The sequence below is a fragment of the Poromitra crassiceps genome, assembly GCF_964638095.1.
Source record: "Poromitra crassiceps genome assembly, chromosome: 21".
In the NCBI taxonomy this organism is placed as follows: Eukaryota; Metazoa; Chordata; class Actinopteri; order Beryciformes; family Melamphaidae; genus Poromitra; species Poromitra crassiceps.
In genome coordinates, this window is record NC_139638.1 from 5,669,668 (window position 1) to 5,741,756 (window position 72,089).

Consider the following 72,089-nt stretch of genomic DNA (forward strand, 5'->3'; position numbering starts at 1 on the left):
ACAGTAAAGGAAACTTGTCTTTGAACCCAGCTGACTGTCTAGTCCTAATCCCTGTTGTGCAATGTCCCTTTTCAGTGAAGTTTTAGTTTTTGTTAAGAGTATGGACTTTTAATCTTGACCTTGTTGGTAGGCAACGGCCCTTTTTCAGTCAAGCATTTTCAGATTAGCTCAGTCAGTCTGTGAAGCAGTCAGTGTCAGCACTTGCGCGAGCTCGCTTTTTCTCTAACTAATCTTAACATTACACACTTTAAGAGACTTTGTTTGAGGATATCAACGTTATTCACTAGTCTAAAGATAGTTCTACCATCAAAAACATATAAAACAAAAGCAAAAACAATTTTTATTTGCAGAAGTCATCATTGATATTTGGTGTTAGCTAACGTTAGGTAACGTTATAATTTTTAGCTAAAGTTAATGTTATCTGTCTCCACACTTCTGTCAACTGACATATGCATTTGCTTTTGAAAATAAACAGCCTGGCTTGCTTAAGCATAACTGAAGATTAAATAGAAATATAACATGACGAATGCATGTACCGATTGGTTGCCCCATCTTCCCAGGAGGTGGTGGTGTAAACATCATCAAATTTATCAAGTCCTGACCAGTCTTGGGCTTTTAATTGTAAGCTGTCCCATTTGCCTTGATTTATTGTATCGGTGGGCTTGCAAGGCTTGTCACATTTTAGGACACATTCATAGGACATTGTGTGCTTTGTCTTTCATTGGGAGGGAAAGCAACTCGCTATTATATTACTGTTATATTATATTGCTGTTATACGCTGTTTATTTTCAAAAGCAAATGCATATGTCAGTTGACAGAATTGTGGAGACAGATAACATTAACTTTAGCTAAAAATAATAACGTTACCTAACGTTAGCTAACACCAAATATCAATGATGACTTCTGCAAAAAAAAATTGTTTTTGCTTTTGTTTTATATGTTCTTGATGGTAGAACTATCTTTAGACTAGTGAATAACGTTGATAACCTCAAACAAAGTTTTCTTTTTCTTTTTTATATATATATATATATCTTTATTCTGTATATTCTTGTTACTGTTGTGTCAGCTAGAATTAGCTAGACATACTTTCTGTGAAGCCCTCTGAGACATGCTTGTGAATTAGGGCTATATAAATAAACTTGACTTGACTTGACGAAGGGGGTTCCTATATGAAGGAAACCCCCGGGAGGCACGGGGAGAACATGCAAACTCCACACAGAAAGGCCCTTTTGACGACCCCACCCGGGCGGTGGGCACTCGAGGACATGCGGACGGGCACGCATTCCTTCAGCGTTCACATCGTCCCAGGTGGGAATCGAACCCACAACCTTCGAGCTGTGAGGCGATAGTGCTTACCACTACACCACCGTACCTCCTTTTATATTCTCAAACAAAGTGTCTTAAAGTGTGTAATGTTAACATTAGTTAGAGAAAAAGCGAGCTCGCGCAAGTGCTGACACTGACTGCTTCACAGACTGACTGGGCTAATCTGAAAATGCTTGACTGAAAAAGGGCCGTTGCCTACCAACAAGGTCAAGATTAAAAGTCCATACTCTTAACAAAAACTAAAACTTCACTGAAAAGGGACATTGCACAACAGGGATTAGGACTAGACAGTCAGCTGAGTTCAAAGACAAGTTTCCTTTACTGTGTGCTGATGAAATTTAATAGCCTAGGATTCAGTTTTAATTTCAAAGTTAATTTCATTGTTTGTTTTTAGTTGACCTTTAAATTCAGCTCAAGCAACTAACCTTGCTAGCTTTGCATACAGAATACTATTTTATGTTAGGCTATAGTGCAAAATTGTTTTTGGTTCATTATGAAAATGTGATGGGATGAACTGGACACCATATTCTCAGTAGCCTACCCTATTTAATGGGAAACCGCAAATCAGCAACTGTTGTTTAGACACAAACATTGACTTTAATGACCTCAGAGATTACTTCTGTGTACTTATACTGTATATTATTCAACTCATCATGAGAAGACCTGTCATTCAAGCCTAATATGAAGTCTCTATGACGATTTTGAAAAAACTGCCTTTTAGAGCTCAAAATTGGCAGCCATCTTGTATTTGAAGGTAAAAAATAAGTCAAATCATTATATAAACACCAAATATGTATTCCTTGACCAGAATAAGCTCTGAAACCATGTATTGTGCATCATTGTAGGTCAAACCATTAAAAAGTTCATTTCCACGGCAGACATTTTGGATTTTGGTCTCTCAAATATTTTCCCCGCCTTTTTTAAAAATACACCCCGGCTAAATTTGTTTATTAACCCTCCTAGATGACAAATCCATTGAGAAACGGACCTTCGCTCTCCACGGTCACGGAAGTGCCACAGATGACCCTACTATGAAGCTGGCCCTGTGCAGCCATCTGAGAAGAGAAGGGAGGGGGAACAGACATGCTGAAACTTAGGGGGTTGAGAGTGCCATATAAAAGTTTGAAAGGCGATGCTGCTGCTGCTACCTCCTGCTGCTTTCCTGGGTAACAAAAAACGTGTACTAGTGGGACTTTTGATGTAAAAAAGGTATTAGTTATTGAATATACTGATGCGGACATTCCTTTCTTTACTTTGAGTCTCTTTTAATCCAGGCCCCAACCCTATACTTTTTTGACAAAATCTTCCATACGTTTATGGACGATTAGATGGTCATTGTGCTTTTGGCTTTAATTGAGTGTTCCTGCACTGTAGAACCTGCGTTAGAAACAAGTGTATATTTATTGTTATTAGCTTTGAGTGTTCAGGCGGCTTTGCTGTAAATCCTGTTCAGATGCAAGTGAGTCTTAATTATTATTCTGGTCTTAATTGTGTGTATGTGATGTTATGCATCCAGGCCCGTCATGTCATAATACGCCTATGAGTAGGATATGACAACACATTCTCACAACAACTCTGCATCACCAAACAAAACCACAGAATCAGCACCAACAACATATGGTCACAATATGCTGAATTTGTTGAACTACAAGTTTGCCCAAGAGATTTTTTTCCCCATATCTAACATTAGTGAAACATACATTAGTGAATCATACTGGAACATGACAACCATCATTCATTCCTTTTTTTAAGACGGCATCTCGCGTGCTACATGCGCTCGATTCCTCATTAGCCTCGCCCGCCCTGCAGCTCGCATCCACAGCTCGGCCGCTGCGCATCTTTGCCCGCCCTGCAGCTCACCCGCTATGTGGGTTCACCTACTCTTATGACATCACAATGCTATATGACATCACTGATGTGACATCAGTGATGTCACAATGATTTCCCAATGCCTATGTATGAGATCACTGATGACATCTTCAGTGGGACAAAAATTTAAACAGAGAGAGAACATACAGCTGACCTGTTTTAGAGTCTTTTGAGCCTTTTGAGTCTTTTTTTTGCCGATGGCCGATTGCAGTCAACAAGGCCAATATCGGCTGATACCGATATACAGTCGATATATTGATGCATCCCTTATAATCAGTTTTGTTAGATACTAACAGTTTAATATGAGTTTAATAGAACACATTTAGGACAATCATCAACAGGCATGAGTGAGGTGGTACTATTGGCATGGCAAAACAGCTCAAGCGGTACATAAAACAAAAAGGTTGGGAACCACCGCTTACTCAACCAGACCGCCCTTCCAGCTCCGCCCACCAGCCATGAGCAAAAGGAAACCGACCAATGGGAACACAGCCAGCAGAGAGGGTGGGGCCATCACATCTTATTAAAGCCAGTGTTCTGGGCTCCAAGGTGTCACTGTTTGATGTGTACATCTGAAGATAAAAGCCCTTTCGACAGAGCAGATAAGAACACTAAATACATTGAAAATAGAGGCTCAGGACACACTAGTCCTGCCAACCAGACAGACAGAAAGCATGAAGCAGCTCCTTCTTCTGGTACTCTTTGGATGGGCAGGTACGCTACAACATGGATACGTAATGATGAATTAAGTCTGATGATGCATGAGTTAAAACAGACCATCTAATGGTGCTATAGTAGTGCAGTGCCATACAGTAGCCTACTGGAATTAGTGAATGATCAAAAACATTATGTTCATGAGAGAGAGAGAGAGAGAGAGGGGGGGGGGGGGGGGAGGGAGGGAGTGTGAGAGAGAAAGAAGAAACCAGCGGAGAAATTTGCCCTTTTGTAGGCTTCAGTCTAGACTGAGTGAGAACAGTGACTTGCGCTGCTGTCAGAGCGCATTATTTTCGGACTAACAAGCTGTCGGACTAGTGAGATTTTCATGGTTGGGTTAACGAGCTGTCGGACTAATGAGACGTCTGTCCAATGCGTCATTTTTTGGACTCGTGAAGTGTCGGACTAGTGAAGTGTCGGACTAGTGCCATGCCACCAGAGTTGGACAGAGCCTGTTCTGCCCGTTCCTTATATTTCTCTTGCCTGCCTTAAGCCACACGCAAACCGGTGCACAAATACTTGTGAGGGTAAAGGCACAGTGGATCTGGTGCATCTGCTGCTCTTCGGTGGAGGACGTGGGAAAAGCAAGAAAGAAGACCACACTGTGGGAGTAAAATAAAATATAAATGCTTCAGGGAATTCAATATTAAAAAGTTGCATAATCGGTGGCTACATTGATCAACGTTAATGTTGTTTCACCGTAGCTAGCTGGCCATATTTCTGCAATTTCCCACTATTTATATGCTTAGTACGTTATAATAGCTATAATGTCAATAACAGATACATCTTTGGTTCAACTTTGGTTTTGTGTTAATTCTACCTCAACGTAACGTGAATGTGGCACGAGTCCTCTGCCTCGTGGGCCCGACCGGAGCAACGAGAGCAGAGGTGGATGGCCTGGATGTAGCCGTAGCCTGTTAGCTAGCTTGCTAGCAGGTTGTCTGACCTAGCTTCAGCTGGCTTGGGGAACTTCCACTTCAAGCTAAGGTGGGCGTGTTTGTCAGCACGTAAGCTCACCCCCATAGGCTATTGTGACGGTCCACCAGGGGCGGAGCGACCCTATCAGCCCAGAGGGGGCGAAGCTCTTAGGGGGGCCCCATCAAAAAAAAAAAAAAAAAAAAAAAAAAAAAATTTTTTTTTTTTTTTTTGAAGGCCAGGCCAGGCCGCAGGGCCGGTTCCAGAACAAGATGACTAGGGGTGCATCCTAGATAGGAAGGGGTGCAGGTGGCCTGGCCTGCAAAAAAAAATAATAATAATAATAATTTTTTTTTTTTTTTTTTTGATGGGCCCCCCTGACGAGTGGGCCCTGGGGCGACCGCCCCCTTGCCCCCCCTCTGGCTCCGCTACTGCGGTCCACCCTTCGCCCTTCACGTATAGATATCATAATATTAATTTATATTGAGAAAAGGCTGGATCTTGTCTGTGATGGGAGATGTGTGGTGTACAACTGTGATGGCAGGTCGCGCCCATGTGTCTATTTCGGGGTGGCCAGAATGTCTATAAAATGGCCGCCGTCTAGGCGTGCAGGCTCAGTACGTCCATAGAAACCTCATGTTAGATGAAGAGGTTTAGTTGTCTCACACAGAAGAAGATCGTAGCGGGGGAAGACTGATGTTACCAGCTCATGTTTTAGATATTAATTTGGTCCACTTCTGGACCCACCTGATCGCAAGAGGCAAACGTGGATTCCTCCTGCACAAACCAGCAGAGCGGAGCTGGCCGGAGAACGCTCCCAGACCAGCCCACTAGCTGAGTAAGTGCACTCTCTCTTTCATTGACAAATCCAGCCTCTGTAATGTTCCATATTTCAGTGTGTGAGTGTTGATCCAGTCCGCTCAAATCGGACTGGGTCAAAATGTCACACTATGCTAATCGGCGCTCATCCCATGCTCCCCCTAGCTCCACCCTCTCAACACATTCCCACTAAAACCAAGATGGCAACACCCGTCGTTTGAACTCTGCCAGGAAATGTAATGGGATAGCTACGTCCATATTATTTACAGTCAATGCTCTGCTCCCTTTCTTTATGAAACTTTATGAAACAGAACTTTTTTATCCCATTTCTATCCCCCATTAGTGCTCATTTTAATTTATTTATCCAGGTGGCAGCTGGCTCCCACCTGAACGTTATTAGCCACCGCCAGACACATTCTGCAAAACAACTGGACTTGGTTCAATGTAGAACGGAGCGTTACAGAAAAAGTGCGATCCCCTACATGATCAGACTCCTAAACAATGCATCGCTGCTGTAATGCCTTTGTGCGTCTGATTTATTGCTGTTGTATTTGATTAGGGACGTCATTAGGTCATAGTCTGTTCACTTTTTGGAGATCCTGTTTTAATTATTATTCGTGTTTTGTGTATGTAAACTTTTAAGATTGTAAAATGTACTACCAATTCAACTTGTGTTGTCATTATTACATTATTACTCTTAACCAAATAAAACCGTTTACTACTACTACTACTACTACTAAACCTGGTGTTTGGTACTCTGAACTTTGATGTGGAATTTTCTGGGTGAAATTCCCAGAGTGGTGTAGTCTGGTACATACCTTCTGTCTGGGCCTTAGTGCCCTGGTTACACCAGCATAAAACAATACTGCTATGTTGAAATGAAAGTTTAAAAAAATGGACATGGGTGTATGTAAGTTATGTAAGTAAAACACATTCGTTTTAATATAAATCTAGCAATTACACTTCACTCAAGACTGAAATATAAAACAAGATCAGAATGAATATTTTCAATGTTTCTTGAAGTAATGCTCAGCAACTTTCACCAGGACCGTTAAAATTGTAATACATTTTTTTGTTATAAAATTTTAACCAAATATGCTTCATGTTCTAAATAAGCAATCACTTAGCACGAGAGGGAGCTAGAGGCAAAGCAAGTTTATTTGTATACATTTCATACACAGAGGCAAAGTGCTTTACACAGGATTTTAGACTTTCACTTTTCATATACTTTATACAGTCATGCATAGCTGAGCTGTGAATTATGGCACTTAAGGAAAGTGATTTCAAACTGTCTGTGATCAATGCCATGCTAGATAGAACCACACTGTACACACAGTAAATCACACAGTTATACACACGGGTTTGATGTATGCCCAGTTTAATAGCTTCATAAGTCTATGCTGCTCAGCCAGATGCCATGGTCTTCTTGATCCAGTAGAGGTAATTGCACACTTTTGTATACACCCCGGGCTTGCCTTCCTTAGCACAGCCAGCCCCCCAAGACACCACACCCTGGAGCTCCCCATAACATACCATGGGACCCCCAGAGTCACCCTGAAGGAGAGAAAGAGAGATCTTCAAGGTGGGTCCTTCAATTTCAGAGCCAAATCTGAGAAGAAGGAAGCAGCAGTGTGTGTGTGTGTGTGTGTGTGTGTGTGTGTGTGTGTGTGTGTGTGTGTGTGTGTGTGTGCGTGCGCGCGTGCCAGGGCCGTAGCGGCAATATACATTGAGAACGACAAATCCCCCCAATATGTAAGCCTGATAAAATGTGTCCCCCCCCCAATAAATTGATGTAAAAAAATAAGAAAAGAGAGATTTACTGCGCGATACAGCTGTTTGTGGCATTACCGCGGAGCCAGCGCTCCTAGGGGAGAGCAGAGCTAACATGGAACTAATAACATGGAAATTGATGTAATGGGTATATATACCACTCCCATAACATGTGTATACTTAGGGTGTGGAGTCATAGCCTATTTTTAATTTGTCTTTATTGAATGTTTCAAAACTGCATGTTTAAATAAGAATAGGCTAATTATTATTTCCACCCACCGCTCATTTAATTTGGTTAGTTACTTTCATGTAAAAAGTTTGGAAGGAACAAGCGGCATCCTGGGAGAAATATGCAAATGTATTTGTCCAATGTGATCCAATGACATTGATCTCTGTCAGAACTTGTTTGGATGTCCTGATGTTGGTCTTGTTATTTATGTTGAAAAATGCGCAACAGTCTGATTAGCCCCCCCCCCCACACACACACCCACATACAAAGTGAAATTTACTATGGCAATAAATACCACCGATTTACATGACTGTATTGCTAAAGTAGAGCCTCACCACACACATACCAGACACAAGACACAATGTAGATGATGTGGACTAACATCATCATACATTAATACAATTGGGCTAATTGAATTTACAAGACTCTCAGCTTTCCAGTCACACTCAATTTCTGCAATTCCAATATTGTTTAGGGGTCCTATATGCAGAAATATTCAGAATAGGCAAAAATAACACATTTATAATGCATGCATTTTTTGGGAAGAATAAAATGGATTAGCATAAAGTGGGCATGTCTGTAAAGGGAGACTGGGGTACCAATATAACCCATTATTATTCAGATATCTTGAGGTGACAGGTCAAGGGACCCCTTTGAATATGGCCATGTCCGTTTTTCCCTTTCCAAAATTTTGTGTAAGTTTGGAGCGGTATTTTCCCCCCTTGCTGACAAGCTAGCATGTCCTGGTTGGTATCAATGGATGCCTTAGATCTTCTAGTTTCATATGATATCAGTAGCTTCGCTTTAGCTTTAAAAATGAGCCTGCTACAACCCGGGCAGGGAGGGAGAGGTGACATGGAGGTGAGTGAGAAAAGGTGAATAATGACATCACAACAGTCTAATCTTAATGTTAATATTCCTCTAATCTGGTGACAAAATGGCCAATTTCTTTTTTCGCCGGCTGCCGTCCCCCCAAATGTTGAATCCGTGGCTACGGCCTTGGCGCGCGAGTGAGTGTGTGTGTTGTGGCTGTGAGCTTGATCTTACCTGGCAGGAGTCTCTGCCTCCCTCCATGAAGCCAGCACAGATCATGTTCTTAGTGATCACAGAAGGATAGGCCTTACGACAGGTGTAGTCACTCAGGATGGGGGCATCCAGGCACTGCAACTTGTCAGGGAGTGATGCTGGAATAGAGAAAATAAGCACACATAATAATGGCATTAAGTAGAGCATGGCAAATACATTGTAAGATAAATCTAGTATTTGCCTTAAAAAAAACACAAAACTATTTTACTGTGAAACTCACAGCTGTTGGGAGAAAGGGTCCCCCATCCAGAGATACCGCACTTTGTCCCACCACCGGCGCAGTTTGTGGGGAGGGCAACAGGCCACACATAGGGGTTCAGAACAGCGGGCTTGCTCAGCTTGATGAGCATGATGTCATTGTCATGAGGGTGGGTGTTGTAGTCAGGGTGGGGGAAAACCTTGGTGGCCCTGAAGTACTGTTGGGTCATCTTGGAATGCTTGATGCTGTGCCACCCCAGCCATACTTTTAGATATGGCCTGGAAGAGTTAGACCATTATGAGTATCTGAGAAGTGTGAGAAGCTTCCTTAGGGCTCCCCACCAAAAGTTTCAAGGGACTCATAATCATTAAGTAATGAATTACAGAGTAAAATATAAGTTTTCGGTAACCCTTTATTTTACAGGTACCCTAGTTACATATGAACTATTTGTAATTACACATGAACACCAAATGTAATTACACAGTAATTACCAATAGTTATAAATGATGTTCATATACATTGTAACGGACCTGTAAAATGGAGTGAGTCTGTTCGGTAGGTCCGGTACCATGTAACTACATATGAACTACAGTTGAACAGACTCACTCCACTTTACAGGTCAGGTACCATGTAACTACATATGAACTACAGTTGAACAGACTCACTCCATTTTACAGGTCTGTTACAATGTAACTACATATGAACATAATTTATGGTGTCATAATTAAGGTGTTAATGTGTAATTACAAACAGTTCTTATGTTACTAGGGTATCTGTAAAATAAAGGGTTACCAAGTTTTCAAATGCAGTAAAAAAATCCTCCAGTTTTAAACACCAGTGAAACATGCTACAGTGTCAAAGCCCTCGCCATATGCACTGAGATCTACGCCACGGTTGACGAGCCTGCTGATGTGAACAGCCAAGTATAATAATGTAGATGGGGAGATAACACGAGAGAGTGAAAGCTATCACCGAGTACTGTATATGCACTACATTTCCTCGGGCTAACCTATAGTTATTGAAATCCTAGTGAAATCAGAATTTACTCATTTTGCCTCGTCAAGCTGACCGAGTATATAGGTCTAGCTGCCATCAACAAGGCTCCAAGTCGACAAGTCGAAGCTGACGTTCTAGCTTGTGCTCAGCTTTACAAACAAGCTGCTAGCAGTGGTTTAGTGACAAAATGTTCTTACTTTGTTTTGCAGTGTGCAGCAGACAGCACCCACTCACTAGACAGAAGAGTCCCTCCACACATGGACTTCCCGTTGGAGAGATATGCTTGCCAGGGTACAGGCCCTGGGCACTCATACCCTCCAACAATCTCAACAATATTGCTCTCTTTCTCCAGGGCAACTGTATTAAATGAAAAGTGAAAATATGATACAGACAAAAACAGAAGATGACATGTCATTCCTGTATGCATCATCAGACTTAAGTAATGGTTACGTATCAATGTCGTAGCAATGTTGTAGCGTACCTGCCCATCCAAAGAGTACGAGAAGAAGGAGCTGCTTCATGCTTTCTGTCTGTCTGGTTGGCAGGACTAGTGTGTCCTCAGCCTCTATTTTCAATGTATTTAGTGCTCTTATCTGCTCTGTCGCAAGGTCTTTTATCTTCAGATGTACACATCAAACAGTGACACCTTGGAGCCCAGAACACTGGCTTTAATAAGATGTGATGGCCCCACCCTCTCTGCTGGCTGTGTTCCCATTGGTCGGTTTCCTTTTGCTCATGGCCGGTGGGCGGAGCTGGAAGGGCGGTCTGGGTGAGTAAGCAGTGGTTCCCAACCTTTTTGTTTTATGTACTGCTTGAGCTGTTTTGCCATGCCAATAGTGCCACCTCACTCATGCCTGTTGATGATTGTCCTAAATGTGTTCTATTAAACTCATATTAAACTGTTAGTATCTAACAAAACTGATTATAAGGGATGTATATCGATATCAGCCGATATTGGCCTTGTTGACTGCAATCGGCCATCGGCAAAAAAAAGAGATCAATGTAATATAATTAACTGTTAACACATTCACTGCCAACAGTTTTTTTTTTACTGTAGGTAGCTTCTGCCAAGGTTTTTTTTGAGGATTCTGGCTCATCTTTCAAGAGCCGAGGATTATTTTCTGCTAGGAATTTGTGAACACAAAATATCTCAAAATAACTAATAGAATGTGTGCTTTCTCTGTCTAAAAGAGTTAGTTTGTAGAGTTAGTAGTTATGTAGGCATTAGCAGTTGAATACAGCATGGTTTCAGCGTCTGAGAAGGAAAGCTGAGATAATTGCATTTTTGTGAAATTTCGATAGAACAGGCAGAACAGTCACTTTAACCATTTATTTTTGGCATCAGTAAGACATCAGACATCTAAACAATTAGTTCTGAACAGTAATTTCCTCCATAACAGCACCCCCACCCCCCTCTCCTTCAAACTCCTCCCTCCGTGGGTGTTCTCCTCCTCCCTCCGTGGCTCCGTGGCTCCGTGTGTCAATGTCACAAGCGAGTCTCTGCTGTCTGTCTGTGCTGCCTGGCGAGGCTGCTCGTCGGGCGAGTCTGGATCGGGAACAGTAATTTCCTCCATAACAGCACCCCCACCCCCCTCCCGTGCGATTCTGGGCTTTTGAGCTTTCTGCTGCATGTGTTGCACCGAGTGTATTTTAGGAATCCCCCATGTTGTGCGCCAGCTCCAGCGCGAAAGCGAAAGCGTTTTCGCCGCGTTTTCCTCCTCCTTCCTCCGTTTTTCTCACGCTATTTTCTGCTGTTTTTGCTCTGCTTTTTCTAGTCTGGAGAGCACTGTCGCCACTTAGTGGGTCGGTTGTACACGTTCGGTGGCTCCCATATTTTTATAGGAGACGTAGGGGGCTTGGATCCACGTCCCACCGTCAATTTTTTTTTTTTTTTTTTGACGAGATAACTCGTCGACAGCAGTCAACCGTTGGATTTTCTTTGACGAGATATCTCGTCGACGGCAGTGAACGTGTTAAGAAAGTCGAATTTCAGCCTGTGGGAATCACTGATTCACTGACTCTCACTGGAAAGGGGGCAGCAAATCAAGAGGAGGAGAAGCAGGGTTGGAAAATAATGCATTGGACCACCGCCAAGATTTATATCGCCATGGCGTGCAGAGCCGTGGCGTAAAAACCCACCTCACTTGCAGGGTCGCTCTTTCGGCTTAACGGCCCGGCTTGGCAACTTTTAGATTGACGAAAATGCTGCTAGTTTGTGGCTATTAGTGGGATTTTTGACCAGTATAAAAGGGGCTGTATAGTAGCCTATTTAGTGTTTCGTAGTGTACAGCTATTATAAATTGTTCCCGAAACATATTGTTTCTCAGTAGTAAGGCACTAGTGAGAAATACACTAATGAGTGAAAAGTATGACCACATTATTCAACCATCCAACACCCTGTGTAATGCCTTGTCACTACTGTATACAAGGTGACCATTAAAATACAGTCAGACAGTTTCTGGTTTGATTTGTCTTACTGCCTGGTTGTGTCCCAGGGCAGAGTCCTGCGCGGGTCTGATTTTCAAGACCCGGTTCCGCCCGGCCCCGCGACGTGCAGTACCGACCCCGCTCCGCGAACCCGCTCATATGATCAGTCAGTACCGCAACCCACCCCGCCCCGCAGACATGAGACCCGCGCCCCGCTCCGCTTCCGCATAATATATATTTTTTTTAAGTGAACATAACCAAAGTAACTGCGATCGTTTCACAATTAACACAGGAAGCGAATAGCGGCCTTTTCTGGCCGAGTCACTGACGAGAGCCAACAACGGTGGTCGGTGCAGTCACACTCGGCAGGCATTGCATAACGTTATTTACAATTAAGCACATTGACGGTGTTTTGTCACTGGTGCCAGTATCAGCAGGCCAGCCAGGGCCAGGCAGCAGCTAAAGGAAACATGCTAGCCTTGCTGGCGCTAGCTGTCATGCAATGCAACAAGCTAGCTAGCATAGGTCTAGGTCTAAGATACTGAACGAAATGTACTAACGCTACTGAACTGAAGTCAGTCAGTGACCTACCTGTCTCTTGTGCCTGCCCTGCCCTGAGTGACGACCTGACCACTGACCCCCCCCCTCCAATAAACAAGCCAATACTGCCACTTAGCCGCCAGGATTTGCAACTGCAGTATTTTCTCTGGGTCTGACTGATTGTGACAAAGACGTCAGGTCGTCAGACTCAGACAAAACATGAAGTTACACACTGACTGAATTATTATCGTTATATAAAAAGTAAATAAAACACCCGCGACCCGGGCCGCATGTTGTTTATTCTACCCAGATCCGAGCCCGCAAATAAAATGAAGACAAAATAACACCCGCCCCCCGCATTTTTTTGCAGGTACCCGGCGGGGCCCCGCGGAACCCCGACCCGATGCAGGACTCTGTCCCAGGGTGAGACCTGGCCAACTGAAACTACGATATCGAGACTATTGAGACTGTGTGTCTGTGTCCATGTGTGCTATCTGTGCACGTAGGCAGGCAGTGTGTGTCATAATATCCTGAGGATGATGTGAAGCAAATAGAGCAGGGAGAAGAGAGCCAAAGTGTCACAACTCATTTCTCAAATGTTCTCCTTTCTTTGTTACTTCTTCTCATCCACCCTTCCTCTTTTTAATTTCAACACTTCTGTTTGAAACCCTCCCCTGCACCACAGGTTTCAAAAATGTATTAAACATGGGTAATTTGCAGCTGATGAGGCGATGTGGGAATTTAGGACTTTAATCATGAGAGAGATGAGATGAGATGATGAGATACAATTTATTGTCCCCCAGGAGAAATTTGTCTTGGGCAAAAAGTGCATACAGCCGCATCACAACATTACAAATGTCAAATGGCCAACAGACAAAGATATAGACACTACAGTATTGCAATCACAGTGATGTGATGTGACAGTGATGTGATGTGACAAGATGTGATAATTGCACAAGCCTCATTGCACAATTTTTTAAAACTCTATTCAATAAGAAGATACATTTTCAAAGATCGAAAAATAAGCAAAGTATAAATAATGAAAGTCACACTCAAATCTGCATCACATATACCGAGGGAGCATGCAAATAGTGTGCTGCACATATCCATATAGGAAAGATTGCATATGTTGTTACCTCATGAGCAGGCCCAAACGGAATCTGCTAATTTCTTTTGCATTTTCTGCGCATATTGTTTTTTTTTAATCTGCGGAATTCTGCAGAGTGGATTTCTTTTTGCAGATTTAGGTGTACAACAAACATAGCATAGCATACAAAATATGTTTTAGCAATTGTGGCCACTTAAAATATCTTAAATCAACAAGGAAATATTGGGAGAATTGGGAGACGTGAATTTTACAATTTCTATTATCAATATTATTTAATAAACTCTCTTTAAATACAATAAAGTTGCATAAATAAGCTAATAATCATGTAATCATGTACAAAAAATAAATATTAACAAGCAAACTGTGTGTGTGTGTGTGTGTGTGTGTGTGTGTGTGTGTGTGTGTGTGTGTGTGTGTGTGTGTGTGTGTGTGTGTGTGTGTGTGTGTCTAAATGTCTTGGAGTGTAAAATGAACACTGAATTTAAAACACACACAAAAGTAGATTAAAAAGTGCAACAAGACAATAACAAAGATGTTTACCAACCAAGATGAAGCTGCATGTGTGAGTGAGTGAGTGAGTGAGTGAGTGAGTAAGTGAGTGTGTGTGTGTGTGTGTGTGTGTGTGTGGGGGGGGGGGGGGGGGGGGGGGGCTCTCGGTGCTGGTGAATTTGGCAATGAGCAGCATCTTGACATTTTCTGTCAGGGTCCTCCTGTACTGAATGAGAAACTTGGTATAATGTGAGAACAGAGGCCCATACCACGAATGGAGGATAAACAGATCCAGGATATGTCTTTTGATCTGGTTTGGCTTAACCAGATCAAAGCGATCAAGCTATTCTGTAGATCGATGCTGGTAATCAGCTAGGTCAGTTAATTCAGGATTTTCTTATCAGCTCTGAGCTCGTGCACCTGAAAATGCTCGTAAACAGGAGCTCGTGCACACGAAAGAGGCGTGGTCTGTAACAACTATCACAATGCAATATGGACAGCTCCAGATTTTACAGCGATAAGCCTATTTCCTCATTCATTGAAAGCCACATCAAAGTGTAGGCTATTAATTAATGGAGCTTTACTGCATGTCACAATCAAGTCTGCGTTGGATATGACATATGAGTCTGTTACTGAAGGACTGTCTAAAGTTACCGCTTTTATTCACATCACTCATTTTATCTCTGCTGCTGTTTGGTTTCAGATTAATATAGGCTACTCAATAAAACCACGTGTTTTTTGCGAGTAGAAGTGTAAAGTCAGTCTAAATTTACAAAATCTGTAGGCCTATTTAGATCATATATTTAACGTTATAGGATCTGAATCAATACAGTGCGGGCATCGAATTAACTATTGATTGACTATTGCGTTTTTTTCTCCCACAGTTTAAACCTGTGTCAATGTTAAAAATGTGTCGATTTGAGAATAACATGACATAAAATAAAATAAAATGAAAGTTAACGTTTAACTTAAGTTCAGGAGCTGGGCCACGCCTCAACCACTCCCCCAACTTCCTAACCACCCCTCTAAACCACTCCTCTAATTACGTGGCAATATTACTACACCTGGTTAACCTGCCTCACCCTGTTTGTCTCGATCTCTCGACAGACAGGTTGTGCAGGCAGCACACATACATCACACACTTTACACATCTCTAAACTTTGCCAATTTGCTACCGATTAGCAGCGCCCACCAGACATGCTATCGTCACATCACAGCCTCCGTGCCAAAGCAGAGTCTCCACGGCCAGCCAGATGGCATCATCAGTCAATATTCCTGGGCCAAATCGACTCGACAAACGCGGAAGGCGATCCATTCCAGCGAGGCAGCGCATCTTCTTCAACTACGTTTCCCGGTGTCATGCCGAATCCCCTTCAACACGGCGCACCCCGGCCTTCACGTGCCAAACTCCACGTTCACACAACGGAGCCGAATACAGACTTTACCGTCACCTGCACTCAACGTTCCAGAGAAGGAATGTATCCCCTTTCAACATAAGAGAGAGAGGAAAAGCGATAGTAAATTCATGCCATTCAGCATCCATCACAACAAACTTTCCGAGCAGACAGCGCTTCCGGGTCCTGCTTGGCAGAGCCAATCCAGAGCCAAACCTGCGAGAGCCATGAGCCAATCACCGTCAGCGCTGTCCGGTTTGATGTCACAGTGCCACTGAAGCTGCAGACGGCTGCAGCCAGGTCGTATATTCCCTGGCTCCCTCTGCCAGACATTCACAGCTGATCTCATCTCTTCATGTATTATTGTTTACATTCATTCAAAACATGATATTCAAGTCATATCCCGTCCATCACAACAAACTTTCCGAGCAGACAGCGCTTCCGGGTCCTGCTTGGCAGAGCCAATCCAGAGCCAAACCTGCGAGAGCCATGAGCCAATCACCGTCAGCGCTGTCCGGTTTGATGTCACAGTGCCACTGAAGCTGCAGACGGCTGCAGCCAGGTCGTATATTCCCTGGCTCCCTCTGCCAGACATTCACAGCTGATCTCATCTCTTCATGTATTATTGTTTACATTCATTCAAAACATGATATTCAAGTCATATCCTGTGCCTGCTCCCTATGTCTCCCATCTATCTCAGCTGATCTCAGCTTCCCTCTCATCCCAGTCCCGCAGACTGCACAAAAACCCTGTACACATGCATCCTTTCATCCCTTCATCCCTCAATTCCTCTAACTCTCATTCAGCCAAGAACAGCAACATGGCTTCTGCCCCCACTTTCTCTGTCTCAGCCAACACGGCTTCGGCTAATCAGCCCAACCCTCCTCTTTTCCAAACTGGTCTGTCCTTGTCGCCCCCCCCCCCCCTCAACCCCCCCTCCCTTCCCCATCACCCAAATGTATAACTCACCTGGCTGTCTTTCTAACCATAACACCTCCACAGCTGATCCCTAGCCTTACCTCAGCGCTCCTGCCTTCGGTCATCCAGCTTCAGCATAGCGCTGTCTACAGCAGGTTCTCCAGCCTTCACCACAGCACCACCTACGGCCGGTGCTTCAGTTATTACTACAGCGCCACCTACAGTCAGTCCCCATCAGAACCGATATTGCCGCTACCACGAGTTTCAAGTTTCAAGTTCCAATACTTCATTGCCTTTCATCATCGTTGACAGGAATTCAATTTAGTGAGCTCAATCACAGAACACAACAAGACACGACGACATACCACAGGACGGTCGTCGTGGTCAGCCCGCTTCACTCAGGGAATGATACAGAGCCCCGCCATCCAGTTCCAGCATTGGCAGCAGCCAATCTAGGCAGGAGCACCTGGCTACAGGAGGCCACCCCCCCCCCCCCCCGCAACCTACATCCAGCAATCGCTGGACTCCTTCATCCCTCATCCCTTCATCCCCTCGACCCCTTCATCTCTCCTCACATGGCAACAGCCCGGCCCACATGGCTTCAGCCCGGCCCACATGGCTTCAGCCTGGTCCACATTGTCTATCCTCACCAGTTTATCTGTCAGCTGCTACAGAGGCAGTTTTCTCCAACAGCTACTGCAGACGCAGTCAGCCTCATCTACTGAACAGAGTAGAGTTCACTCCATCAGCTACTGCAGACGCAGTCAGCCTCATCTACTGCACAGAGTAGAGTTCAATCCATCAGCTACTGCAGACGCAGTCAGCCTCATCTACTGCACAGAGTAGAGTTCAATCCATCAGCTACTGCAGACGCAGTCAGCCTCATCTACTGCACAGAGTAGAGTTCAATCCATCAGCTACTGCAGACGCAGTCAGCCTCATCTACTGCATAGAGTAGAGTTCAATCCATCAGCTACTGCAGACGCAGTCAGCCTCATCTACTGCACAGAGTAGAGTTCAATCCATCAGCTACTACAGACGCAGTCAGCCTCATCTACTGCGCAGAGTAGAGTAGTGTTCATTCCATCAGCTACTGCAGACGCAGTCTGCCTCATCCACTGCACAGAGTAGAGTAGAGTTCACTCCATCAGCTACTGCAGACGCAGTCAGCCTTATCTACTGCACAGAGTAGAGTTCAATCCATCAGCTACTGCAGATGCAGCAGAGGAGGTTTTTCCAGTGAGGCATAGGAGGATGGTCCTCCTCTATTAGATTGGGGATTTTATATTAAAAATATATATATATATATATATATATATATATATATATATTTTTTTTTCATTTTTCATTTTTTTTTTATAATAAAATATCAATCAAATGTGTTTTTCTTATGTGCAGACGCTCATTTTTTCATTCATTATAGCTCCATGCAGACGAGTGACTCTGGCCCTGGTCCCACCTTGGAGTAGGAGATTAAAAAAACATTCGCCCTGTGGGCGTTTATTTATTTGGGAATTTATCTAATGAAAAAATAAGATTGGTTGAAAAAGACAGACAGACACAGAGAACACGTGTGTTTTTACTGTTTTCCCACCAATCAGGTTGAGCTGGGAGGCAGCCCTCCCTTACCCTAGTTAAACCAGGTGAAACCTAATTGGTTGTGTGTTGGATAGATTGCTTGACATTGATTGGCATTCTGTATTGTCCAATGCTGAATACGTCTGAAAATCGGCAACGTTGTTCCACTGCCTGGTCTGTGGTCTCTCACGCTGAATCAAGGAGGTGAAATCCACTGCTTGACCTGACAGGAAGGATTTACTGAGACAGTAGCAGCATATCATATTTCCCTCTTATTTTTATTTACTTTTTTATCAATCAGTAAGTGTTCACAAGCCAGACAGTCATTGATATTGGATTACCACCAAAACGAGTTTCGAGTTGCGGGGAGACTTGAGCTGCGCGATACGGGCTTTTTGCAATGTCAGAAAACTGGAATATTTGCAACGTCTCGACTGCAGCGTTTCCCCTACAGACAGCACGGATATTCAAGTAAGTCAATTGATTTCAAGTTATCCGAACCTTCTATTAAATTCGGCGTGGAAATGGTTCACCGAGCAGCGCTATTTTTGTCGTATTGAAGTTTCATCCTGTAATTTCTTATACTAAAACCCGCGAACTTTAAATTCACACATTTTTTAACTGAATTTGGCCTGTAAATCGATAGCTGACAGCGGGCTCAATTTTAAAGCTTGAGTGGTGATCTTTATATCATATGAAAGTAGAAGAAATAAGGAATCGATTGGGATGAAGCATGTCAACCTAGGATGTCGGGAAGGGGGGGTAAATAACGCTCCAAAGTTGATAACGAAATGAGTAGTGCAGCACTGTGCACAGGAAGACACACTCTCGTTCCAGATGCAATTAAGTGTAATTTAACGCTATTTGACAACAGTTTCGGCCATAGACTTTGTCAAGTATCATACAAACAGTGCAAGACAGCCATTATAAAGACAGGTTAGCTGATTGAATGGACAACACCTGTCTTGTGAAAGCACACCTGAGTGTGAGACATCATAGGATGAATCAAAACATTGATGTCACAGGTAGGCTGTATACCATAATATATCATGAATCTATGTGAATAAATAGATTTATATAAATAGTAATCACAGCCTAATGCATAGAGATAAATCCTGAAACCTTCTCGCAACAGTTCTAGCCTAAGCCAGTGGTTTTCAAAGTGGGGTCCCCAGCAAAAAGGGGGGATAATCTATTTTCACTATAATTCCATGCCATCCATAAGTAACACAATCTAAGATAGTGTAGAAGTGAGTAACTAGGCTAATTATAACCATAACAGCACAAATAATTGACAAAAATCTCGAAATAAATATACAGTATTTACTCTGAGAAATGAAATAATGAGAAAAGGAACAATTATTGATGGTTAAAACTGAATAATGAGATCACAACAGTCTAATCCTAATGCTAATTTAAAATGAGATTTGGGCGTTTTGGGCAAAAACTGCTTGTGGGTGAGAGTATCAGCAGCAGAGCACACGTCATATTTTCCCTGGGACCGCCTCAGGTGCCAGGTGCTGTTCCGTCCTGTAGTCCTCTCACTGGGTGCTAATGCAATGTTCCTCACTGGGTGGAAAGCTAAGAGGCTTGACAGCATGGGAAACATGGCAAATACACACACACACATGCGCGCACGCGCGCGCGCACACGTGAAAAAAAAGCCCAAATTTTGGGGAAAGGGGAAAAGGGGCAGGTCGCCGCACTAGCTTCCTCCCCTGTTTCCAAGCTCACCAGCCACCACTGAGATGCAGTCAGCCTCATCTACTGCACAGAGTAGAGTTCAAACCATCAGCCACTGCAGATGCAGTCAGCCTCATCTACTGCACAGAGTAGAGTTCAAACCATCAGCCACTGCAGACGCAGTCAGCCTCATCTACCGCGCAGAGTAGTGTTCACTCCATCAGCTACTGCAGACGCAGTCTGCCTCATCCACTGCACAGAGTAGAGTAGAGTTCACTCCATCAGCTACTGCAGACGCAGTCAGCCTCATCTAATGCACAGACTAGAGTAGAGTTCACTTCATCAGCTACTGCAGATGCAGTCAGCCTCATCTAATGCACAGAGTAGAGTTCACTCCATCAGCTACTGCAGACGCAGTCAGCCTCATCTAATGCACAGAGTAGAGTTCACTCCATCAGCTACTGCAGACGCAGTCAGCCTCATCTACCGCACAGAGTAGTGTTCACTCCATCAGCTATTGCAGATAGTCTGCCCCATCAGTTACGGCACAGAGCAGAGCAGTTACGCCGTCAGCTGTCGAGATGCTCCATCTGCCACCGCAGAGTGCAGTTCCTTTCATCAGCCGCAGCAGACGCAGTTCACTCCTTCAGTGACTGCACAGAACGCAGTTCAATTCATCAGCCGCTGCAGACGCAGTTTACTCCTTCAGTCACTGCACAGAACGCAGTTCAATTCATCAGCCGCTGCAGACGCAGTTCACTCCTTCAGTCACTGCACAGAACGCAGTTCAATTCATCAGTCGCTGCAGACGCAGTTCACTCCTTCAGTCACTGCACAGAACGCAGTTCAATTCATCAGTCGCTGCAGACGCAGTTCACTCCTACAGTCACTGCACAGAACGCAGTTCAATTCATCAGCTGCTGCAGACGCAGTTCACTCCTCAGTCACTGCACAGAACGCAGTTCAATTCATCAGTTGCTGCAGATGCAGTTCACTCCTTCAGTCACTGCAACAAGAACGCAGTTCAATTCATCAGTCGCTGCAGACGCAGTTCACTCCTTCAGTCACTGCACAGAACGCAGTTCAATTCATCAGTTGCTGCAGATGCAGGTTACTCCTTCAGTCAATGCACAGAACGTAGTTCAATTCATCAGCTGCTACAGACCCATCAGCTGCCGCAGAGGCAGTTTGCCACATCAGCCTCAGATAGGCAATTTTTGGGGGCACGTAGGGTCTGGGAAGCCCCAACTCATCCACCCTCACTCCTCCTAACAGGAATACAGACACTTCATCTCAGGAACAGCCACATCATCCTAGTAGCTCCTAGAAGCCATCTTAAAAGGCTTCTTACTCTCCATTTTCTCTCCACTCAGCCTCTGTATCAGTTCTCTACATTCGGTCAACATATCTTCAATGGTTAAGCTACTCATAAATCCACGCTTACGCCGGATTCAGGCTGCGGAGGTCCCCCGAATTACTGACCTCACCTGCCTATGGTCTTCTCCTCATCCCAGTCTATCGGTCATAACTACCCGCACTTGCCACTCCAACGGAGCAATAGATTAGCAGAGAATCGGTCTCCCGACCTACTTCCACCTCAACTCCTATCTTAGTTATACAAGCCAGCGACTAAATACAACAGTTTCAGGCATGCCACAGGCATCACCTCAACATCCACTCTCTTCATGGAAACAGGAAGAATTGCCACACTATTCTGGTTCCAGAAGTACCTACACCGAGCCTCAGCTCCAGGCTTATCTCCAGAACACTATTCAAGCCACTCCTCCATAGACGTCAGACTGAGCACATCGAACCAAACCATCGAGCCCCTCGACCCTTCATAATCTCTCGCATGTCGCTTCTGCATCCTCAATGATCTTAATGATCTCAATGATCTTAACGATCTCAAGGATCTGTCGAGCTCACGTGCAACTCAGCTCAACTTAATCCGACTTATTTTGGGGGCCTGAAATCTGCTCGGGCTGAAACACGCCTCACGCCAGACCCGCTCGGGCAGACCACGTCTGAGACGGAACCCCCACCCTGAGTCTCCCTCTGCCCCGGTCATCAGGACGTTCCCCCGGAACACGTGACCTCCTGGAACAGACGGCTCATCTCGCACCCACACTACACCATACACAACTCATTCTCTTCAGTAAAGAACCTTAACGATACTCTTGTTGTGGCGTGGTCCTTGCTAGTGAAATGAAAGTTAACGTTTAACTTAAGTTCAGGAGCTGGGCCACGCCTCAACCACTCCCCCAACTTCCTAACCACCCCTCTAAACCACTCCTCTAATTACGTGGCAATATTACTACACCTGGTTAACCTGCCTCACCCTGTTTGTCTCGATCTCTCGACCCACCCTCCCCCCTTGTATATCTCATCCCTCAATCCCCTATCCCTTCCCGCACCCCTCAACCCTTAACATCCTCATTCCCTCTCACTAGGCACGGTGCATGCCTCTCCACGTCTCGTTCTAGGATCCATCCGGGGGGGGCCTGAAATCTGCTCGGGCTGAAACACGCCTCACGCCAGACCCGCTCGGGCAGACCACGTCTGAGACGGAACCCCCACCCTGAGTCTCCCTCTGCCTCGGTCATCAGGACGTTCCCCCGGAACACGTGACCTCCTGGAACAGACGGCTCATCTCGCACCCACACTACACCATACACAACTCATTCTCTTCAGTAAAGAACCTTAACGATACTCTTGTTGTGGCGTGGTCCTTGCTAGTGAAATGTATTTTATAAAATAAAATAAAATGTATTTTATGTATTTAAAATACACTAAATACCAGGTCTGAAAGTATTTTGATACAAATTACATCTCATTTTTCCCGGTACAGCCAAATACAAATTACAAAATACACAATATATTTGAAATAAGTATTTTATATACATGTATTTAAAATACTGTCCATCTCTGGGAGGGGGAAATCTGCGGGAGTTTTCTGCGGAGTTCTGTGCGCGCATATTCCATCTGGACTGAATAGTAAAGAGAAAACCACAAACGTACTTATAATAATAAAAAATAAAAATAAAAAAATCACAAAGAAATCATAAAATAATCTAATCAAATACAGGAGCTTACAAGAGCTTGAGTGACAATACCTCCTTACGTAGAGGACCTCCTCCCATCATCCTTTGGGATGCTACAACCATGAGAGCTGGTTGTTTGTTAAGTAGTGCAACAGAAGTTGGGAGGAAGGAGGAGAGCTTATAGTGTCCGTTACTGTGTTGGCAACACAGTCTCAGAATATTGTGAAATAGCAACATTGGTCCACAGCCAAAAATGTTTCTATTTCACAATTGCTCTAAAATTGTTCAATGGAAACGTTTGGTAACACTTTCTAATAACTATGTGCTACACTATAAAGCATTAATAAAGCATTAGTAAATTCATCATGAATTCATCATTTATAAAAGCATTATTCATACATCACTAGTAAGTAAGTCATAAACACAGTTATAAACGTTGTATTCCCGATTAATAACTTAATCTGTAATGTGTTTACTGATTGTATTATCATACTTTGTAAATTATAGATCCACCATTTATAAATAAGGATTATATCAATTACAAACCACTTCTTTACGAGTTGTTAATGGTTCATAAGATCATTTAGAAAGTGTAAGTAAATGATTAAACAACTATTTATCTGTATGTACATTTACGTACATATGATTTAGACATGGTTAGTGAGTGTTAATAGATTGATTATAAACATATTGATATATTGGTTATTGATAATGAAACTCATGATTAATTAAGGTAGTTACTAGGCATGTGACGTTTGAACGATCTAAGTCTATTGAACGGCACTTTGCTATGAATGAAGGGAACCGAGTCCTACTTGTCCCCCTTTTGATCGGTGTGCCCAAATTTCACTGCCTGCTGCTCCTCACCACACACACAGTGTAGTCCCCTCTCCCTCCCTCCGCCAGTCCACTGAGCAGGGAGGATAGGTACACTTGGCGCATGCTGTAACCATGGGTGGGCGGACTCTAGCTTACTATGAAAACGGGTTACCCCGCGGCGCGGAGTGCATTTGCCAACTTTCTGAGCAGAGCAGGGAAGTGTTGCATGAATTGCATTCAAGGAACTTAAGCAGATATGAAATCACCTTGTGTAATGTTTACAATGCAGATCATCGACATTATCTCTGGAAATATGAGTAATTTAGTGCTGCTGCATTCCACAGATGCAAAGTTAAACTGGTGGGTCTAAGATCGAATCTGATCCAAATCTTACCATATCATTAATGCCCCCCCAATTGATCAACGTTTTTGTGTGAGACGTGAGGAGTGATGACTGACAGCTAGTTTGAGTGATAAGTGAGGCAGGAGGAATGACATTTTCGTGTGAGATGTGAGGAGTGAGGACTGACGAGTGATGACTGAGGAATGAGGACTGATGATTGACGAGTAACGCTGTGCAATGACTGACGCGTGAGGAGTGAAACAGTAATGCAGGAAGAATGACAGCGTTTTCGTGTGAGGACTGAATGTGTTTCAGAGCACACTCAACATGGTTTTACTAGGAGACATGACAACTGACAACGCTTAGACTGAGGAACGATAGCCTATACTCTGACGGACGAGGACGCCCTAAAATGGTTGCCGTACGCCCCACTACAATCAATTATTGTATTTATGGTATTGTACTATATAGGCCTACTACAGAATATATCTGGACATATCTGCAAAATGTTGTGCTTTTATCAACGATAGGTTAGCTATGCCGCCCCACTATTGTTACAAAAAGAGAATAAATTTGTGAATGAAGAAACTGTAGTAGTGTCTCAATGGCTGACATTCTGATTCAAGTGTAAGATAGAACATTTGCTCTTCAAAAGAATGAAGAAAAAGAAGAAGAAGAAAAGGGCATTTGTACGGAAGCCGAGAACGGCCATGTGTTTATTTATTATTTTTATGCCATTAAAAAAATATATCGTCGCTGTCATTCCAGGACCTCGAATCTCCAAAACAGCAACTTTTCAGGAAGTTAAAAAAACCTGTTTGCTCTTAAAATACTGAACCAAACGTCGTCAAAGTTGGCACGTCTTAATTATAGTTAGTTTCCCGCTGAATGTGCCATTACTTTATTAATATCTTACCTGGATAAGCTCAAATGATGTTGTTTATATTATCAATCCGACTTGGAAGCACTTTCTCCCGGCCAGTCAGGCGGGAGAGAATCGTATGCTCATGCACGAGCCCCAAGCTCCGGGCCGCGGGGGCGCGCGCAGGAGCAACAGCGTGCCCCTCGCCTCTCATCATGGCCGATGCGGGGGCTTTCGCATGGGGTGAGAATAGTCTGACATAACGTAGCGTTAACGTTACTTTATTCTCGTCAGAAAACACTCCGATTTGCATGTTAAAACAAGTTTGCAGCCTAGGAATAACTGGAAAACATTTTATTGATCTATTCACATCAGAGGAAGTCAGGATTAAACAAAACGATATCAGAAATACACAGCATGTCTGCCGTGTGACTTTTTTAGGTGTAATGTCCTGCGTGGGGGGGTACAGATGGAGGTAGGGGACGAATTTCGAGGTTTGACTGACAGATTTAGGGCGAATGGCGTTACGAGATTTACTCACAAGCTCGTTTTAATGCTTTTCCATTGGTTGCATTTGTTAAAAACCACACAGAGACGTGAAGGGTGACCAATGGCACTGATTTATGACGTAAAGTAAAAAAGTGAAAAAAGGGACATTCGAGGTCCTGGCACAACAGCGACATATCTATATCTCGAGATAACGACTTATTATTTCGTTATCTCGAGATAACAAAATCTGTTTTCTCGTGATAACGACTTATTATGTTATCTCGAGATAACTTCCCCCCCCCATTATGCTTGGGAAGCTTGTGCACTCTTTCAGCACCATGGAGCTGTCCAGGTAGTGTTGATTAGGGGCAATCACCAACTAACTAGTGTTAGGATGAGTGTTCTTCCTGTGCCTGTTATGTTTTGATCTAAAGTATGTCGTTTTCAGGCATTAGTTTGGTCATTTGCTATGGAGTTGTTACAGAAGCAAAATGGCATAAATAAGTAGCCTAATTACATGATGAACAGTAGGAACGAACAGTATTTCATGGCATAAACATCTTCAATTCTTGCTTGTTTTTACGCACACACTCGCCACCAGGCTATTTTCTATAGCCTATCTCTGATGATGTCCATTTTATTGCATTAACATGGTTTGGACATAAACACATGATGATTTGATTTGATTTGATTTTATTAGACGTCAATCATGGAAAAAACAAGTTACAACAAGTTTATCAGAGCGTCAGGGATACAGACACATGAAAGTCTTTCGACTTATTTCCACTGTGGTCCCTGGACTGGGACAAACAACATAGTAACAAATACATACAATACACCAATTAACACCAATAAATAAAGTAAATAAAACATCCTAAGCTACACTACCTACAGCATAAACACACCAAGAGTTAATACTAAAAAAAGGTGACCATTCTATTCTGAAACATTATCTAAAAGCCATGCTTTGACCTTTATCTTAAAAATGAGATGGCTGGAGATGCTTTTTATAGCTAGGGGTAGAGAGTTCCAATTAACTGCTCCCCCAAACTTAAAAGAGCGTTTACCCATTTCGGTGGTGAACGTGGGCACGGTCAGGTCTGCAATACTGGCTCTGGTGAGGTGTGTGTGGGCTTCACTACGTTTCTGGAAGAGCTTACAAAGGTACGCAGGGGCTCTGTTGGTATAGATGCTGTGCACCTGGTTCAGCTGTAGTTGAACTGACCTGGCTGCCAGAGGGAGCCAACCCAACTGCCGGAAATGCAGCTTACCAACATGGTCCATCGCAGACAGCCCCAAGACAAGCCTGACTAGCCTATTCTGAGAAACCTGCAGCTTCTTTTTTAGGGCTATGGTTAGGCCACCGTACCATGAGCCAATCGCATAATCAAAACAACATAAGACCAGTGAATTTGCTAGTAGGTGAAGACTATCCGGGTCCAGAAACTGCGCTTTTCTGGCCAAGAACTTGGTTCTGCCATTCACCTTGCTTATCGTCTTAAGAGCCATGGATTCGCCGCCCAGACTGCGATCTAGCAGACAGCCAAGGTAGCTGACTGATGAATGACTAAAATCGGACTTATCTGCTTATTAATATCAGTGCCAGTGTGTCATTACGCATATCACAGCATTACGCAATGCTGTATGGCCACATGGAGAGAGGTAGAATCCATTCATTTTTCAAGTTTCTGAAGTCAATTTACCTGTGCCTACATTCACCCATTCACACACCGAAGGCGGCCAGCTGTCACGCAGGATGCTGGCACAGCCATCGGGAGCAATTTGAGGTTCAGTGTCTTGCCTAAGGACACTTCGACATGCGGACTGGAGGAGCTGGGGATCGAACCACCAACCTTCTGATTAGTGGTCGACCTGCTCTACCTCCTGAGCCACAGCCGCCCCATCTTTAGATCAAAACATAACAGGTGCAGGAAGAACACTCATATTAATACTAGTTAGCTGGTGATTGCCCCTAATCAACACTACCTGGACAACTGCATGGTGCTAAAAGAGTGCACAGGCTTCCCAAGCATAATGGGGGGGAAAAATGTTATCTCGAGATAACGAAATAATAAGTTGTTATCACGAGAAAACGGATTTTGTCATCTCGAGATAACTTTTTTTTACGGTCATAAAAATAATAAACAAACACATGGCCGTTCTCGGCTTCCGTACATGGGGTTGCAAGAAGTGTAAGAAATGAACCTCAACAACAACACGTAATATACTGTATACATTATTTGGTTTAATGTCAATGACAGCGCAACCACAGTTTAATTATAAGAGTACCTTTTTTTTTTCTTCTTTTTTTTTTAGCACATATTCAAACATACAAAAATACTGATAGTTATCAACAAGAAAGAGTACCCTATTGCATTCATGAATGAAATGTGTTTTTAATGAAACAAGTTCTTGTTATTCTACTATGCCTATTATATTCACTCATGATTTTGATGGCATTTTACCCATCATGTTCTTTTTTGTATTCTTTTCTGGCTTCAATAAGATTATGTAACATTTTGGAATAAAAATACATATTAGCAGTGCAAAACTGGAGGCCAGAATAGCAAATATCTCCACAGCAACACTGAACTTCCCTGGAGAGCTGACATACGCAGGGATAAAGGTGATCCAGACAGCACAGAATATCAGCATGCTGAAGGTGATAAATTTGCCTTCATTGAAATTATCAGGCAGGCTCCGAGCCAAAAAAGCTAGAAAGAAACATAACATAGCCAGGACTCCTATATACCCCAACACAGCCCAGAAGCCTACAGCTGAGCCTAATGCACATTCTAAGATGATTTTGTCTTTAAAGAGTGTAAAATTCTTGAAAGGAAAAGGAGGAGAGATAGTTAGCCAAAGTATGCAAATCAGGACCTGTATGAGAGTGAAAGCCAGAACACTGAGTCTCTGCTGAGCAGGGCCGAACCATTTCATGATATTACTCCCTGGAAGTGTAGCCCTGAAGGCCAGTAACACCACTATAGTTTTCCCCAGAACACAAGACATGCAGAGGACAAAGGTGATCCCAAATGCTGTGTGTCGCAGCATGCAGGACCACTCAGAGGGCCGGCCGATGAAGGTCAGAGAACACAGGAAACACAGAGCCAGGGAGAAGAGCAGCAGGAAGCTCAGCTCAGAGTTGTTGGCCTTGACTATGGGGCTGTTCCTGTATCTGAAGAAGATGAAAGCCACCATTGCAGTCATGCAAGTTCCTAACAGGGACGCCGCTGCGAGCAGTGCCCCCATAATCTCTTCATATGATAGAAACTCTGTCTCCTTCTTTTCACAGTCATCTCTTTTCTCATTTGACCAGAATTCAGGATGGCATCGCTCACAGGTGATGGAATCTACAAGTTAAAATTAAAACAGATATTACATTTCCTGAGTAGCTCCCTTATTTTCCCACGGCGGTGGCAGCAGGCCAGGCCGGAGTCAGAAGATGCCAAAGTCAGGAAGTAGGTCATCAAGTGGGAGGGGGCGTGGTCAGGAAAGGGGATGGGGCTAGGGAAAAGGGACCGTCGCTAGAGATAGGAAGGTCGTAGGGAGCTGGGGATCAAGGGGTGGATAAGGGGAGTGGCTGTGGGGATGTGGGTGGTTTAGGCTAATGGTTAGCCATGATGTTGAGGTACACCAGAGACAATGGGATATCAAAGCGAGACACCCCATCTTTGAGTCACTTCCTGTATTTGTGTCACGTGGGGGTTGCCTATGGTTTTCCATGGCCACGCCCACTTAGGAGACTTGCAGCAGGACTTGAGTCTATTGGAGTCAATAGGAGGAGTGAACATGATCTCAGATTATGACAGATTCTTTCACCCACATAGTCATCAAAGTAAATATTCTGCCCATTTTCCTAAGCCACATATCTTTTGAACATTCTGACACTAAAATGGCATTTTTCAGACAGATTAGGAGAAAATCTGATTTGTTCAAGACCTGTCTGTCTTAGCAACACACTCTCGCAAGATTTGGCAACTCATGTTAGCAGGGATGTTAGCTAAAGCTACATGTGAAGTTCGTTGATGTAGTAGCTAAATCTGAGGTTGGAAAATTTATTTTTTAAATCGAATATCTTAGTTACAACAATATTGAGCTAGACTCAGCTCTCAGTCTTAATCCGTTTCACTACCTTAAGACTGAGAATATTGTTATTTAAATCTTTTCATAACGTTAGGTGGTGCTGTTGGAAGCCTTGCATCGGAGAACCAAGCATGAGTGTTGTGGGTGAAACATATTAATCACTTAGAAACAAACATAACCTGTTAATAGGACGTGTTTCATCCGGCCCCGGCGGCTAGAGGTCTTTCCCCCAGCGATAAGCCCGACTGCCGAGGCTAACTTTACAGAGCCTGCTGATGACTTCACAGTAGCAAGCGGACCACTTCCGGGTAGGAACAATTATTGTAAAATAAACAACAGGTATAAACTCTCTTTGCAGCACATCAGTGTCTTGCTCTATATTGGAACTATGAAACATTGCATTGCCGCTACCAAATAAAATTTGAATAATAAATGTAGGCGTGCCTGCTGCCGGCCGTTCTCGCCGGGCTCGAAGAGACAGATTTTGACAATGAAATTCCCAGATGTTTGGTGGTTAGGTGGCGCTGTTGGCGCCGCTCACCAAACGTCTGGAAACCGAGACTAATATTGAGCTAACAAGGAGCAGCTTTGTGTTTATATGTGTGCGGTTTGTGTGGAGTTCAAGTTAGCTTGCTAGGTCAGCACTAACCCCGGGTCACCAGGATCTCTCTCGCACAACACTTCACGGGAGAGGTGACCATTTAGGAGAACTGCTAGTACCATTTCTTACAAGTGGCAGAGCCTGCAGTGCCGTATCTCCAATATTAACAAACTCTGGGTAGGCTACACCCAAATCATTGCCTAAAGGGCCATAAGGGTGGGCTTCAAGGTATTTGCACTTCTTCTAGGGAGATAGACGGTTCAGTAAAACTACATGACAACCAGATAGCTATGTATAGAAAGGAGTCATACCATGACAGCTACATTGCACATTATTTTGTGAATAAAACATTATTGAACATTATTTTGTACCCAAAAAAAACTCTTCGCCTTTGCCATTTGTTTGGAGGAATTCAAGGTGTTACAAGCATCCCTTGTTCCAACTTCCAACTGTCCCTCTGCCCTACTTTGTGTTGTGTGAAGGGGTGGAGCACAGCTTGGAACAAGTGGCACATGTGCTAATCTAGTTTTATTTGGCGTTTTCAAGGAAGATTTGGACTTTTGAGATAAATTATAAGGACTAAAACATCAGCAGGAGAGGACAACTAAAGTTATCGCTGCTGGGGCAAGTTGGTGAGTGTTGATAGGCTAATACGTTGCCGTTTATTTTGCCTAGCATTAATCTGCCGCTTTGTTATGCAGAACGTGCGTAGATTTGACTTGGCTTCTAGATGGGAATGGAAAACGTATAGGTCGTGATATTGTGGCATGTTGTGCTGCTGGTTTGACTGCGGCTCCCGGTGTGTTTTGTTGTCGCTCACCTGTTTCTTGTCGGAGCGGATCTGTCCCCTCTCTCCCTCTCTGTTACGTAAAAAAATATTGTGTGATACAGCGACCTCGTATCAGGCGTAGTATAGACCAGAACTGCAACGCGTCATCGCACTGCACCGCGCCCCTTTTTGGGGGAATGCGGAAATCCTCTTTGACTCAGGCTGAACGGACATGACGACAGTCCAGTCAACCTTAATTTATTCATATATCTCGACCGTTCAGGATCGGGCAAGGTCGCGAAATAATTAGTAGACATGTTTATCAAACCAAAAAAACACTTGAACCCGAAATTAATGAATTGGTATTTTGTCTATGCTAGCTAAAAACACGGCAAAAATACCATCACAACAACGCTATTCATTCTTTCTATCCCCCAAAAAGGGGCGCGGCCTTGACGCTTTGGATGTGCAGTTCTGGTCTATCAGTGTTGAAGTTTCCAACGCTCAAAACACTCACATTCTATTAACTTGCACCCGGCTGCTTTCCTTGATCTTAAAATAAGTCCACACAGCTGACATGACAGTACACTGGCACTGCTCATCTGTAGGGGTGGGCGGATCTATTCCAAAAATATAGATACTACACAGATGAGTGTTCAAAATCTTGGTAAAACAACACCTTTCAACTAGAGAAATTGACACTCATTAGGAAAGTATGGAAAATGAGGTCATTTGATACAGTACATGTATGGTGTGTATGTAAATGGCTATGTATGGGTGTAATTATGTATATATTTCATAGTGGTAGTTGGATAAATTGAATAAGAACGTGGACTATGTCTGAAAAGTGCAAAATTATATATTTAGTGTGATTTATTGATCAGAAGCTTGTCTTGTGGTATTTTAATTTTGTAGGTACGTATGTTGTACGCCTATTATGTAAGTTGTATGTTTGTTACTGTCTATTTTGTGGACCCCAGGAAGAATAGCTGCAGCATTGCTGTTGACTAATGGGGATCCAAATAAACTTGAAACTTGAAACATCTCTCTCTTCACGATGACAGCACGTTGCTCAAAGTTTAGTTACACATTAGTCTGATTGGGTGGAAGCAGCATGGTGGACTTAGCTGTCTCATTGGCTCTTAGCTCTCTCATTTCAGTCGGTGCCGGATTGAAATCCCATTCCGCTCCCTGCAAGCTCTGCATTGGCTCCGACCCACTCTGACTGCGGCTGCAACCATATTTGGATTTCCTTTCCATGCCCCTCGTGTCGAATCTGTATGCCTCTGCTGCTGTACGTGTCGAATCTGGCGAGCTCAAATGCCTGTGCCGCTGCCTTTGAAACAATAACAACAGCAGCGCTAGTCGCTAGCTCGTTGCTACACGCTGAAAACGATTGATGTGGATTATGCAATGAAGCAGCCTGCATGGTATGTTCGGTGGATGGCTGTAAACAGCCTTTTTCCCCTCTAGTCCACAATAGAAAGCGTCCCCAGCCGGGAGAGTGACGCATTTACGTGATAGTTTTAGGGCAGGGGTGGCCAAACTACGGCCCGCGGGCCAACTGCGGCCCGCTGCCCGTTTTTAAGTGGCCCGCCATGAATTTAGAAAAAAAATAATAAAAAATAATAATAATATATATATATATACACACACATATATATTGTAGCGTATCGCTAATACGCCAAGGAACCGGAGAGTTGTAGTTGGTACAGGTTCTTTATTGACAGGCTCATTCAGCTCCTAGCAGCTAGCTTCTCAGCTAGCTCCACACACGACACCCGCTCTAGCCCGCTCGCAGAACTAGACTGACATCCGGCCCGCGGCCGCTGGTCCTATATACCCCCTTCCCCCTAGGAACACACCCACACACATTAGTTCCTAGCTGCAATCTAGACACTTCTATTGCACATCACATTACAGGTAATACCTGGATTACCTGGAACGCTACAATATATATATACACACACACACACACACACACACACACACACACACACATATACATATATGTTAGGGCTGTCAGCATTAACGCGTTAATCGCGCGTTAACTCAAATTCCTATTAACGCCACTAATTTTTTTAACGCGCGATTAACGGTTACATGCTGCCACTCCGACGTGCTGCCACTCCGACGTTCTGCCACTTCGAAATATCGGCACTCAGAAAGGGGGTCTATATTCCCCGTTTTTCACTAACCTCTCCCAGCCCCCACGCCAAACCTAACCTCCCCCCATGCCTAAACCTAACCTCCCCCAGACCCTAACCCAAAACCTAACCTCTCCCACCCCCACGCCTAAACCTAAGGTCGGCATTGCGGCTTCTAAGGTGAACGACCGCCAGTCCGAATAATGGAAGTTAACGTTCGGAGTGGCAGCATGTCGGAAAGGCAGAGGAACCCCGCGATTAACGCATGCACGTTCTGTGATGTTTGTTTGGTCCGCGCCGTAGTTTTGGAAATCAGGAAGCAGTAATGTTGATATCAAGCAGAAACAAACCTCCGTGAGCAGAAAAGGAGGAAGAAAATTGTTATAATGGCAATTTCAGCTTAAAATTGAGAAGATGTCCCGCATTTTGGGTGAGGGAGAGAAAGAGAGAGCGTGTCAGCGCGATCAGACCGTTGCAGGGAGAGAGAGAGACACACACATGACACACACACACACACACACACAGACAGACGGAGAGCGGGGGGCGGAGAGAGGGAGAGACTAGAGAGAGAGGCAGACAGTGAGAAAGACGGGAGGGCGACCAGACCGGAGTCAGAGAGAGACCAACGGAGAGTGGGAAAGAGAGACCGAGAGAGAAAACGCGAGGGGGAGAGAGAGCTGGCACACAGCTGCTCCTGGATAGCAGGTTAATTTCACACAGAGCATCCTGAGAGATGTGTATTCCCAGTAACTACTAGCAATAATAACAATATACCAATGGCCAAATACTTAACCATACTAATGATAATAGCTACTACCCATATTAATACAACAGTGCATCTTTGCACAAAGGTCCCATGTTTGAGGTACCTCGGTTTAAGGTAGATTTAGAACAGAAAAAAAATTGTGCGATTAATTTGCGATTAAATATTTTAATCGATTGACAGCCCTAATATATATATATATATATATATATATGGGCAAAATGGGAAAAGTTGGGTTACTTGTGTAGCATGACCGGACTTCACTTGTCTTTTAACTCATTGAATGCCAATGACGACAGCTGTCGTCAATTCAAATACTGACGTAGAGTGCCAATGACGACGGTTGTCGTCAATTGCGTTTTTTGACGGTGGGACGTAGATCAATCCCTGATACATCTCTGGTACAACTATTGTAGCTATTGGAGGTCTATAACCTATTTTACAGAACCCTTAGGTGGCGACAGTGCTCTCCACATAACAGAAAGGCAAGGAAAAAACAAAGAAGAAGTCGTTATGGAAACGGAAATCGCATCGCATCCGTATGCATCGATATGCTGAAGCACGTTACTGCAGCTGTGCCTGCAGCAGCCAATCTGCTCCCACAATTGAGCCGCTCCGTGTCGGTTGCGACAGCACATCTGCACATCCACACCGTGGAGTTGTTATTATTCTCAACTGGAAGCATCGTTGCCGGTGACAAACACACGCGGAACGCTGTAAAAAAGCCTGGCTGTTCCGCACCCTTCACTGTGCGCACAGCAAACTCAGCAGAGAGCCACCACAGACAGGAGGAGGAGTGTGCAGTTGAGGCGAGGCGAGGCGAGGCGGGGCGGGGCGGGGCGGGGCGGGGCGGGGCGGGGGGGGGGGGGGGGGGGGGGGGGGGGGCACGCAGAGCAGCACGCAACACCCAGACAGACCCAGGCAGCAGGACAGGATTGACAAACGCAAGCCAGAATATCCGATACCCACCAGCAGCAAATCAAAACCAGCAAGAAGCTGCAACCAGCAGCGCACGCAGGGGCCAGCGCTGCTGGTTGTAGCTAAAAATATTATTCTGCCAAACAAAATTCCCTGGCCTAAACTGTTTTATTGAAGGAAATTATTTTTGAGGTGTGACTACATTAGAAAAGATTAGCTTCAGAGTCAGTGATGTGCTTGAAATGATTAATTTCACAAAAGGCCAATTATCTCAGCTTCTAGAAAAAAATTGCTTTTTTTGGATGAATCAAGCTATCTTCTCCGGCTCATAACTAAAGAACGGAAAATGGGATCAATAAACTTTTTTTTGCAGATGATAGAATAGAGTCTCATCGTTCTTTGTGCGTGTTCAGTGTTTACATAGTAATATCACACAATATTCTGTGGGCCTCGAGAAATCACTGAAAACGCTCTGAAACTCTGGCACTGGGAGCGTCCGTTCTCCAAAAGTGGCTGGCACTCAATGAGTTAATGTGTTTTTTTTACATTTTTAATACTGAATGTTGGTGAAATTATCTCTGTCTTAACCCGTTTGAAAACATAAAAAAATACCTATTGCACATCAATAAACTATGTGTCATATATTTATTTAGGTGGAAATTAAATTTCTTTATGGCACAAGTGTTTTCTGGTCCTCGTGTTCCCGGCAGCGCACCCCTTAAAGGAAAATTACGTTTTTTTACACCGCAGACCCTATTTCCAGCTTAAAATATGATGTTTTACTGGTGTCCACCCGCTATGCTGACCACCCACAATGCCGACCTTAGGTTTAGGCGTGGGGGGTGGGAGAGGTTAGGTTTAGGGTTAGGGTCTGGGGGAGGTTAGGTTTAGGTGTAGGGGGGTGGGAGAGGTTAGGTTTAAGCTTAGGGTCTGTGGGAGGTTAAGTTTCGGCGTGTGGGGAGGTTAGGTTTCGGCATGGGGGCTGGGAGGGCTTAGCTCCAGCTGGTCCACCGACACGCTGCACGCCGCCTCGCTCAGCTGGTTCTGCTTGTGGGCTATCGGCATTGCGGCCTGTCGGCACATAGACGCGGCATCGTTTTACTCACCCAGAGAACTTTGGTTTCATTCTGATCGCCATAGAAGATATTCAGGTCCGAGTAGAGTCCTGGAACTGGCCAAAACGGGCGAAAACGGAGCATACTTAGTACACACTGTAAATAACGTATTTTCTGCAACGTAGCGGTTCATATCCTCAATATCTCCCCCATAAATTAATGTGGATCCGTCTAGTCTCCTCCGGGGCAATATTGGGCATGCAAGAAATATATTAGAGTTTATTTATACGGGCGGCTGTAGCTCAGGAGGTAGAGCGGGTCGTCCACTAATCGCTTTGGATAAAAGAGGTCGGTGGTTCGATTCCCGGCTCCTCCAGTCTGCATGTCGAAGTGTCCTTGGGCAAGACACTGAACCCCACTACCATTTAAAAGTACTTAACCCTGTTTATCTGGCAACAAGAAAGGAATGCGAGGCTGCAGGCAGCCTGCAATCACAGAGAGCAGGGCAGAGAGTGGTGTACTTTCACATTCTCACTCTTCCTTTAAGAGCTTACAAACTATATTTATCGTTCAAATTTCACAATAATCTTTACACAGAATGACAGCCAAGGCTTCATTTTACTAGAATCAGGTAAAACACGAAAACGGCCAAAGTAAACATTTCCTCATAAAATCACGTTTCAAGAGAAACACATTAGCGCGACATCCGACTCATTTTGATGGAGCAGGTCACATTTAGTCTAGTATTAACAAATATAATTGAATCCTTTCCTTCCACATACAAATCAGATTTGCCGCATGCCCATCTGTCTAATTGCCTGCCAGTCAAAACGTCATCACATTCATTGCTTATAACCCGAAAAAATTATGAAGTAATGAGGAAATATTTGAAATGTAAAGTGTATTATTAGGTTATTACATTAATAAAGTTAAGGAAATACATTCTGAGGTTGTATGGATGTGATTTTTTGACATTTTCAATAGTATTGTGAACACGTTTATTTCTTCTTGCAATAGGGGGGCACGACGAAAGGCTAATCCTATTTGCGGAGCTTTGGCATGGGAAAATTTGGGAACCCCTGCTTTAAGTAATACTAGAGTACCTGTGCTCTTGCTGATTTCTCCCTCTGCACATGGTATACAGTCATAGCAGCAGACCGGCTTTCCTTTCTGGAGGACCTTACGGTTTCCTGGGGGACAGCTCTCACTGCACACTGACACAGGCACCTGCATGAACAAAAAAGCAATATAAAATACACTTTCATAAATGCTGTTGTGTTTCCATGTCACCATTTGGAATTCTGATGAAATCGACATTACGATACAATAATCCCGCAATGATCATACGGTATTAACCTGTTCTGAGTTATGTGCCCAAATTATGGATTTATTGTGCAGATTGAGCTGTTTTTCTGCAGGTAAAGATCCGTCGTAAAGACCAACCGTGACAAACTCCACATTTCCATTTTTGTCCGGCTGCCAGTTTATGATTTCATCCTTTGCTGGTGGGTCTCCATTCTCATCAAAGTAAACATCCTCTCCCTCCTTTGTCTTGAACTGAACCTTTTTTATGTGCTGCAAAATCTAAGCAGATAGATATTACTTTACCTTTATACTTTATTCCATTCAATGTAAACCACCTTGTATTAGCTCTGCAGAATGATGGACATGCAACAATTTATAAAAAAAATACTGTAAAAAAAAAAGGAGAGTTGATGTGAAGCAAATAATGTTGAACTACAGTATCGTTCAGCCTTCAGTGTTCAACTCACCGTGAATGGATCTGGCTGTAACTTATTGCCACATTTTTCTTTACAGCCAAGAACACTATGTAGTGCGTGAGCCACAGCATAAACTGCTTTATAGACATTGTTAAGGATGGGCATCGATGACATATCAGTGAAACTGTTTTGCTGCCCAGACAGATCTTCAGACCCTGTACAGTATCTCCGATTCCCTTCTGAGCCCTTCGTCTGTTTGAACCTACAATCAAACATTGTCTCCCAGAATTCTGTGAACAATTCATGACTATATGAATTGAGTGACTTTACATCCAACATGAAATCCCTCATGCCTGTGACATGGGCCTTGGGGAGGGTAAGACCTATAGTCCCATCCAGGATCTGGTGTCCATTCATAGTTACAGTGTAGGAATCAACAATCCAGCCCTCAGTGCCTACCCACTGGTACCCAGTCAGGTTGTGGGAGGCCATCTCATGTATTAGCATTTCAAAATCCTGGGTAGTAAGGAAAGCGACAATCACCTGAGAAGTGGAAGCTTTGATAATGTCAATTATTGCCTGTATTTTTTCTGGTGGATCTGTTCTAAATACGGATACAGAGTACTCTAGACAGATGCCCAGCTGTTGGGCCGTCTCAGTGAATATGGCCATGCCGTCATTGCCATAAGCGTCATTGCTCCTAATTGCCCCGACCCAAGTCCAGCCAAAGTGCTTGACCAACTGCGCCAGACCTCTGGCCTGGTATAAGTCACTGGGTATTGTTCTGAGGAAGGATGGGTACCGGACTTTGTCACTGAGACAAGCACAGGTGGCCCAGTGGCTGATCTAGGGAGTAGAAAGGAATGATGTGCCCAAGATGAGGATGCAAATTCTAAAACAATGTCACAGGAAAACATAGAGCACATTAGCAGCAATTCTCTTAAAACTGCCTTTACTGTGAGCAGTCAGACATATTGCAGTATAATAATTACTGTATTGTCGAGAAAATAACACAACATAAATAGATCAAATGGTGGCAAAAAACAACAAAAAAACAACAACCCACCATTGGGATATGAAAGGGTCTAATGACAGTGGATATAGCCATGGAAGGAGAGGAGTAACTGTCTCCAATAATAGCCAGCACTTGGGCCGGTCTGGTGCAGGGTGCCTTGGAGGCTGTGGATATATCCTCATTACCATTAGCCAAGGCCAGTGCCACCGTTACTCCCCTTGCAATGGAGCCACATGAATCATAGATCTTGTAGCCCAGAAAGATGCCAGGCAGCAAGTCTGTGCTGTTGTTAATCTCCTCAATGGTAAAGAGCATAGCCTGAGCAACCTGGAACTCTCTGAAAGTCAAACTTGCCCCAGACAGTTGTAAATAGTTTGTGTTAGAGCCAGTATGTCCTTGAAATGAAACACAATTAAAAGTGAAACTATATGAGCAAACATTTCTAATCCATTTTGTATAACTACCCAGTGCTTCTAATCTTCTATCTTACTTATGTCAAGCAGCTTGCTACAGGGTAATTTACCTTGTGCACTGCAGTGGCGGTGGTCTGTACATGTAGGAGTCCTGTCTGCCTTTCCAGCTGCTGTGGAAAGTGAAAATTCCACCCAAAATAATGTCCCCATTCTTAGAAAGCTGGGGGATCTCTGGCTCCCCTATCTGCCGACACACCGACTCCTCAGCCCCAGAGACAGATGCCACCAGCAGCAGCTGCAGAAGGACCCAACCCTGCTCTGTCCACCTTTGGATGGACATCATACTAAAGACCATTACACACCAAGAGTGATGCGAATATACAGCACAAAATTGTGAAGCGACTTTTCACCCACCTGTCAATCACAGCAACAGATGTGTACACGTCAGCAAAGCTTCGCAGTTGGTATGCACGGTTGCATTGACTGATATAAGTTCAAAAGATATTATTGACATGCGGATTAATCGCATGAGATTAAAAAAAACGCTTGTGTAAGGAGCTTAAGAGACAAACCACAAGGCAGCTGCAGATGCGCCCTAACATGAGAAGGGCAGAGCTTGCATCTGTATTTATAGATATTAAAGCATGACAAGTAGTTATGGAACAGTGATGTTCTATGGCTCCACAGGGAGCACAGGACAGAGGAGGGAGGTGCAAAACTGGAAAGTTCTTAATGAGTTTTGGCTGTATCTTATGAGTATATAGCCTATTCAGTCACATAAAATTGTGGTATTTTTACATTCAATATTTGCAACAATTCAACAAGTCTGATTTGCACTAACTGGAAAAATAATTGTCTATCTGTCCTTCGCGAACCGTTCATCGGATTGACTTCAAACTTGGGGAGTGCACTGCTAGGAACCCGACGGGTAGTAGTGCAGAATTTTGTGCAATTTGAACACGTATATTGCAGTCATAGTGCCACCCACTGGCAACACAAAAAGTGGTAAATCTCTAGAACTCGTTCGTCCGATCGACTTCAAAATTGGAGGGTGCGCTCCTGGGGACCTGACAGAGTGCAGTGCTGAAATTTGTGCAATTCGCCACCTACTGGCAACACAAAAAGGCGTTTATCTCAAGAACTATTCGTCCGATTGACTTTAAACTTGTGGAGTACGCTTCTGGGAACCCGATTGGGTGCAGTGCTGAATGTGCATGGCATTGCACCACCTACTGGCAACAGAAACCGTTTATCTCGAGAAGCGTTCATCGAATCAACTTCAAACTTGGGGATTGTGTTGCTGGGAACCCAACAGATTGCAGTGCAAAATTGTGTGCAATTTTGACACGAGCATAGTCATAGGGCCACCTACTGGCAACACAAAAAAACTTTATCTTGAGAACCGTCCAATCGCCACCTCCTCGATGAGGTGTTACTTAGCAAGCCTCAGGTTGTCTGACTTTGTGAAGAATCTGAAAACAGATGAATGTAACACTTACTCACAATTAAAACACAAGATAAGACACCACATAGCACAGCAGTTCAGCAGGCAACTAGTCTCGATGCCAGACCCATGAGAATTCTTACGCTCATACACTACGTGCTGCAGATCTCTCTCTGGGTCTGGGACACTTTCCCTCAGCCGGCTGGTTATGGGAGGGAGCCATTTGCTTGGCCAGTGATATGCCACTGATGGATTCAGTCCTCCCCAATCAGTAACGACTTTGCGATCAGACGACACGGGAGGTGCAGCCCATTTGATATGGGGAGAATTCAACACAGGAGACTTGGAAGAATGCTGAAACGGTGTCATGTTTTATTAAAAAATGCACAGAGGACATAGTCCCCACAAAAACAGTTAAAACAATGCCAAACGAGAAACCCTGGATCAACTGTGACGTCCAGGCTGCACTTCACGCCCGGACCACCGCCTTCAAGTCCGGGACGCCAGAACAATACAAGCAGACGAAATACGCCCTCCGAGCTACAATAAAAAAAGCACGGAGAGAATACGGAAGGCAGCTGGAGGCAAAACTGGACTCCAACAACCCCAGACACCTGGTGACGCGTTGGCAAAACGCCAACGCGTCACCCACCCTGCCAGACGAACTCAACGCGTTCTACGCCAGGTTCGACCCCTCTGCCAGAGCGCCTCCCCCCTCCTCTCCTACCCCTCTCCTCCCCACCACCCCCCCTCCCCCCCCCCCCTCAGCCACCTCTCCCCCCCATCACCCCTCCTCCTCTCCTCCCCCCCACCACCCCTCCTCCTCTCCTCCCCCCCACCCCCCCCCACTGCCCTCCTCCCCCCGACCACCTCCCCTCCTCCCCTCCCCCCCCACCCCTCAGCACCCCCACCCCCTCCCATTCCCACCCATAATTCAGGTGGTTTGAATGGGCAACCTCACCTCCTCCCCACTGACCATCAGCATAGGAGCGCCCCAGGGGTGCGTCTCCAGCCCCTTCTGGTCCTCTACACCCACGACTGCGTGGCGACTCAAACTTCGAACACCATCGTGAAGTTTGCAGACGACACAGCAGTCGTGGGGCTTATCTCGGGGGGGCGACGAGACGGCCTACAGAGAGGAGGTGGGGGCCCTGGAACAATGGTGCCAGGACAACCACCTCTCTCTGAACGTCTCCAAGACCAAGGAGATCATTGTAGACTACAGGAGGGGGGGGGTGCCACACGGCACAGTGGTGGAAAGGGTGGACAGCTTCAAGTACCTGGGAGTCAACATCCACCAGGACCTGACTTGGGCCGGTCACACCGCCACTGTTGTCAAAAAGGCCCAACAGCGAATACACGGACTCAGGCGCCTGAAGAAATTTGGGCTAAGGCCAGAAATCCTTAGGGACTTCTACAGAGGCACCATTGAAAGCCTGCTGACTGGCTGCTTCACCACCTGGTACGGGAACTGTACCACCATGGACCGCAGGGCGCTACGGAGAGTGAGACGCGCGGCCCAGCACGTAACAGGATGTGAGTTGCCAGAACTGCATGAACTGTATAAACAGCGGTGCCTCAGGAGGTCCCTGAAGATCATCAAAGACACAAACCATCCCCACAACAGCCTGTTCTCCCTGTTACCCTCAGGGAGGAGATACAGGGTTCCAAAAGCACGCACAAATCGCTTGAGGAACAGTTTCTTCCCGCAGGCCACGAGACTCCTTATCATACACAAATAGTGTAGTAGCCGTACTGTACCGTACTGTAGCTGCTACCATTACATATGTCTAATGTTTAATTGTATGTTTAATAAGGAATATGCTATTTGCACCTGTATGTCAAATACGCCGAATTTAAAATGTTTAAGCACGTCTAAAGTATGCACATGACATGTGCACCTATGTGCAGTGAATATGCCACTGTCTCTGACTTGTCTTATCACTATACTGCCTTATTGCTTGTTGTGTCTCTTGTTGTTTTTGCACTCATATGCCCTGTCATATTTGTACTATGTTGTAAACGGAGTCCACAGCACAAGAATTTCACACGTGATACTTGTACCATGGAGTGACAATAAAAATCTTGAATCTTGAATCTTGAATTTTTCGAACCGCTGCTACGACCTGTCAATCTCAATTTCAACCCGCCTTCAAAAACCAGCAGTGGCTGTGAACTGGCACAAACTCATTTATGTAGTATGCAGAGTGCAGCGATTCAACATAATATTTTAGTCTGGGGAGAGACTAGCAGGCAACTGACTTACATGTACTTAAATAAATAAAACTTATCTAACCATTAACAGAACTAAATCTAAATTTAATTTAATACTGGTGTCTGGTGGTGACTTCCATGATTCATTATAAAGTAAAATAGATTATCATGGCATTCAAAAGGTACATTTACTGTACTTGCCCATCTTTGTATCTGGGATCCACTAAAGTAGCGATGCTGTAGAGTGGCTGGGTTTCAACATCAGCGAAGCATTTCTGCACTGCCTCCAGGAGTGTTTTCTTCATGGTCTTGATTCCCTGGTCAGTGCTTTCCTCCCGAGAAAGAACACGTCTGAGGGCTAATCAATGAATGAATGGTTTATTTCTAACAATATAAAAATAATAATAAAAAAACAATACAAAATATATGTATAAAGAATACAAAAATACAAATGACCTGTTATGGCAGGGATTACATCAGCTGCAGTTGCAGTCTCCTTGCTCACATCCACTGGTTGACTGTCAGTGTGGCTGGTAGGCTGTGGTCAGCTGCATAGACAGACACTGAGACCCTGCTTTTGCTCCAGGACGCTGTGCAGCATGTAGAGGCTGCTGTTCCATCTCACCTGCACATCCTGCTATAGGCGCTTGATGTCCATCTTCAGATCAACCTGGATATCTTCCAGACCCCTGCATATCCCAGGGGGGAATGTTTGAAATGGCCTACAATCTTCCACGCGTTATCCAGTGTGTCTGTGATGCAAGTTACTTTCAAAATGTAATATACTACATATTGCTAGTTACTTTCATTTGAAAGTAATGTTACTTTACAATATTACTGTCTGTGTAGAGTAACTCGTTACTTATTACTTTTGCATTACATTACCAAAATAACTGCAGTAGCAGAATGACATTGGAACCATCCTGAAAAATAATTTAAAATGTCTCGAAATCAGTGTAAACTGTCTAAAATTCTAAATGTTATCCTTTTCCTTTTGTAACCAGGCCTACTAAGAAGCTTTGATACCTTGGAATGACCAACTACGCCACCTAGGGAATTGCACCCCAGGAAATAAAGTTCAATGCAATACACTTTGTATAAGGCACACAAGTACAGTTGTAAAGAGGCAATAAGATGTGGTTTCAAGCTCACACAAATATGTTTATTTATGTAAAATGTGCCTGTAAGAAGGAATACTGGAAGCTGTGGTAAAGGGGGAACATAGGTTAGGTATTTTGTAATTGCAATTGTAATTACAATAAAATACTTCCTTTATTACGATTTAGCTATATTAAAATCTCACAATGTCAAAAAATAGACAATTTCTCTTAAAAGGCTATGTCGCCCACTATACCAACAGGACAGGGGGGGGTTTGATGAGGACGCCGAGACTAGGGGAGGCTTAGCTAAAAGGCTGACGACGACGCACACCACACGTGTTTGTGTCTGGGTCACTCTCACTGCAATCTCACTGCAAAAAGGTGAACAAAAGTATTTAGTGCATAGTTAACTCGAACATGCAAGTGATTAGGGAAGGGGCCACCTACGCTGCCAATCCCCACCACCTCGGCCACACTCCTCAATACCCACCTGTGGTGTACAGCAGGCTTGACTTCCAAAAGTAATGAATGAAACAAAAAGTAACAAACTAGACAAAAGGTGAACCACGCCAGGCACTCGGGGCAGAACAACTAAATGCTAAATATAACTAAGGCAAAACAGCAGGGGTGATAACCTGTATAAAGAAACAAAAATACAAATTAACAAGGTCATGACTCTCAAACCATTATACACTTATTAAACTCAAAAGAAAGGAAAATACCTCTGGTGCATCAAATGACACCTTCTAACAGTAGTCGGGTCAGGGAGGGGAAATCTCCTCTGGAGAGGTAAACTGGGGTTTGGCTTGAGTGGATGGTCCCTATTTGAGGATAGTCATTAGTCAATGTTAAAACTATTAAAACCAAGAAAACAAATAAACTATTTACCTTGGTCCCCATTCAGTTTACCAAAGGAGCCAGGTCCAGGCTAACCTGACGCTGCCAGATGGATGTAGGTTGGTTCACATTTGTTTCACAACCTACATCCATCTGGGTTTGGCCAAGCTACCCTGCGGTCACTTTTTTCAAGCTACTTGGCAGGTGATTGGATGTACCGTCTGTCTGTCACCGTCTGGGCGTGCCAACACCAACCAATCAGATCGACTTGCCTTCATGACGTAGCAGCTGCAGCGCCTGGAGAGAATTGTAAACAGCTAGGACTACAATTGAATGTTAAGATCTAGCGTTAAATAGTTAGCATGGAGGTCGCAGATTTTTGCTGTTTTTGTAAGGTGAATATTGGGTGCAAACATTGCCTATTCAATTTGCCAAAAGAAAGAAGAATAACTGCAGATGTCTGACTGAGGATGAAGTGCAGGTGGGCCATTTTGCATGTTAAATGTTATGGATTAACTGATGTTCCACAACTAGCAGCCACCCCAACCTCCAGGCAGCCACTGCCCATGCTAAGAGCCCCTCTCCCGGCCATAGACACCCAGGACAGCCACCCCAACCTCCAGGCAGCCACTACCCATGCGAGGGGCTCTTAGCATGGGTAGTGGCTGCCTGGAGGTGGCTGTGCTGGGTGCCTATGGCCGGGAGAGGGGCTCTTAGCATGGGTAGTGGTTGCCTGGAGGTTGGGGTGCTACGTCTGATGATTGATGATTAATGTTAACATTAACAGCGATTAATTACTAACACATATCGTTGTTCGTTTCTTCAGGGAACTGATGACACCGAGTGGCACGCACCCTGGATGGCTAACGTCATGTTCATGTGCAGTTCAGCTCTCAAGGAAGGCGGTTGCTTTTTTTCTCCCTCTCTCCCTATCTCTCCCTCCCACTGCCTGCTCACTCGTCCTGACCGGCTACTCTTGCACTGTCTCTTCGAAACTATCTGAAGTAATTATGGAATTGATAAGCTGGTCTCTCAACGCAATTGACAAAAAAAATCCACGAGAAGCGCTGGTTCGGGGGAACCCATCTGCCCTGATGGTACTTTTTCTGCAGGCTATGTGATGGACTCATGGGAGAAGTGGCGGGTTGTCTGCCTGGCCGTTCTCTCTGTGGAGGACATCGAAGATGTTTATCTATTTGGATTTATGATAGCAGGACATTTGCTTCTTGGATTGAGCGTTGCCCTAGTCTATCAGAAAATAAAAATGTTGGGAGCCACTCAAAGCTGCCCATCAAAGCTGCCCATCATGTTGAACATGTTAAACAAGGTTGGCCGAGCCGTGAGTACTCAGACTGTTATGACTTCTGATCAGAATCGCAAGATGGATGGTGTGATTTCTGATCTGAATCGCAAGATGGATCATATTTTGGAGAAACTCGACGCTCTGCATGAAAGTGATTAGTTGGAGACCATGCCTGGAGCGGAAATCAATTGGAATGCTGTTTTCCCTCCGCTAAGCCAAACATCCTATCGCATTCCGGTGCCCCCCTCTCGCCCGGCAATTAGTGTTACTCACTAATTGTTTCAATAAAATATGTAAGATAAATACTGTAGATTGTTTGTTTCCACCAGTTTGATGGTAACTCATTCTTACAACTACAAAAGTGTATGTAAAAAAAAAAATTGTTTAGCGGCCATATTGGTAGCCTATTTACTATGCAAAGTAGAGTGCTATAGATAGATTCAATCATAAATCTGAGTATTACATAGTGTTTCTAAAACTCAAAAACCATAAAATGGACACCGAGTTTACTAAAAGCATCAACAGTTATGGTAAAAACTCATATTCAGGTAGTCGCCATCTTGGAAATATGCAGATTAGGGGTCCACACACATCTTCATTAGTAAAGATAAGCATTCCAACACCTTTCTAATGGTCAAAAAACATAAGATAGACACCAAGTCTGTATTTCTAGCTCATCTCTTTCAAAAGTTATAGCCAAAATATTTTTCGGACAGTGGTCATATTGGATCTGGCCGCCATGGTGACCCCGGGGGTCACGGGCTCGGGCACTCTGGCTCAATTGTTAGAGCATGCCCTGGGCTAATTCTGGGCAAAATATGTTGCTTTTAGACTTGATTTGCATGAACTTAGCCTCAAATGTCCCTAAAAGTCCCGCAACTATTATGTTTTGCATGGTGTTATAAATCGAGTGATAACACACATTTAGCTACCATTGGTGCAATGCTCTCACATATTTTCTAACTCTAGAGATGTATACCTTGCCAAAAATCAATATGAGCATTATTCCCAACCCTTCTGGCCCATGGACTAATATCTAGATAGATTTCTTTTGCAAGATTTTGAGAGTAAATTAGACACTTTTTTCAAATGTTTTTGAGTTTTACTATACCAAACCTGTTAAAATCATTAAAACAACCCTCTCAATCCATTCCTCATGCAGAAATCATACAGAAAAGTGGTGTCATTTGTCTCTGTATGACGTCTAGTTCAAAAGTTATGACCCTTATCCATTTTCATCAGACATCGCAATATGCCCGCAAAGATGGCCGCCAAACGGACCCATGGGACACTATTTCAACGGGGTAACAACAAAATGTGTTTATTAGACACCTTGAGGAGTACAAAAATCTATGTTAGAAAAATATATCTTTCGGGGACCCCCCGTTCCTACTAGACTAATAAGACAAGTCAGAGACAGTGGCATATTCACTGCACATACTGTAGGTGCACATGTCATGTGCATACTTTAGACGTGCTTAAACATTTTAAATTCGACGTATTTGACATACAGGTGCAAATAGCATATACCTAATTAAACATACAATTAAACATTAGACATACATAATGGTAGCAGCTACAGTACGGTACAGTACAGCTACTACACTATTTGTGTATGTTAAGGAGTCTCGTGGCCTGCAGGAAGAAACTGTCCCTCAAGCGATTTGTGCGTGCTTTTGGGATCCTGTATCTCCGCCCTGAGGGTAACAGGGAGAAGAGGCTGTTGTGGGGATGGTTTGTGTCTTTGATGATCTTCAGGGACCTCCTGAGGCACCGCTGGTCAGGCGCGGACTGCATAATCGAGCAGGTCGGGCAAATGCCTGGTGGCCTGGCCTGGCCTGGCCTGCAAAAAAAATTAAAAATAAATAAAATTGGTGCCCGCAGTCAGGCCACTCACTGAACAGCAGGCCAGGCGCCGCCTACTGGTTTACTAGTGGTTTTATTACTTTATTCAGGGTTAATGTGGGTGCATCTCACTGTGAAATTGGACTCGGCCCAAATTGGGCTTCAAACGGCCCAAATCGGGCTTCAAACGGCCCAAATCATGCTTCAAACCACCCAAATTGGGCTTCAAACGGCCCAAATCTGGCTTCAAACGGCCCAAATTGGGCTTCAAACGGCCCAAATTTTTCCTTTTTTTTTTTTTTTAATACCTTCAAGCAGCAGTTTCAGACAATGGACGTTTCGGCGCAAGCCTTCCTCAGCATTGTGCTGACAGTAGACGGACATGACGTATAAATAGTGTCAAACCGGAAGTACAATCAATTACATTATCAAATACTGGAAATATCTCACACCATAAAATATCAAAAAATACAATATCAAAAGCATCAGAGAATATCGACAAACAGATAAGGTACAATTTAAACAGTACACTTGTATAGATATGTCTGTATATATTACACAGCAGGAATGCATCAATGTTTTGCATACGAAAAGAATGAGGCTGGATGGCCACACTTGTGTTATATAAGCACAGATAGAAAGTCAACATATTTGAATAACAAAAATAAGTAAGAAAATATTAAAATAGAATTAGAAAAATACATAATAAAGTGCATACAAGTGAATGCATTGGATAGAGATACTGCAGGTCCACACATAACGCTCCCACACTGCATTACAGTGCAAGAGCATCATGTGTAAACCCACAACACATCCACCCAATGCACTCCCTAAAGGAAACAACCTAGCAAAAGTTCTTCATTCAAGCCCTTGGGGTGTTCTGTCTGCAAGGTATGTATCCAAAACGCCTCTCTTTGTAACAGGGCCTTGTCTCTGTCACCCCCCCTCTTGTCAGTGGACTGACATGTTCTATACCCTGGAACCTGAGGGAACACACGTCGTGACCAAACTCATTAAAATGCCTGGCGACAGAGGACTTTACATCTCTGTTTCTAATGCTACTCTTGTGTTCTGAAATGCGAGTTTTCAACTCTGATAGTTTTTCCAATGTATACTAGCCCACATGGACACTTCAATAGATACACAACAAATTTAGTTTTACACGAAATCCTACTCTTAATCGAGTACTTTCTTCCAGAGTGAGGATGGAAGAATGTCTCTCCTCTGATCATAGCATTACACTGAATACAGTTAAAACAAGGAAAATTACCATTCTGTACATCAGACAAAAAATGGGAGGGGCCAGGGGGGCGTGTGTAACAGTCAGCTCTGACGACCATATCTCGGACATTTCTAGCCCGTTTGAGCAAACAAGGGAGGCTCACCAAATAAATGGCCCACTTGGGGGTCACTTTGCAAAATGTTCCAGTGACTTAAAATACATTTTTTTATTTCCTGAGAAGCAGGTGAAAAAGTAGCGGCACACACTATTCTAGACCCTCGGGCAGGGGCGGACTTCGGGACCAACAGGTCCTCACGCTTCAACCCCCTAACTCTCTGTAGGCTGTTTTCAAGGATTGTGTTGTTAAAACCTTTTGTCCTAAACCTTGTACATAGTTCAGCAGCCTGCTCTTCAAACATGTGGTCAGAGCTGCAAATCCTCCTGATCCTCAAAAGTTGACTGTATGGCAAACCTCTTTTAAGGCTGGGGGGATGATAACTAGAGTAGTAGAGTCAGTAGTTGTTCAGATTTGTTTACAGAAACATCAAGAAAGGAGACACTGTATTCTAGTGATAATTTAATAGATGGCAATCTGGAATTAATATATATATTGAACTCCTCTAGTTGAGAGTGTGTCCCAGAGAACAGAAAAAATATATCATCAATATATCTGAACCAACACTTTAAAAAAATGGAGAAGGGGTTGTTATTATAAACAAAGTCTTCTTCAAACTTTCCCATAAAGAGGTTTGCATAATTAGGGGAGCATGGACTACCCATAGAAACCCCCTGACATTGAAGGTAGTAAGCATTCTCAAATTTAAAATAATTACTATTAACTCATTCATGGCCAGTTTAGGACTGCCAATATTTAGCACAGGCCAAAGATTTTCATAATTGTTGGTCATCTTTCAAGACCCACAGTAAATTATCTATTAGCACCAAAGTGATTTGCAATACCTCAAAATGAAGATGTACGTCTCTGGGTTCACCAGGGGAAAAAAAGTGAGCTTTTAGCATGTTCTGTACTCTACTTATAGCCATTTATATACACCCTGTTTTCACCCAAAAGGTCTCTCTGAGAAAAGAAATTGCAGAAAATGGCATTTATGTACAGCACACAATCTCAGGCAGAACTCGCTCTCAATTATTTTATTTTGAACTGTATTGACATCAGACATGTAAATATTATTCATTATGACACAAATGACAAATATATATATATATATATATATATATATATATATGAAGTGCATTTTTTACATTCAACAATACAGTTTGCTCAGTGTGAGTGAGTGTGCAGACAGACAGACAGACAGACAGACACACAGACAGACAGACACACACAGACACAGACACAGACACACACACACACACACACACACACACACACACACACACACACACACACACACACACACACACACACACACACACAGAGAGAGAGAGAGTTCTGTCCACAGCTACTGCTAGATCGCACCTCCTTCCCCCGCACCTCCTTCCCCCTCCTTCCCCATCAGCGTTTTGCCTCCTCTGCCTCTGCTCGTTTTCCTCCTCTCGTTCGGGCTGGGACGAATGCTGCGACAGGACACAGGAACGGGTCCGGCTTGGCTTTGGGACCAGGCGCTGCTGGAACCGGATCGATCATGTTCGTCACGGGTTTGACTAGGCAATCCAGGTTCGCCCTGCAGCAAGGCAGCAGTGCAGCGCGCCGAGGGGCGTTTCAATGGCGTTTTTTCCTCTCTACAAGGAAGCGCGTTTCTCTGTTTTTCCTCCTTTCCTCCTTCTTCCTCGTTTCAAACAACAGCTGCGGTATGTGTTTGACAACGTGCTGTCGGCTTGACTTTGAGGTTAGGGACCTGTGTCTGTGTCACAGGCTGGGAAAGTGTTTGAACTAAGCGCTGCACTAATAAAAACAAAAACACGTCAAACACGTCATTGGCGGGGAGGGCTATTTCTGATAACACGTCAAAGACGTCTTTGGCGGTGAATGAGTTAAGGATCAAGCTCGATAAATCAACCAAAAAGTCAGTGGGGGGCTGAAGCGTCAGTCTTCTATTCAAAAAATGTGTTAGAGCTTGCAAGCCCTCCACATGAGGAACATTAGTGTAGAGACTGTTGACATCCATGTATGCAAAACATTGATGCATTCCTGCTGTGTAATATATACAGACAAGTGTACTGTTTAAATTGTACCTTATCTGTTTGTCGATATTCTCTGATGCTTTTGATATTGTATTTTTTGATATTTTATGGTGTGAGATATTTCCAGTATTTGATACTGTCAGCACAATGCTGAGGAAGGCTTGCGCCGAAACGTCCATTGTCTGAAACTGCTGCTTGAAGGTATTAAAAAAAACCAAAAGGATTTATTTTGAGTGCTGGCTTTTTGTCCTTCTGCCTCTGTAGAAGTCCCTAAGGATTTCTGGCCTTAGCCCAAATTTCTTCAGGCGCCTGAGTCCGTGTAGTCGCTGTTGGGACTTTTTGACAACAGTGGAGGTGTGACCGGCCCAAGTCAGGTCCTGGTGGATGTTGACTCCCAGGTACTTGAAGCTGTCCACCCTGTCCACCACTGTGCCGTTGATGGTGATTGCGGGGTGTGCACCATAGCAACCTACTGTGTTATCGCGCTATACAACCGCCGCCGAGATTTGTGTCGTGACCCTGAAAGGAACTCCAGGCATACTCAGACATTGACACACGGACTCTCTTCAAGGACTCACACATACACAAACACGCACGCACACACGCACATCCCACCCCATCCCACCCCAACCCCCCGCCTTGTTACATCCTCTGGCTTTCGCATCCTCCTACACCCCCCCCCCCCCCTTTTTCCCTCTGATACATCCAAAACTGGCGCTGTATGTACGGCAGCCTCTTGCGTTTGTTGATGAGCTAGTTGCAAAGGGTGCAGCGCACGCTGGGACCTGGCATCAGGGAGTAGATGGTCTTTTGGAATCTGTACATATTGCAACAAATGTATATGTATTGTAGGTGAAGTGTGCCTTTATTACTTTCAAACTAGTAATAATGTTCTGAGTGTTTAATAACCACTACTGCCTGATGTAAACCAAAGTGCCCTTCTGGGACATGTATTAAAAATGATTGATTGATTGATTGATGGAGCCTCGCTCTCTAGCCTCGATCATGGCAATAACATCAGCCAAATGCTTTGATACAATATAATGATTTAAAGCTACTATTTAGCATTAAGGACTGGTGAATTTTAACATAATGTCAGTGGAATGGTAGATGTTTACGCATAACTGGAGAATGTTTTTTGCTTACTTTTGGGATAATAAACTAAACGGAGAAAAGACGGCCGTGTGGTGTTGTTGTTACATAATCTGCTGGTCTTGAGGCACGATTGGATAAAATGACAAGATGATGTAAATTAGTAAAGATGTTGATGTCAGATGAATATGCGAAAGGGAGCTGCCTGGAGCCCAGAAGATGTCAAGGTACCAAGGTATGCACAGAGAAGAGGAAAAACACCCTTAGCAGCCTCCAAAAATCTATTTTTAACAATTCGGCACATATAGGTTAGTACAGTAAGTACACCATGCAGCATGTTTCATTCATTCATTCATTTACCTTTATTTATTCAGGAAAGGTCAGTTGAGAGCGCAAGCCCTCTTTTACAATGACGCCCTGACATAATACAAATACACAAAAACATCACAATCAACACCAAGTATCAAAAGACACAAAGCCAATACAGTACGAATAATACAGAACAAATAATACAGAATAAATAATAGAGAACAGCATTTCAGATACTAAAACAGGAACACTCAACTGATACTGTATCCTCCAATAAAAGTTTAAACTGATTAAGTGAAACCAGTTGATCTAGTTTCAGTGATTTCTGCAACCTGTTCCACTTGTCTGGCGCATAAAAACTAAAAGTAAATGTATTTGGATATAATCTCAAACTTTAATAATGGTTCCTTGTTTATTTATTCCTAGTATTGGCTCCCATGCCGTTTGCCCCTATCAAAAGTACAAGTGCTAAATCTTAAGCTATGTTCTATCGATAAACTATATTTAGCAATCAGCAGCCAGTAACACATTAAATTGCCAGATTTTAATGGAGCTTGGCGTAATAACAATCTAATCTCATCATGACATAGGGATAGGCTATATTTTTCTAGCCAATGCATTTAGAACATTCTTTTCACTTTGATCTTGCTATAGTGTAGCGTATTTACATGCTTGCAGTATTTAAACTGCAGTTAGATTGGTTTGAGAAGCATAATAATATGGAATATGATATATGAGACATGGGAATGAAACAGGGAGGGGGGGAACTCAGAGCGCTTCGGTCAGCTTTTCTGACCGGACTGGATCGCTCTGTGGAATTGGAGCTTAAAAGGGAAGCTTGTGATGCGTTTACTGCACTTCTCCAATGAGCAGGTAGTGCATAATTTTACGCTTAAAAGGTGTGGTTATAATGCTTAAGGCCGCGTGTAGCGCTGACACCAAAATATCGAGTGGGCCGATCCACGCCCACCAATCTGCGCTGGGCCGGGCGCTGGGCGCAGTTTATAGTACGATGCAACGATAGAGCCCTACAGGTTTACTGGGCAGTGGTGAGAAGGGCTTTGTGTTTGTGTGACTCTTGCGTGAATGGCTAACGGCTAGCCATTCTACTAGCCTTACAGCTAGCTGATGGCTGCTAAGTTCTCCCAGCCTAGCAACGGTCTGAAGGCTATCTCCCCAAATTCTACAACAATGTCTTGTTTACTAACGTTCATAGTTAATAACGTTACAGCAATACAGTTACGGTTTCGTACTCACTGTAAGATCAAGTGTTTGACGTTTATGTTAGGTCAGTGATCCTCACTATTTCTTTGATGAGAGCCGCACTGGCAGGACAAAGTCAATAGAAGAGCCACTTTTACCGCAAAACAACAAAAGCCACCCCAACCACGCACATCTGCCTACCATTTTTTTGTTTTACTGTTTTCCACACACACACACACACACACACACACACACACACACACACACACACACACACACACACACACACACACAGTCTCGTATTTGTGGGGTTGTTAAGACCACCATCCTAACACCTATTTGTTAGCACCATGCTTTCTAGACATGGTAGAGACATAAGAATGACACCCCTGAACTTTAAAAAAATCAATTAATCTAATATCATGTAGGAATATTAAAATTAACATAGTTGAAGTTCTTTGTATTTTTACTATTGTAATTAGGTCCGTCTCCCTCTGCTGGCGTCACCTATAGTACTGCAGCCTGACATGGTAGAGACATAAGAATGACACCCGTGAACTTTAAAAAAATCAATTAATCTAATATCATGTAGGAATATTAAAATTAACATAGTTGAAGTTCTTTGTATTTTTACTATTGTAATTAGGTCCGTCTCCCTCTGCTGGCGTCACCTATAGTACTGCAGCCTATTTAAAAAAATATCAAATAAATGGTGGGTGAATTATTTCATGCCTGTCAAGCTGAATTGTGACAGCACCACATTAGACTTAGTCCCATTTAAAATAGCAAAGGATATATTTACATATTTGGGTGTAACTGTAACCAGGATAGCGTAAATACTTTTGTAGGAGAACTGGCAAGGGATAATAGCCCAACTGAAAGATATGCTTGTGTGGGCTCTGCATGAATTCTTATGTTTATAAACAATATTAGCTATTATAAATGGTATTGGTTATAAAATATTGATTGTGGAATAAGTCAGGTATTAGAAAATTCCCACCACACCTCTTTAATACTCCTATAAAAATAGACCAATCCTTATATGTATGTAACATGCTCATACACAATGCTTTATAAATATGGAAACAGATCAAGATATTATTTGAGAGTCCCAGGTATGCACATTGATAGCCCAATCAGACAAACCTGGGAGAGACGACACTGCCTTCAGGGAATGGAATAATAGGAGAACTTCCACTAATAATGATTAGTATTTAGTTTAACCTTTTATTTATTTCTAACTTAAATCTCAGTTTGACTTGTATGCCAAAAAAAATTACAGTTAACTGCAGGTTTGCAGTTTTATCAGACCCTCCATCCTACATGGAGGATATAAGCAGGGTAACACCTGGATCAAGGGGTAGTATCTCAGCTTATTTTTATGCTTGTGGGCCAAGTAGAAATCACAACAGAAAAGATCAGAGATGATGGCACTATGTGGGTCGTATGTTTTAACAATATACACCCGTGCTCAATTAATCCAAGACACAACCTGGTACAATTTAAAGTGATGCACACGACCGGAACATTATTCTGAATGTAAAATCACAGAGGCTTCCCTCACACATTGACTATTGTAACCCTTGTTACAATAAGAATGTACAGTATGAGAAAAAGAGGGTAAGGAGCTAAAAGGAAAATGTATTTATCATGGGCCAAGTCTCAGAAGTGCCAGAGAGTATGGAGCCAGTAAACCAACAATATCCAGAATAAATAGAATTGTAAGCTTGGCTGTATACAAGATGACTGTTAATCCTTAACAGGTAACGTTTGTAAATGTACCAGAAATTAAGTTAATAAAGAAAAATAAACATATATCTCATCAGCTGCTTGTCTGTCCATTTCTCCTCAATAATACTGAAGTTATTTTCTGTTTATGCTGTTATTATGAGAGATGTTTCTATGTAGCAGTTTTTCTTTTCAGGTAAAGTATGTAGATAAACTATTAACCTTGGTTACCCCATGGTCATGTCCCAAGAAAGAATCTGGAACCCAACCCTCTTGTGTCAATACTAGGAGCCACTGAAGCTATTTAGTGGACCCAAGGGATACATATTTGGGCGCTGATGTTGGGCTCTGTCATTTCCCAAAAAATTATACTGCAAAAATGGAAGCAATCCAGCCACAAAAGTATAGGTACACAGTGTACCTCTACTTTTGAAATGTGGCTCAGAGAGATCAGTAATGTTCTCCACTTGGAACAACTTAGACTTAAACTATCTGATAGACTTGTGATATTAGAAAGAACCTGGGGCCCAGTCTTGGCACACATGGGTGAGTTGAGAGGTGGTGATGGTGAATCCAATAGAACAGGTCGCACTTGAAAATGAGATCTAGGTCTCAAGGTGATTCACCTGTATAAATAAAGGTTAAATAAAATAAAAATAAAAATAGGTAATTGCTGCCTTCATGTCTTTATTTTTAAGTTTTGTGTGGGCTGCACAGTCTTGTTCCGTTTGTTATAAGTAGCCTATTGTGTTAGGGTAAAACAAAAAATGTGCATTGCTACTCTCTGAATATTAGGTCCAGATTTTGCAATCTCCAATAAATAAACACAAAAAAGCCTTAAGTCTAAAGACTAAAAAGCCTGATGTGACATCAGAGCCAAGGGCCCGCAGATGAGCTGTTTAGTTGCTGAGTTGTTAATTGCGGTCTTATTGCATGTATTCATTGTGTTCTTGAAGACATGCAAGTTAGCATGTCGTTTTTTTGTAGGCATTGTTTTTATTTCCGTCTTTGCAGAGATATGGTTAGTTTAATATCTACCCCTCACTCACGCCCCAAAATAGTCAAAGATTTGAAATTAGCAATTGGGATCATGAACTTGCTATTCATGTCTTTACTGAGGGAGTAAATTAATTAAGAAGTCAGATCATATCCTTAATGACTTCTCTACAACTGGACTTCTCTTTGAAGACAGACTACAAACGAGCGAGTTAATTTATCTCAAAACACCCCCTGTACAGTTGTTATGAAAGGTGGAAAAAAACCAAATGATTTGGTTAACAGGCACTTTATTATTACATTTTTCAGTTCTATTTCTTTTTATTCATTTTTACTTTTTAACAACCAGATTTTTTTTTCTTACTTATCCCACCCTGAACATGTTCGGAGGCCCCCTGAGGATGCCCTGAGGAGGATGTCTGATTTGTGAACATTCTCTTGCTGAACAAAAGAGTACAGTTTCATAAACTGTTTTTCAGCAGACCGTATTTCAGGCTTCTAGCAAAAACAAAAACTTACTAAATTCCCACTGATTTACACATGAGTGAACCTGCACGATGCCAACTTCCGTGTCGATTAGAACAAATGACAAACTAATGTCAAACAACTTTTAAAACTTGTGAACAATGAAATAAAATCTATAAAGTGCCATTGGGGTTCAGTAGAAACTATTAGAATCGCTTCTGATCCGCAGTGATTCTATTGTGGACATAAAATGTCACCCCTTGGATCTCTCCTTGAAAACTTGGTTCAAAGTAGTAAAGACCTTTAGCACCTGGGAACCATATTCAATGATCACTTGGTTGGCTTACGACCCAGATTTCCGTCCAAATAGGCTTGATGCATCCTTCAGGAGTTGGAAGGAGCGAGGGTTAACCCTGTATTGGGATTTATTTGAAAAATACTCTTTTAAAAGCTTTCAGGTTTTGAAGGATAAGCATGGTCTAGGAAATCAAGATCTATTCAGATTTTTGCAGCTGAGAAGCCATACAGATAGACTATTTGGTAAAGAAGAGCTGAAGAGGTCGGGGAGGGGGTGCTGAAGGTCTTTCTCTCAGCGTATAACGCTGACCAGGGTTCTAAAAACATATCAAAACTATATAGGGGTATTCAAGTGCTGAGGGGGGGAAATACTTTGTATCTAAAAGAAAAATGGGAAGGGGAGGGGAAATTCAATCTGGAACGGGAGGAATGGGAAATGATAACTGAAAGACAGTGGAAGACCACAAACTCTCTGTCATGGAGGCAGTTCCAATGGAAAAACTTAGTTAGATACTTTTTAACGCCAATTCAATCAAGGGGAGGTCAAACAGGTTGTTGGAGGGGGTGTGGAGAAGAAAGAGCGGATCATTACCATATATTTTGGAGTTTCCCTGTGAGTATGTTTTGGGGGGAAATAAGAAAGAGTATGGAAAAGGTGCTAAAGATTGAGATTCAACATTGCTTTCAGGTTTTGTATTTGGGAAGGGTGCCCAAAATGATCATTGGTATTGGGAAGGGTGCCCAAAATGATCATTGGTATTGATTACATGTTTAAACTGATGCTAGTCACCAGCAAAAAGGCTATAACGAAGAGATGGTTGAATAAAAGCCCACCGACTCTGTCAGACTGGCTGAATGTAATGCATAGCATATATGTAATGGAAAAGCTAACATTTGCTCTGAGACTCAAGACTGACGCCTTCGAAATGTACTGGGAGCGATGGGGTGATTTTGTCAAACCGTTGAGAACAGATTTCTGTTGAAATAAGAGACTGATCCATGCTACACGTGTCCATTTTATATTTTTATTTTTATTTTGTGTGTGTATGTCTCTTAAGTGTGTTGTCCTTTGGGTTCACCCTTATTTTGTCGTGACTGTGATTTTTCTTTTAACTTTTGTTATATAAAAAAAAATAAGGAAAAAAGAAAAGATTGTAAAAATGTGAACTACTGCTGAAAACTGAAATAAAAAGAGAATAAAAAAAAAAAAAAAAAAAAAATCACCCCTTTCCAGTCCCTCTCAGCTAGGGCTTGGGGGGGTGCAGCGATGCACCTCTCACAGTCTTTCTTCCCGGGACTCTCTTTAAATTGACTCTTCTACAGCATGGACCTCCTCCGATGACCACTTTTTTTTTGTCTTTTTTGCACCTTGGAAAATAGATTACAAAGAACATGAAATGTAGTAGATTAGAAAATGCTCAGAAATAAAAAGGGGAGAGGCTGCATCTCTTTCCAACTTTCACACTAATGCAGTCTTCCCTTAAAGCCCCTCCAGTGTATTCTGTAATTTTTAAGATATTTCATGCTGAGTCATTACATTACATAGGGATTGCTCTTCTTTTTCTTAATGTGTTTTTTATCATCGTATCTTGTTATTTATTGTACTGTAATATTCTAATGTTTTGTAAATGACTTAGCAATGTAACAAGGTGTCCTTGCAAATCCAACAACATATCCTGCCTCAATGACTACCGACCAATTGCTCTCACATCCGTAGCCATGAAATCATTTGAACGCATCATTCTCACCCACCTCAAAACCAGCACCACCCTCCTCATGGATCCACATCAATTTGCATACAGAACTAACAGGTCAGTAGAAGACACAGTCAACACAGCCATCCATTACCTCCTGCAACACCTGGATACCCCCAACACCTACGCCCGCATTCTCTTCATGGACTTCAGCTCTGCTTTTAACACAATCAAGCCGGCCAAACTCATCAATAAGCTACTGGATATGAACACTGACCCCTGCATCTGCCACTTGATCCACAGCTTCCTCTCCAACAGACAACAGAAGGTAAAAATCAACAACATCACATCTCACCCTCTGTACCTCAGCACAGGAGCCCCCCAAGGCTGCGGCCTTTCATCCTGGCTATTCTCTCTATACACCAACCTGCTCATATCCCACTACAACTCCGTCAACATCTACAAATACGCAGACGATACAACCATCATAGGCCTCATCACAGACAATAATGAAACTGAATACCGTGCGCAGATCAACCAAACAGTTACCTGGTGCACAGATAATAACCTCCTACTCAACTCATCCAACACCCAAGAACTCATCGACTTCAGACGCCAGCCATACCCCAAAACCCCCATACTCATTTCTGACAAACCAATAAGCACCACAGACTCATAAAAATTTCTTGGCACTCACATAAGCAATAACTTCAAATGGAAAACCAACACAGATCACATCTACAAAAAAGCCAATCAGAGACTCTTCTTCCTCCGTCAGCTCAAAAAATTCAGAATAAGAAAACATCTCCTGCTCCGGTTCTACCTGGCCATCATACAAATCATCATCACCTTCTCCATAACAGTTTGGTACAGCAGTCTGGACACTCACTCCAAAAACAGACTACAGAGAATCATCAATAAATCCTCCAAAATAATCCACACGCCCCTTCCGTCACTTGAATCACTCCACCGCCAAAGGACAATAAATAGAGCTAAAAAATATATTTCTGACCCCACTTACCCAGCACACCACATCTTCCAGCTGTTGCCCTCCGGGAGGCGCTACAGGTCTCTGCCCACCAAGCAACCAGTTTTAAAAACAGTTTCTTCCCCACTGCCATAAGGACACTGAACTCTCTATAACAACCCCTATATCTCTGCTGCTATGACTGTATTGTGTATTGTTATTGTGTTTTATGTATTACGATGTTCAATGTTGGACCATGGCTTATGTATGATACTGAGAACAAATTCCACCAGCCTGGCTGTGTGGTCATTAAATAATCTAATCTAATGAGAGCTTGCTCTCAAGGGCCCTCCTGTATAAATAAAGGTTAAATAAAAATAAAATAAAATTGGCTTGCCTGTTGACACCGTTTACTTTCTTTCATTATTTTTTTCTCCTACAAATAACCTAATTTTGTGCTCAAAGTAAAAAATAATAATACTGTTTGTAAAAACGGGTGATGATACGTCATGTCATGACTGATATCATAATAAGTAATACTGATATACATATCTAGTGGTAGCCGCTGGCATTATCTAGCTGTTGATGACTCAAATATCACGTTGAATCGCTGCGCTTTGCATACTACATAATAGAGAGCCGCAGGAACGAGTCCGGAAATCATCGATGCTAACAGTCCTGGTTCTTCACTGTTTTCGCCTATGGGAGTTTTGAATGGGTTTTTGGCGCAATGCTTCTAATAATCTCTCTGGGCAATGCTGGCTTAATCAAACGCGAACCAGTGTTTAGTAATATCATCTTCACACACGAGGACCACTTTTATGAGTTTTGAAGCTTTTACGTGCCGTTAAAAGGGCGGCTAGCTAGCAAACGGCTAAATGAGACTACACTGTTGAGTCGATGGGGATATATACGTCAATAACGTCACCACTTCAAAGGACGAACACGGAAATTCTCTTTCCCTCACCTGGTTCAGCCCTGTTCAGCCCAGGGTAATCAGTGCACACATCAACAACAGTCCAGGTTGAGTGCTGACGTGACGTGGAAGCCTATGCGACAGTGTGTAGTTTTGGATTAGCTTAGCTCGAGCTTTTTACTTCTAGGACTCGCATTTATGCTACAAATCTCATGAAAGTGGTCCTCATGTGTGAAGATTATCCGACGGAACTCTGGTTCGCGTTTGATTAATCTTGCGTTGCCCAGAGACCGTATTTGAAGCATGGCGGCAAAAACCCATTCAAAAATCCCATAGACAGAAACAGTGGAGAACCAGGAAGTCCGGGACTTCCGCCTTCTGACTACAAAATACGTCATCCCTGCGGCTCTCTATAGTCTCGCTGGCCAGCCTCCCCTCCCTACCATCCAAGGAGTCTGGCACCATGGAAACAGGCAACAGGGATAATAAGCCCTCCCCTGCTCTACAGCTGCTCCCCATTGGAGCGACTGTTTCAGTGGCTGCTGGATGTCTGCTCCCGGCTTATTACAAGCTCTGTCATTGACTCCGACTATGTCAATCAGAGCGGCTTCCACTCCCTCCTGCCTGTGTGTCGCTGTAAATAGCGCCCTGCTGCCTCAGTGAAAACAACAACGCTAACTAGTTAGCAAGCTAACGGCAGAAACCTACACGCTATCTCGTTGCTACACGCTGAAAACGGCAAGTTGGATTGTTGAAAACTATTTTCCAAGGGCACTGCCGCTAAGCACCGCCCATCGCAATCCCACTATGGAGACCTGCAGCGCCAGACTTCTCGGACGGAAGGGAGAGGAGGCTGGCCAGCAAGAGTAACTACATAATAGTTTGTTCGGGACGGTAAAGATGTCATATGGATACCACTCATTACTAGCAGACAGTCTGTGCCAAACTTCGGTTCCGACCAAGACTCAGGAGGGCCAAATCAGGGATAAAGGGTCACAAAACTCCTGTAGTGTGAGCCCAACTTTAGGTTGCTCTCAAGTTACAGTGTAGGAGTTGCTCTGAGCTTCTGGCATCTAGACATCAGGGTGGGAAAATTAAATCCACGCTACATGCTTACCTTCTGCGCTGCACTCTTCACTCAGCTCCTGCTGGGAATTCCCCTGTTTCTCTCGAGCCATGGTCACTTTTACTGGAAAGCATTCGTAAAAAAAATTAACTGGTACAGAGGGCAACTATAACCGAGTCACGAATCTGCGGCCCTCGTGTTGGTAGCAGGGAATGGACTGCTACACTACCCGGACGCCCAATTTCACAGCTATAATAATGCTATTTTTGGTTACCGAGTCAACCTTGCTGAGACAGAGCCTACATTGCTTACCTTCTGAGCTCTGGTTTTCGATATGCTGCCGCTTGGAAGGTCGTTTCCCTCGGGTCACCCTCGCTTCTCCTGGAAAGCATTCATTTTAAAAAATGAACTCGTACACAGGCCAAGAATAACCTTCTGCATGTTGTGTAATTTGTATACATGTCACACATGTCACACATGTCACACTTCCTTCAGAAGTTGTAGTTGTCATAGACTGTGCTCCATAGTTGATTGTTCTATTGCTGACAAAAAATGTGTTATTGTAAGTCGCTTTGGATAAAAGCGTCTGCCAAATGACGTAATGTAATGTAAAAGCATTGCTGTGCATACATGCTGTGACCAATCCCATCCAGAAAGTCAGATTTTGTCTCTATTCTGACTCGTGTACTCACCATGGGATAAGATAATAATCCAAAGTTACTGGAAACGGTCAGTTTCGAAGTTCTGGTTAGAGGCGGAACACCCTCTTCCACCTGAAAAAAATTAATTTCACTAAATTAATTCAATAAAATTTTAGTTAGTTCAATTTAAATTGAAGCATTTAGAAAAGGTTGCTTTGTTTGGCTGCATGTTAAATAGGCGTATTAGCCAAGTTAGTAGATCAGAATTTCCCCTTATTTTCCATCCACACGTGCGACTGCATTTAACGCCACTGCGAAAAAGTTGTAAATAAAGTCAAAAGTGTGTATCTACCTCAGAGTCTTCTGAATGGTGCAAGGTGTCATACCCACACTCACTGGGAGACAGAGTGGCATCACTGTCTCGGTCAGGCACTTCCTCTCCGCTCTGATGTTGACGGGAAGGGGGGGGCATATTTAGAAACTTACACAATGAATCAGGTTTGTAAGTCACTCATCACATGAAAATATGGTACTTGATGTATTTAGTTTTTCATGCAGAGCCATAATTCTATGGAGCAGTACTTGGCAATGCGTGAACATCCTATCCTGTAGGCTACTGATGTTTATCTCCAGCCTGGACTGGATTGGCTCTGATTAGAGGGAGGTAATAAATATGAAAAGATTGCTCATTGTTCTGCAACTCTGATGAAGACGCATGGCGTAGAAACGTTAGTCTTTCAATAAAAAAAGTTTTTCAAAAGGATCCGTGTGCTCCAGTGTCCTACTTTGGTTTATTTTGGACCTAAAGTGTTTTCTTTCAAGTTTATTGATATTATTTATCATTTATTATTTTTCCTCAAGGATTTGTCAGATTATCGTTAGCCTCACAGAGGGTCATGACCACGTGAGAATGCCCGGTCGATTCAGAACACACGATTTGCTCGGATACTGTATACACAATTGAATTCACATGCATCAATGCCTTTTTACGTAGTTTTAACTGACAAATCATACAAGCGTACTTTGATGCTAAAAGGCGGGCCTGCTATGAGAAATGTGTACAGGTTGGCTGGTCTGCTATTTAGGTCTATTTTCAAAAACTTTCCAGGAGCCGTGTGAGAACCCTGACAACAGTTTGTTATGATACCACACTTGGGTCTATTAACTGCTTCAAGTCAGTGAAGGGTGGCACTACCCAACAAAACAGTGCTAAACAGAATATGGCCAGAAGCAGAAGTGTGAATTTGATCTGAAAATAAAAAAAAGTGCCATGAGATATGTTCGCCTTCCATTTCCTTAGGCCAGGGCTTATTTGATTTGCTTCCTGTGATGGGCTGACAGCACTATTTGGTTATTGATTGCGGTGAATTTACCATTCCACCTTTTGTTTACCTCTGCTGTACAGCTGTCATGACGTCGGCTGATACTAGTGGTACAGTGATATCTCAGAGACATATATTTGGTTGCATTTTGCATGGTCATTGTGTTAAAATGCATCACACGACATAAAGTTCAGTGCCTTGCATTCGTAAGTATTCAGCTCCAACTCATCAAGTTATTAGTCACAACCCAGTTCATACCAGGGTTCACACACCTTAAACATCAAATTCAATGACTTTTCAATTCCCTCAAACTCAAGGACCCAAAACGGCATAGTTTGAGACACGGATCATGGTTAATGACTATTATATCACAGACATGTAATAATGAGAACTAGTAGGCTTTCCAGAAGTTCACAGACAACAATTAAAAAGAGTGATGCTTCTCAACTTTGCTGTTTGTAAAAAAAACCAAAAGAAGTTAAATTTCTATTCTTGCACAAAATATATAAATTCAAGCACTTTCAATGACCGAATGAGATTGATTTGAGTCTATTTATGTCTATTTTCAAAAACTTGGTTTGCCCCCCTCAAGTTCACATACTTTTTTTCAAGGACCCTGAGCGATAGCAAAAAAGGAGTACAACATACATGACAGAACTCTGCGGCTGTGCAGGGCTTAGGGATAGCATCTGTTTCCATCTGCTCTTCTTCCTTTTCCCCTGACCGGTCATCTGGGGGCAGTGAAGTAAGCACTGGTTCATCCGCTTCTGAGGAAACAAACAATTTAGTTCCATTCATCAGCTGATTACTGTCATCAGTTCCAATTCAATTGTCATTCAAGTGGTTAAGATGGTACCATGTTCATTCTCTGGTCCAGGTGGTGAGCTGGTTAAAGGAGCCTGACGGAAGTTGTCTGGGGTTGAGGCTACAGAGCAGCTTCTGGAAAAGGGGCAAATAGATAAAAATGTCAGATCATTTTTCTGGATCGTGATGGGTTTATATAATAATAAATAATAAATAATAATAATAATAATACATTTATTTTATATTGCGCTTTTCAATGACCCAAAGACACTGAATATATGTAGATACATAATGGGAGTGGCCTTTTGTGACTTACTGGGGGAGGCTCTCCTGCACCAGGGTGCCCTGGCCAGAGCGATGTCGCAGGGTGTGTGCTGGCATCAGAGTGGGAGGACCCTGGCTATCCGGCTCAGATACTGTGCTGTCCACAGCAGCACCTGAGAACAAGAGATATAACGGATATAAAGTAGAGCCCGACCGATATGGATTTTTGTAACCAATAACCAATTTTAGAGGGGGGGGGGGGGGGGGGGGATCACAGATAATCGATATAGTTAATTTTTGAGCTGGAATGAAAATATACCTTTTTCTATTTGGATTGGGCACTGATTTTTCACTGATATGACTATGCAAAGGTAGACTAACAGTACAGAAGGCTGCTTTCTCAAACAAATTACTATTAACACGTTCACTGCCAATGGCGAGTTGACTCGTCAAAAAAAATCCAACGGTTGACTGCCAATGACGAGTTGAGACGTCAAAAAAATGAATTATTTTTTTTGGACCGTGGGATGTGCATCTAACCCTTTTACATCTCTTATATAAATATTGGAGCCACCGAACGTGTACAACCCATTCCACCGACCCACTAAGTGGCGACAGTGCTCTCCTGACTAGAGGAAGGCAAGCAAAAAGCAGTGTGAGGAAGCCATTCTCATGAAAATGGATTGGCGAAAACGCTTTCGTTTTCGCGCTGATTGCTGGCGGTGCGGGATTGCAAATTTGCATAATAGATTACGGGTGGAACACACTTTGAAACACGCAGCATAAATATGACCAGAATTGCAAAAGCTTCATCAAAGCTCTCAACCGAAACTCCAAGAAACGAGCGAGCCGATCCAGACTTGCCCAGCGGCCGCCAGCAGACAGGCACAGTAGCAGCAAAGCAGTGAGCCTGGTGACGCGAGGTTACAGCAGCAACAGAAACGAGCTTGTGACACGCCCGCTGCAGCCAAGAAGAACACACACGGAGGGAGGAGTTTGAAGGAGAGGGGTGTTTCCTGCTGTTATGGAGGAAATGACTGTTCAAAACTATTGTTTAGATGTCTGACGTCTTACTGATGCCAAAAATGAATGGATAAAGTGACTGTTCTATCGAATTTCACAAAAAGCCGTTTATCTCAGAATAAATTTTCAGATGCTGAAACCATGCTGTATTCAACTGCTAATGCTTACATAACTACTAACTCTACAAACTAACTCTTTTAGACAGAGAAAGCACACATTCTATTAGTTCTTTTGAGATATTGTGTGTTCACAAAATCCTAACAGAAACGAATCCTCGGCTCTTGAAAGATGAGCCAGAATCCTCAAAAAAAAAACTTGGCAGAAGCTAACTACAGTATTGAAAAACGGCTGGCAGTGAATGTGTTAAAGAATATTTAACATTATTCAACATTGTCAATGGATTATAGAAATGAAGACATAAAAAAATAAAAAAATAAAAAAAATAATAAATAAACATCAGTCAGTCGACAGGCAGGCAGACAGACAGCTTTTGCTAAAATATAATCATGTCTGATTCTCTGGCAAAATATGACTCCTCACCTGACATCATCAGCATTTTGTGACAATATTAAAAAGCCATTTGTCCTTAATTAGGCTACTTTTCATATACTGACAGTATATACTAGTAGTTTGTACAGTGTGAGGCGGTGTTCCTCCGGTGCTGCCATACTCAAGGTGTTTGGGAATAGAGAGTAAAAGTCACGCCCACTTCTGGGCACCTTGAATTGCCTTTGTGTATGAAAGGTGCTATATAAATAAAATTTGACTTGACTTGACTTGGTGAAACTAAGCGATTCAGCGATATTTAGAAAGTGGAGAGACCATATAACATTTCACTCAGACCAAAAAAGGCCTTAAAATTGCGTGCACGGATTTGGGGCATGCTGACGATAGCTAGCATGGTAAACCAGCCGGTCATGTGAACTCACATTTCATTTCGTTCTGCGGGACCGTCTGGCCTCAAGCCCTGGGAGGGTTTTAAGCAGAAACTGCAAAGCGGACGAGCCAATCAGCGACTGCGCTCAGTGCCTTGCGTTTGACAGCGCAAGTTGGCCAATCAGGAACACTGCTAGCACTGCACAAGCAAAACAATAATGCCCGCCTCCTTGCCTGTCCGCCTCGAGGAGTAATGTCAACGTTTGTCGAATTTAAACAGCCATAAAGTACAGTTATTGCAGAAATAGACTCGGTAACAACAATTAAACAAGTACAGGAGTATGCAACAGCGGAGTTTATTGGCAAAAAATGTGTTTTTGCCATTCTCCCGAGTGGATTTGGTTTAACGCTGATTGGCTGAAGGAGTTGGCTGTCAAAGACAAGTACACCCGCCCAACTTCCGCCCACTGCTAAACACTGGGTGAAAGCTTCCGGTCAGACGGGAACGAAGAATGAAATGAAATGTGAGTTCACGTGACCGGCTGGTTTACCAGGCTAGACAATAGCAAGCATTTTGTGGGGACACGCCTGGTTTGGCATGGGGCACGTCCAGGCACGCCTGCACACACAAAGACGCAGCGCAAAGATGGCGCAAAGCCAAGGTGCAAAATGACACTTGCGGGAGGCGGATGATATCATAACACGCAGGGAAGATAGCATAAGGGGCACACAAACCAGTGCGCGAGCGATAGCGCCTGTAGGACGATAGGGACCACTACCATTAAAGCAGATACGAGCAAGGTTTTCAATTGTTATTAAACAGTCTAAATTTCATATCGATGCCTCACATCTTATCTCTAATAGTAGACGAGACCAACGCCGAGTAGTCTCGCTTGAACCCCGAGTGAATCTGCCAGTGTTGTCTTGATGATTACTCTGTCTGCGGCCGGGGCAGATCAGGAAGTGAAATGGGTTTGTGGCAGCCACTTCGGCCAGAACCACAAAATTACAAAATTACTTCCAAACAAACTGTTAGAATCTAACGAGAGATGTTCGCGAGAAAGCCCCTGGATGTAGTGAGCATGGCGTTCTCCGTGTTTATGGTCTGTTGCTAGGCAGAGCGAAACGGTTGAAGGCAGGCAGCTGCCGTAAAGCGTTTCGTTTCACTTCCTGGTCTATCCGGCCCGCCGGAAGACAGACACAGACTCTATAATCATCAAGAGAGCAATATCCGATTCACACGGCTTTGGTCTCAGCTACTATTATAGGTAAGATGTGATGCATCAATATTACATTTAGACTGTTTAATAACAATCGAAAATCTTGCTCGTAGCTGCTTTAAGCATGTAATAATTAAGCAATTGGTCTGTATTGTTAGATAGACAGTGGCTTGGAGTTTGTGTGAGATTTACATGACAACAAACCCTATTTCTACATGGACGCACCTGTCTTCTTGTCAGCCTGGACCATGTCCTCCTGTGAGGACAGTATGTCAGCGTGCTCGTGGTCCTGGTCACCAGAGGTTTGTAAGACCTGGGAATTGAGCAGAGCCTGGACACTCAGCCGCCTGTCTGTCACACCCAGAGGCTCCGACGAGCTGCTGGAGCTCATATTTTCTGTTCGGAAGAAAAATCATAAAACATGTACTGCACCTTAACCAAACATCATACTGGACGTGCATGCATTTTCCAATAGTGTTCTTCATTTAAAATAAAATACTTTACTCTTACTTTAACTTTGTTACACATACAGTAGTAGCCATGCACAAGGACATTTAAAACAAACTGTATATATTGAACTAAAACATAATGACGCCATTATTTTTAACCATATAGATACGTAAATAATAGGGATGCACGATATGGATTTCTTCAGCCGATATGATAACCAATAAATATAAGCTTGTTTTGTACACAATGGAAGCACTCTCAACATGATTTTCATAGCGTTCTGACTGAAAAAAAGCACTTTGGGTGTGAATCCCGCCTTAACCTGTATTTTATGCACACCTGGGGTAAAGAAAATGCAGATGTAGTCAGCAAAGATGGATGATTTAATATCCCATAGCTCTGACCTAACCAAATTGAACTGACATCACTATTGTGAACACAAAACAAACACTTCTGATATAATATGATTGTTTTAGTAAAGTGTATCACTCAATAGTCAATACAAAAAATAAAGGCTTTTATATAACCGAAAGCATATAGCTGCTTAGTCTGGGGATAAAACACAAAAGGCATAGTAATTTAGACTCTTATTGGCATGTTACTGGCATAAATGGCTGTCTGAATTTTGCATTGGGGCTAGATCTATTGAATAATAATCTATAAGCCATCATATCTGTCGTTTCACTTTTTACTGAAAAATGCTCCTCCAGATTAAATAAAAGACACTATGTGATCGTTGACTTATGTTTTCTATGTAAATGTGCACATTTGTTTTTCTTATTATTGGTCCCACTCTGCCCAGTAGCTCGCTACGTTAGCTTCAGGTTAGCTTACATGTAATGTTAGCAGGTTGCTTTTGGAGTTAAGACACAAACCCTGGACGTTTGCTTTTTGGTAAATCATGGGGTTCTCTATGGTTACGCCAGCTCTGGGAAGCTCTGGGAGTATGAAGTGCTTTAAATGCGGGGATGTTTGGTCACTCAAAACAAGCTTGCTGACGAGTGCTACAAGACAACCCATGCATACAACAGCAGCTCACTGCTGGTTGAACTAGGCTAGGCTAGGCTAGCCCGCTAACCTTAGGTTGTTTAGTTATCTGAAACTGAACAGCCACACTGGCATGATTCGTCCTTCCTTGTGACACAGAAAGCATAAAACACCGTGCATACGCAGTTAAAACATGTTACAGGCAATTGTTCTTACCTGTAAAGGGGAAAGGTATAAAGAAATCCAGAACAACACCCTACCACCCTCAGGGTGATCCGCAACCTGAGCGTTTCAACAGGACTATTTTGAACATGTTTGGGACACTGGAAACGGAGGATAAAACTAAATGGAGTAAACACATCAGCCATCTTGTGCACGCGTACAATTGCACGCTGAACGAGTCAACAGGCCATTCTCCATACTATCTAATGTTTGGACGAGAAGCCAGACTGCCAGTAGACGTGACATTTGGTGTCTCAAGTGATGGTACCTCCACCAAATCTTATCTGAGGTATGTCAAGAACATGAAACGTCAGCTCCAAGCTGCCTATCAGCTGGCAGAGAGTGTGGCGAGGAAAAAGAATGAAGGAAACAAGCAGCGCTATGATCAGAGAGTTCGTTTCTGTCCATTAGTCTCTGGTGACAGGGTTCTGATCCGAAATCTTGGACTACAATGAAAAAACAAGCTTGCTGATCGTTGGAAAGCCACTCCTTATATTGTGGAGAGTCAACTGCCTGGTCTGCCTGTGTTCAAATTGAGGCCAGAAAGTGGAGAAGGTGCTGAGAAAGTACTACACCGAAATCACATTCTCCCTATTGGACAGGAGGTGCAGCTGCGGCCTGAAAAGAACAAAGAGACACCCAAACCTAAAAGAAGAGCCAGCAAACGGCTCATAGCAAAAATAACTGAGAATTGTGATCTTCCTGCCTTGAACGGAACATCCGCTGAACAGGATGACAAGATGGAATCTACATCTGACTCAGAAGATGATGAAACAGGGGTATGGTATGACTACTATCCCTCACAGCAAGAGTCGCAAGAACCAGAACCTCAGAACAATGATCAGTCCGAACCTTTCAGCTTGGATTTGGATCTAGCTGTTCTCCCAAATAACACAGAAGTGGAAGAAGCCACAGCTGAAGAGCCTGTAGTGGAGAATGAGGATGAAACTCCAGTGCAAGATGGGACAGCTGAAGCTGAAAGAGACACAGACAATAGACAAAACAGCGCTGAAAGACAAGACGGTGTTACAGAGAACTCTGACGAGACAACACGGTCTGATGAGACAACACGGTCTGACGGGACAACACGACCTCAGAGACTAAAAAGAGTCCCAACCAGAGTGACATATGACTTGCTGGGGAACCCAACGTCCGTAGCAGTTAGCACTCATACTGCTACCCTAAATAAGGTTGGGGAAAAGAACACTGATTTATCTTTACCTCCTAATAAGAGATATAAAAGCACTCTTTACAAATGGATAGGTTAAGGTGATTGCTTATATAACCTGGTTATAACCACGGGTAAAATGAAGATGATGGGGGTTGATCCTATACCTGTCATGAGGACATGACCATTTCAGTGGGGGAAGAGTGTAACACCCTGCTACATTTGTGTTTACATTTGTGTTTTATATGCAAGTCTTTCATTTTACATTATACAGCATATCTCTAAATATGGGCTGTCAAAAATATTACTAAAGTGTAATGATGTTGCATTGAGTATTCCATTGTTTTCTCTGCCTAGTATACCTCAAAGGGTTAAGTTTATTTCTTGTTTTCTTGGAATCGTACGTTCAATTCTTGGAATTGGGGTCCACCTCTCTCATGCTTTTCCGGGGTGGATACTAGTTGGCGAGGGGGAAGGTCCATTAGAGTTTGGAGAAGAAACGCCATTGTTGCTGGACTTTTTGAGAAGGAAGCACAGAGAAAGCTATATTGAACAGAACCAAGGAGATACACGTGCAATCGGCGCAGCCGGACTGTAGCGTTTGTGAAGCGCCTGTTTTATTTTGTCTCGGGACAGCGTTTACAGTAGTTTACTCGTCGGTTAAGTGCCTGCTATGCGCGCGGGTCGGGACTGTTTCTGTGGAAGAAACGAGTGCTGTCTGTGAAGCGAGTCAGCGCTAAAGTGCGTGTTCGGGACTGCCGTGTCGTTCTCTGCGAAACTGAAAGTGTTTCCTCACTGTGGAGCAGCAGAAAAGCTCCGGGACTGAGTTGTGCCAGTGCCGAGTGTTGGGAGAATACTCTGTGTCATCTGCCTGCCTGTCTGCGCGGACAGGAGACCCGCGGGAAGCGTTGCCGGGGACAACGAGGGTTTGGCGCAGCGCCGAAAAGGGATCCACGTCTCTGCTCGTCTGTCTGTCCTTGTTGCTCTGCCCGTCGGTGGTATGGTTGCTTCACTCTGCACACAGAGGTAAACCACTGTTCTGAATCACAATCTCTTCTTCAAATGAGCTCCAACAAAGCGCGCCAACTGGTACCATTAACTTAACTGAATATTAACTCCGGGGTATCATTTAGCATAGGAATTAAAGGGTAAACTAACTATTTTCTT

General features: G+C 43.4%; 2 protein-coding genes across 2 annotated transcripts; both read right to left on the minus strand.

Moving 5' to 3' along the window:
- Positions 1-7,047: 7,047 nt before the first annotated feature.
- LOC310795218 (trypsin-3-like) lies at positions 7,048-26,898 on the minus strand (the record flags this gene model as incomplete). The annotated part of the gene is made up of 5 exons (XM_083657282.1): positions 7,048-7,197; positions 8,690-8,826; positions 8,949-9,205; positions 21,226-21,328; positions 26,682-26,898. 5 exons carry the CDS (start codon positions 26,896-26,898, stop codon positions 7,048-7,050), a joined length of 864 nt encoding a protein of 287 aa, XP_083513408.1.
- Positions 26,899-28,056: 1,158 nt separating this feature from the next.
- Positions 28,057-43,065, minus strand: LOC310795219 (extracellular calcium-sensing receptor-like; the record flags this gene model as incomplete). Its single annotated transcript, XM_083657283.1, has 7 exons — positions 28,057-28,967; positions 37,057-37,180; positions 37,310-37,528; positions 38,005-38,520; positions 38,741-39,026; positions 39,213-39,428; positions 42,962-43,065. The coding sequence occupies 7 exons, from the start codon at positions 43,063-43,065 to the stop codon at positions 28,057-28,059; spliced, it is 2,376 nt and encodes a 791-aa protein (XP_083513409.1).
- Between the last annotated feature and the right edge of the window lie 29,024 nt (positions 43,066-72,089).